General features: G+C 33.2%; 5 protein-coding genes and 1 long non-coding RNA gene across 8 annotated transcripts; 5 read left to right on the top strand and 1 right to left on the bottom strand.

Moving 5' to 3' along the window:
- Positions 1-11,562: 11,562 nt before the first annotated feature.
- On the top strand, positions 11,563-13,528 carry BNAC03G27990D. The gene is made up of 7 exons (XM_013828532.3): positions 11,563-11,862; positions 11,973-12,014; positions 12,152-12,283; positions 12,373-12,617; positions 12,970-13,006; positions 13,080-13,137; positions 13,220-13,528. The coding sequence occupies exons 1-7, from the start codon at positions 11,737-11,739 to the stop codon at positions 13,291-13,293; spliced, it is 714 nt and encodes a 237-aa protein (XP_013683986.1). The 5' UTR covers positions 11,563-11,736; the 3' UTR covers positions 13,294-13,528.
- A 23,589-nt stretch (positions 13,529-37,117) lies between these two features.
- On the top strand, positions 37,118-40,314 carry LOC106388457 (probable xyloglucan glycosyltransferase 12). The gene is made up of 4 exons (XM_013828533.3): positions 37,118-38,519; positions 38,586-39,185; positions 39,274-39,387; positions 39,486-40,314. Exons 1-4 carry the CDS (start codon positions 37,779-37,781, stop codon positions 40,119-40,121), a joined length of 2,091 nt encoding a protein of 696 aa, XP_013683987.1. The 5' UTR covers positions 37,118-37,778; the 3' UTR covers positions 40,122-40,314.
- A 2,338-nt stretch (positions 40,315-42,652) lies between these two features.
- On the top strand, positions 42,653-46,405 carry LOC106388458 (WD repeat-containing protein PCN). The gene is made up of 11 exons (XM_013828534.3): positions 42,653-42,905; positions 42,988-43,131; positions 43,212-43,470; positions 43,562-43,625; positions 43,710-43,823; positions 43,917-44,079; positions 44,333-44,480; positions 44,566-45,152; positions 45,228-45,409; positions 45,526-45,786; positions 45,868-46,405. Exons 1-11 carry the CDS (start codon positions 42,747-42,749, stop codon positions 46,199-46,201), a joined length of 2,415 nt encoding a protein of 804 aa, XP_013683988.1. The 5' UTR covers positions 42,653-42,746; the 3' UTR covers positions 46,202-46,405.
- A 2,199-nt stretch (positions 46,406-48,604) lies between these two features.
- On the top strand, positions 48,605-49,989 carry LOC106388459. 2 transcript variants are annotated; one of them, XR_001277852.3, is made up of 2 exons: positions 48,605-49,125; positions 49,217-49,989. It is a non-coding gene; the product is annotated as an uncharacterized LOC106388459 (long non-coding RNA). The 2 variants fall into 2 exon arrangements; XR_002658881.2 differs by having other exon boundaries at positions 49,203-49,989.
- Positions 49,990-51,038: 1,049 nt separating this feature from the next.
- Positions 51,039-52,914, top strand: LOC106388461 (F-box protein At3g12350). Of its 2 annotated transcripts, none has more exons than XM_048750908.1 (2): positions 51,039-52,177; positions 52,304-52,914. In XM_048750908.1, exons 1-2 carry the CDS (start codon positions 51,410-51,412, stop codon positions 52,697-52,699), a joined length of 1,164 nt encoding a protein of 387 aa, XP_048606865.1. In that variant the 5' UTR covers positions 51,039-51,409; the 3' UTR covers positions 52,700-52,914. The 2 variants fall into 2 exon arrangements, with proteins under 2 accessions (XP_048606865.1, XP_013683990.1); XM_013828536.3 differs by having other exon boundaries at positions 51,039-52,228.
- A 10,010-nt stretch (positions 52,915-62,924) lies between these two features.
- LOC106388462 (mannose-P-dolichol utilization defect 1 protein homolog 2) lies at positions 62,925-64,612 on the bottom strand. Its single transcript, XM_013828537.3, has 8 exons — positions 64,409-64,612; positions 64,174-64,327; positions 64,023-64,095; positions 63,875-63,941; positions 63,734-63,793; positions 63,455-63,515; positions 63,332-63,373; positions 62,925-63,218 (listed from the first exon to the last, which is right to left on the bottom strand). The coding sequence occupies exons 1-8, from the start codon at positions 64,553-64,555 to the stop codon at positions 63,115-63,117; spliced, it is 708 nt and encodes a 235-aa protein (XP_013683991.1). The 5' UTR covers positions 64,556-64,612; the 3' UTR covers positions 62,925-63,114.
- Between the last annotated feature and the right edge of the window lie 819 nt (positions 64,613-65,431).

The following is a 65,431-nucleotide window of genomic DNA, read 5'->3' as shown; positions in this document are numbered from 1 at the left end:
ATTAAGCTTTTAGCTTAACATTGTCCCATAACATTGCAACGCGACGCGGTACTTGCTTCTCAATAACGACAATTATCATTTTAGCCAATAAAGAAAAAACAAGTGTTTAGCAAAAAACAAAACATTATAAAGGATAAAAGGATAGTGCCGGCATATATTTAGATATACTACATATTTAGATGATGCCGAGATAATTCATCTGGACCACCCACCAGATGGTATTACTGTGTTGTTTTATCAAAGTTTTGAGAAATAGTCTAATGCGACTTGACTTGTATGGTCAGTGATTTTACTTTCCATGGAACAATCAAGTCCGAACTTTTTTTTTTTTTTTTTTTTTTTTTTGATTAACCAGGTGTTGACCTTGCGGTCCACCACCTAGGCCCGGCGCCAGCCTTTGTCAAGTCCGAACTTAGTAAACACATATTTGTCTTATACCAAAGATTGATCGCTTCCAAGAGATACAATTTCGACAAATCAGTCTTTGTAATGTACATTACAAGGTTATTGTTTGAAAGAAGATCCTACCCAATTTTTTATCTGAAATTAGTTGGTTTTTGTCATGAAAGAGATATATTTTGATAGTTCAAGAGATATATCATGTGTTGCAAGAGCCAAGGAAGACGTTATAAGAAAATGGCAATAAAGACAAATATGAACAAACCATATATGATGGAAAGGAGTGGGACTTTAAAGGAATAATGGAGAAGATGGTAATTTCATAGAGTTGAAAACATTGGATTATGAGATATATTAAGTCCGTCAAGTGCCATGCTCTTTTAAATTGCCAACCTAGAGAAAATACTATTACCTAAGTGAGGTTATGGCAAGGAATCGTTTGTCTCATTTTATCTTTATCTTGCACAAAGAACCACTCGTCAGCCTTCTAAATCATGAATAAGTTAAGATGAAGATTATGGGGATGTGTATTGCATGGAGCAGTCCTCCATCTTATTACCTATGTTTTGCAGATGATAGACTTTTTTGAAAGTCGGAGCCCCGTGAATGTGGTGAAATTATGAAAATTATCCAAACTTATGGGAAAGCTTCAGGTCAATGCATAAATTTTGACAAATCGTCTTTGTTCTTTGGAAAACAAGTTCTTGGGACAAAAAAATCGATCAAGAATGTTTAGGCTATCCATAATAAGGGTGGTATGGGATCATATCTCGGTATACCAGAGGATATCAGTAGATGAAAATGCAAGATATTTGCTTTCATTTATATTGAATGGTTGGTCAACGAGATTGTTAAGGGTGGAAAAGAGGTCTTAATTACGTCAATTTCTTTGGCCTTATCCACTTATTTTATGGCCAACATCTTTCTTCCCTTGGACATTTGTGAGAAATTAGCTAGTGACATTGCACTTTTTGGTGGAGTTCGAATCCTTCCAGAATAAGATTTCATTGGGCAAAATGAAAGAAGATGTTTCCATTAAAAAAAAGGTTGCATTAGGATTTAGGGCGATTCATGAGTTTAATTAAGCTCTTCTGGCTAAGAAACTTTGGAGATTACTTCAGTTCACAAATGCGTTGCTGAAAAGGATCTTGAGGGAAAATACTTCAGATTGAGCTCGTCTTTACGACCTATATCGTGTCATAACCCTTCTTATGTTTGGAATACTATTGTTGCATCGAAGGCCTTACTTTCATTGGGTATTAAACATAAGGTGATGCGACCTAGGTTCAACCAGACTCGGCCAACAGACTGGCTAGACAAAAAGAGATGTACTCAACGAGCTTGCAACTGAAAATGGTCTAGTCAACCATGAGTAGGCGGGAAATGCGACACGTGAACATGGACTAGCTGGAAATGGACGTCGGCAAGCTGGGAATGGACGATTCGATCTTCGATCAACCTGAAATGAGGTCGACTATGCGTTATGGTCGTGAAATGAGAATAAGAATGAGAAAGATGACTCGGAGCTGGAAATGACTATGTAAGGACATTTTTGACTAATTGGAAGCGATGAACATCATGGACAAGTCAAAGAGAACCTAGAACCACCTTTAAAGAAAGATGGTCGAAATGGGCTTTTCACAGGCAAAAATGAGTCTATCATCCAAGTTAAAGATCTATTTCTTTTTACACTTGGGCCGATAAAAAGATCACGAGCTAAGGCCATGAGGATGGGCCTAGGGGCTTTTGTTTGACTTGTGCAAGCGGAGAAGGACAAAGAAGTCGGTCTAACAAAAGGGTTGGCACAATACTATAATTACTCAGTTTACATCCTTAAGTAGTAAAACAAGTTAGAGTAGGATTAAACAAAAGGGTATTGCTTTCATAGTGAAAATATGATGAGGGCTTTGGCTTATGTTGGCGTAGATTTCTTTATAAACACATGTAAACTTCAAAGATAAATACAAAATTGTTTAACTATTCAAATTTATTTTAAAATCCAAGTATTCTCGCCTTCGTTGTTAGCACAATAACATCGACCTTGATCACCAGAAGGGGAACCTTCCATTACGTGATAATAAGGACTACAAACAGGGTTACTCATGTAGGTCATTGACTCTATACAACACACAGAAACTCCATCATCAAAGTGTGAGTCCACCGATCTTGCAAACAAGTGCTAGTAGCCTTGAGATCAAACCATAATCCATCAATCTTTCAAGCGATCTAAGGGAAGCAGCCGGCCATGGCCGTTCAAGTGGTACTAGAGCTAAGGGTTTGTTCTCTTCTTTAAATTCATTGGTAAACACTCTCTTCCCTTTCTATCTTTTGTAAAAGTCAGGGCCACATGAAACAAAAGAAAAGAAAGAAAAGAAGATCTAAAAGGAATCAAAAGAATCAAAAGAAAGAAATTAGAATTAAATCTAGGAGAAATAGGATCTAGGTTGTTTAATACGGTATGAGGCCAAAAATCCTGCAATTTTTTTATCTTAAGTCACGTTTTGGGTAGGGTTTCTAAGTCTTAGGTGACTAAAACTTTGTTCTCAACTGAACTTGTGGGAAGAGCAGGATACTTGGAAGATTCACCATAAAATTTAGTGAGAGGGAGTTTGTTTTCTTTAACTTGTTTGCTAAGTGTTAACAGGAGCCATGTTAAGGAACGAAGAAGATCCAACTGATGGAGAAGCACGTTCTGCGGTAGAACCCGCCGCTGCTAGGCTCGACCCAATGCAGATGCAAGCCATCATAAGCGAAATAAAGAGGCAGCTGCGTCTGGAGAATGAGGCTGTGGAGGTACGAGTTATTGAGTTTTCTCCTCGTCCTTTAGGTAGGCAAGAAGCAGGCAAAATAGCTCATGGCCAAGAGAAGGAAGATGGTGATAGTGACGCTGGAACACAAGATGGTCGAAAACAACCATGAAAAACTTGTGGGCAGCAGGTGAGGATAACTTGGGTGTCTTAAGGTCAGGATCCCACTCTCTGAAGGCAACAACGATCCAAATGATTATATAGACTAGGAAAAAAAAGATGGATCTAGTTTTCAGATGCAATGACTACTCAGAACCAAAAAAATCGTTTAGCAGCCACAGAGTTTAATGGATATGCACTCAATTGGTGGGAGTAAACATGCAGCACCAGGAGGCGCAACAATGAACCCCAAGTAAACTCTTCGTTTGAGATGAAAATTCTCATGGAAAGAAGGTTGTGCCAAGTCATTATGGCCGAGATCTCCAACAAAAGCTTAGATGCCTAACTCAAGGATCTAAGGGAGTGGATGATTACTTCAAGGAGATGGAGTAACTCTTCTTATAAGCCAATGTCAATGAAGATGTTGGGGCAACAATGGTACGTCTCCAAGGAGGTCTCAGCCGAAAAAATCAGACAGATTGGAGATGCAAGACTACGAGTGTCTGGAGAAGATGTATTGATATGCTCAAATAAACTTTTAAGCTACTCTCCCAAATAAAAAGTTCATTTTAGCATTTAAGGATCGGATCCACATAGACTCAATATTTCACTCAATATACTGTTAGTTGCAGATTAAGTTAGGCAGTAGTGATTGTAAAGCAGTAAATATAAGAGTTGTAAACGATGGGAGAAAGCGCTAGATCTAGATAATTCAAACAAGTATTTCGGAATTGTAAACAAACGAATCGTTCATGGTTTTTACTAAAATCTTCTTGAACTCAAATCACAATGATGAAGTTAATCATCTCTCGCTGCAGAAACTATCGATGTATAATTCCTAGAATTCCAACTCTCATTGTGGATTCAATGATTCAGGCAACCATTAGATCACACTCTCTCCTTAATCGGTCTTGGTTCAATGGCAGAAACTGGTAGTGCGTCCAACCATGATTGTCCATCGACACTGTATGAGTGTCGATCAATGCTAATATTTGGTGACGTATTCAGGTCTTGTCGAGTAGGGCATCGATCAACGCTATTGGATTGTCGATCGACACCAAGCTTCAGTTTTGAGTCTCTACCCGAATTTTCATGTTGTTATTCATCCTCACCCAATATATATTGAAAAATTGCCTAGGAGTTTTCTCTAACCTCTTCACAACCTCATTTATCTGTTGAACCTGAATATTCAACTCCTTGCCATAAGTGTTCAGAAATTCAAATTTCCCATTCAGCTCAATGTAGACAGAATCCAACTTCTTTTTGAAGTCTACAACCATATTTTGCTGACTTTCTAGGATCTTTCTCATCATAGACTCTACCTTAATTTTATAAATTGAAGAATATTTCAACTCAACATCATTCCTCTGGAAAGAAGGAGGATGAATCACATGCATATTAGCTTAGAAATGATTAGGCATGATGTAGTATTCAATTGTCCTCTTTTGAACAACTCTGTCATTCTCAGCAACACCAATTGCATTAGGGACTGCAGCCCTCTGTGCATCAATCAATTGGCCTTCTTTTTTGTGAACACGACCTTTTTTGTCTCGTAAGACTCCTTATGCATCAGCCTTAAATATGATCACATTGACCACCAATGCATTCCCACAAATGGTGCCGACCAAAACCATGTGGGTGTCGTTCATCGCTCCTTCTTGACGGTGTTGGTTGGTGTTTGGAGGGTGTTGTTTGACACCAAACTTAGAAATATACATACCCAGTTGAGGTCTGATATGATTGCATGAGACTGTGAAGGAGACTTGTAGATCGTACATTCTAACTCAGTAAGCTCCTGTTTTGAAACATCCAAAAGCTCATTTTCCTTGTTGCAACTGGTATTGCGGTGCATGTACCTGAAAAATAAGAAAAGATAACTAAGTTAAAAAAAAAGAAAAACCTAGACAAAATCTACACTTAGTCTAATGGTGACCATAGTGGCAACTGCACATAATTGATATACTAAAATTAACTTTTACTGTACTCTCTCAAGTAAGAGGTTCACTGTTTCACTTAAGGATCGAACCCAAAAATATTCAATATTTCAAACAATAGATTATCAGTTTCAAATTAAGCTAGGCAGTAATGATTGTAAAGAAGTAAATAGAAGAGTTGTAAAGAATGGGAGAAAGCCCTAGATCTAGGGAATTCAAACAGGTAATTCACAATTGTAGACAAAAGCATCGTTCATGGGTTTTATTAAAATCAGTTCTTGAACTCAAATCACATTGATGAAATTAATCAGCTCTCACTGCAGAAACTATCTATGTCAAATTCCTAGAATTCTAACTCTTGTTGAGGATTCAATGATTCAGACAAGCATTAGATCAGATTCTATTATGTTCAACTAAATTACTAAACAAACTCTCGTTGCGAATAAGTATCTAGCTCAACAAGATTCAGTTCAGGTAATTGATTAGACTCTCGTGACTCACAACTATCCTATGATATAGATTACCAGGGTTTTCAATCGAATCTAGTTGGTAAATTCAATCCTGATGAAGAATTTATAAGATTACCCTAACAATTCAATCAATCTAACAATTCATCATAAACCCTAGAAAACCCTAGATATAACAGATGGATCTACTCAAACATAAAAGCAATAACACAAATCATGGTCTAAAAAGATATCATTAATAATCAACAGAAGATTCAGTCAATCTTTGAATGAGTTTTGATCTTCTCTCCAAAACTAAAACAAAGCATAGCCTCCAACAATGACTTAGAAAACATAATCTAGGTTAAAACACATTCTGAACTATTTTGTAAATAAAAGAAACTTCCGGGTCAAACTGTAATTAAAAATAGTTAATAAAAACTCGTCGATACTTGAGTAGGAGGGGTATTGTTTGACACCCATGGTGGTGTCGTTCGACACCTGACCACAACTTCGACAGCTTCCTCTCACGCATCAGACGGACCACTCTTCAGTAGAAAGAGTATAACTTTTGATCTAACCAATGTATCAACCTAAAACTGATGGCTTTGGAAAGCTAACTCAATTATATATCTTGTGTCAAAATATAAGCTTCAAACGTTGGTAGAGAATTATTCCATCTATTCCTAAAATTCTGACGTATATGCACAGTTCTGCATCTTAAATTGTTTTTTTTTTGCGTCTAAAACGACCTAAACCTTGTACAACACAAAATAACACAAAAAGACTAGTAAAAATTCATGATAGACTCTAAAACTGGACTTATAACATGGTTAAGACCAATAAAATCATGCCATATCATTTTCCATAAAGCCATACTCATAGAGCAGCAAAACAAACGAAGAGGGGTACTATTATGGATCGGCCTCAAGACCTTCGTATGTGAAAGATGATAAGGTTTTTGTAAAACCCAAGGAAAAAAACTAAACCATCCCTAACCAACGATGATGACATAAACAACGGACCATCAACTAACACACGAACTAGGGGATGCCACGGCTTATCCAACTCAAGGTGAGATCTTGGTCACTAAAAGAGCTTTAAACACTCAACCAAAGGCACAAGAGCCCGCACGGATGGAAAAAGTTTTTAACACACGTTGTGTAGTCCAAAAAAAGTGTGTAGCCTAATAATATATGGAGGACGCTGCACCAACGCAAGAAGTGAAGTGTTGGTCAAGAAACTTGGACTAGGCAACAAGTCAAGGATTTGAATAGCCAAGTTATAGTGCTAATTATAATGAAGACCATGAACAGAATATGTTTGGAAATTATGGGGGTGATGGATAAAAACAGGAAAATAGGTATCATGATATGGTTACAGATGCATTTCGTGAAGCTGATACTAGTAGGGGAGAATCTAACATTGGTGTGAAACGGTTTTATGATATGTTAGACACTACAAAATACCCCATCTGTAAAGGATGAAAATAAGGGCTTTCTAGACTATCATTGACATCTAGGATGATGGCGATTTAAAGTGATCATAATCTAAATGAGAAATTTATGGATTTTTGGGCTGGACAAATTAATGAGTAGTTACCACCTGGTAATCTTGCTGCTGAAAATTATTATGAAATTAAGAGGTTGGTTGCGGGTCTTCGTCTACCATTTCAAAAATGATTGATGTGTGCGTTGAAAATTTCATGTTTGTAGAAAGAAGATGATAACATGTAGGAATGTTGAACTTGTGGAAAGCTGAGGTATCAAGAAACCACATGAAGGAATTGTGTCTCGTATCAACGTATGTGGTACTTTCCAATCACATATAGATTGTAGCGTTCATATCACTTGGAAAGACATTTCCGTCAATGAGATTGCATGCCCAACACTTGATAGAAGATGGCAAGGTTACGCATCCGTCATATGCTAGGGAATATAAACACTTTAAACAATACATTCTGACGTTTCGAGTGCACTGATGTATTTAGTCCATTTGGTATGTTTGGGAGATAATATTTTTTATGGAATGCATATTGACGCCAAACAATCTCCCTCCAGAGATGTTCATGCAAAGAGAATTTGTGTTCCTGAATATTCTAGTGCCAAGTCCAAAACATCAAAAATGAACACTTGATGTAATTTTGCAACCTCTGACCAATGATCTGAAGCAGCTGTGGTATTGCAGTGTGTTAGGGGTGTTCAATCCGGATATCGGTTCGGTTTTTTCGGTATTTCGGTATTTCGGTTAGTAAAATATAACTACCATTCTAAATCCATATTTACTTCGGTTCGGTTTGGTTTATATGCCGTCGGTTTTCGGTTTATTCGGTTTTATACCAAAAAACATAATTCTTTATTTTGGGATCATATTATATGAATTTTAGAGTCTTGTTGTCAACACACTCATTTATTAAAAAATATTATAAGTTTAAATAAAAGAACAAAAATAAAAAATGTTTCTATCATCTAATAAAATAATCAAATCTATAATTAAAATCAAAGCTCAAAATTTTGATAATAAAAATAAAAAACAAAAAGTAAAACAGAAGCACGAAGCACAAAAAATAAGTTATTATATTCTTTCATATTTAGCGTTCATCAAAGTCATGTTTCTTCTATTAAACACAAAACTCTATTCGTTTATAGATAAAAAAAGAATTGTGAAGAATTTCCACTAATTGTTATCATCAAATTTATAATCTTTATTTCAATTTAGTCAATGCTAAATTAAAGCAAAAAAAATCAAAAGAAGACTAAGAAAATAAGAAGCATGTTTGCGATGAATTGTTATTATTTAATTATAGTTCAAGTGTTTTACAAATCAGGACTATTTTATTATTGTAAAAAATATGGTAATAGTTATTAGCAAAAAATTAACTTATGATTTTCATACGTTGTTATAAAATATATACATATTTACATGTTTCTATTTTTTGATCGGTTTTATTTGGTTTATTCGGTTTTATCGGTTATATACCGAACTATATCCAAATCCTACGGTTTTTTAAAAATCATATCCATTCGGTTTGTATGGTATATACCAAATCCAAACCATATTATATATTTCGGTTTGATTCGGTTCGGTACGGTTCATTTTTACCATATTGAACAGCCCTACAGTGTGTAGATATTTGATTACTTTCAGCGGTTAAACTTCAATACGCCTGCAGTGCTTGTGTGGACCATTAACCCTAGAGTTGAGTAAGCCTAAAAATAAGAACAAAATCGATCCTATCGTTGAGTAAATATATTGTAATGTATTAAAAACCTTCGATTGAAATGATGAAGATGGTGATATAGTTTCGGAACGACATTGTTTCCTCTTAACCCAATACGATGTATTTCAAAGGAGAAAATATTTTTATTATCTTTTGTTTTTTTATGAAAAGAATTTTTTTTTCATTAAAAAAAGTCGATAATGAAAATCTTCCAATATTTATTTTACTGAAAATAAAAATTTGCAGTACCTTTAGTTATACTATATTAACATTTATCAAATTTTAGATAATTTTATAATAACTATATAATAATCAAATTAAAACGAAATTTTTATTTAACTCGTTTATTTTTGTAATTAAATATATTTTAAACGAAATCTATATAAGATAGTGTGTAAGTTTGAGCACATTTACCCAAAACCACGGACCAAACCGTACCAAACTGAAAAACCAAAATTGAACTGAACTGCATAAATAATAGAGCAAATCATATATCTATGACTGAAAAATTGAAACCGGAAACCAAATGAGTACCTGAATTTTTAAATTGAAACCGAGAACCAAACCGAGAACCGAATGAGTACTTGGTTTTTTAAATAAAAAATTATATATCTAAAAATATTAATTACATTCAATTTTTAAATAACCAAATATCTTAAAAATACTATTTATAAACCGGATAACCCGAAAACTTGAATCACCCGAATATTTTTATTTGGTTGATAAATAATTTAGTTAACCAAAAGTATAATTTATGTATATAATTATTTATTTCAAATCTATATATATATATATATATATAACTATGTTTAATATAACACATAGTATCAAAACTATTTTCAAAATAATATTATGTTTTAAAATAAGTAGATTTTGTTCTAAAACACAATTCTACTGCTAACCTATTTTAAAGTATCGATATATTGTTAATAAATAACAAAGTGTTTTCAAAGTTTATAGAAGTTATCACTAACCGATTTATAATTGGTTAGACTAAATATCTAACAGAACCGAAGATAAATAGTCTGAAAATATAGCAGATAGAAAGATTGAAGATGTTTTATGTAGACCATAATAATATCTATGAATTCGTATTGAATTGGTTTGGTATTAAATAATACAACCAACTTGGAACATTAAGTTGTGACAAACATCGTTTAGTTTGTGAATGATAATGTTGAAGTGTTCATATATATAACATGGTTAATGAAATCAGTTTAGTTAATAAGGTTGGTATAAATTAACGGTTGATCTCCGTAAAATATGCAATTTTTTTACAATGGATATTGTATTATGTTTATAGTCTCCGAAGGTATTAACTATTAAATAAATCACAAGTAACCATATATATATATAAATATATGGTGGACATTATTTAATAGAGCAAATTAGGGAAATATACTAAAAGAAGTGGAATACCATAGAAAAGGAGGGAAATGATGATATTGGGGGGGAAAAAATTAGGGGAAATAGGGTATGGGGTACAAATATAGAAAACATGGTGGGTAGGGAGTACAAATACTCTATTTAATAATAGCACAAAATAATTATGATGGAATAATGCGTATATAGTAAACGTATATGTAGAGAATTAGGTTAGTACCATTTTTTATGACTAATGCCTTTAATAAAGAATAATGAAGTTAGTAGTACGAGAAATAATAGGAATTCTAGTTGAATGAAATGTTCCAAATATGACTTGTTTTAAGTAGATTTTTTAGGACTTCTTCCTTTTTTAATACATTAAAAGATCTATAATGTATTACCAATACAGACATGTCAAAAGATGTATTACTCTGTTTTACCTTTTAAATTTTTAAAATAAAACTAAAATCAATGCAAAACGAGTTAAATAAACTTAATATTCTAATTTGATTATTATATAGTTATATTTATATAACGTTTAACCTTATTAATGTCCACATTAAAATATCCACTAAACCTTTTCTGAAAAAACATATCGGCTAAACCTAAAAGCAATCCTAAAACAAGATATATATATCTCAAACGACTTTCAGCAAAGTTATATGGGTTCCCTTTTTTTTTTTGGGTTCCCTTTTTCAAAAAAGAAAAGCTGGTTTTGTAACAAAAAATCACTAACCTTATTTTTTTTAAAAAATACCCAAATAGGTTTACATCTATTATTTAAGTTATATATATTATATGTATTCTTTAAAAAATACAAAAACGTTTTAGAAAACTTAATTAATAAAAAAAAATATTTGTTATTTATAACTTATTAAAAGGTAAAATACAAAAAATTAGCAATTTTAAATATGAAGAAATTAGAAATTATAAAGCATAAAAAGCACATTACATCATTTATCAATTTGTAATAAGATACGCCGAAATATCTAAACTCTCAATTATTGACAACAAATTTCAAATTTTACCCTGCATACTTTTCATAAAAGTGAATGTTATAAAAAAAAAAAAATCAACTGAAAAAGTATAATCCGGATCAAATATCTAGTGTTTATTAATTACAAAAATTATACCCCTTTATGTAAATTAGGTGTTACTAAAAAAAGTTCGTTAAATTAAAATGTTAAAATCTTGTAGGCCCATAGATTAGAAATTGAGTTATAAAAAGGAAACAATGTTCATTTTGGGGGGAAGTAAAAGCCTAATAAGAGCCCAATTAAGTCTCGCGTATCAAAATCTGGAAATGGTTCATCGAGTCTGGTCGTGTACGTCCTTTTGAGTTGATTGTAAACAGCGAAGAATCAAAACCTGAAATTGATTCCCAAAGAATCGACGGGAAGAGGAGCAAACGAGTTTTCCCTGAGGATGCTGCTAGGAGCCCCAAAAAGGATTCTGTAAATTGAAAAATGGGGGGAGAAGATTCTGAACGGGATAAAGATGGTAAATGGAGACCTCCGCCGCAGAAGGCGGACTTGAAGCTTTGGGGAATCCTCGCCTTTACTGTAATAGGCGCAACCGCCACCACTTTCGCCGTGAGTAATCATCAATTATCTTGTCTATTTTGTTTATGGTTAGGTGATTAGTTTTAGTTACCTTCGAAATTGTGATCTCGAAGATGTCTGATGGTTGTATTGTTTGGTAGGTTCATCAGCTGCGAAGAACTTTTGATTGGGTCTATACCCAGGTGATTAACTAAAAGTCATCACCTTTTTGGTTTTGCATTGGCAATATTTTTCCACTATTCATTTTTTTTCCCGTTAAAATTCATGCTCCTGACTGTCCAAGCTCCCAACTTTTTTGGTTAAATTGTGGGCATTAAAGGTAGGGAGAGCACAGTCAGCAGCGCGAAAAGGGACCAGAGGCGGTTCTTTCAGAACAGCTTATCAGGAGGAAGCATGGAGAAGGTACAACAAACGGATGCAGGAGGAGTATGAGGAAGAGCTTGAGAGAGTGGTTAGTCTAATTCGCCCTTTTCCTACTGCAACTCATCAATGTTTGGATTATTTATATCACTACTTTAAGAGCTCTCTTCTCTCTTGCAGGAACGTATTAGGCGCATGCAAAGCGTTTTCAACAGGGAGAGGAACAAATTTAGAGGGGGCTTTGAGAATTGGAAGGAAAATGATCCTAATGCTCACCAATACCATCAGCAGTATCAGAGAAATGATTGGTACTGGAAAGCTGAGTCTACCTTTAGAAACCAAAGGACCAATCACCAGGAGCCTCCAAAACAGAGTACAAGAGTCTATCCACTATCGCATCACTACTCTGTTTTAGGGCTCAGCAGGTAGTTTTTTCTTTCTTTCTTTTTCTATTATAGAAACAAATTGCTCATACATTATGATATTTCTACATGGTTCTAGCTTCACACTTTATCGATGAAACTGATAGTCACTGGCAATAGTGTAAATAAGTGTGAGGGAGAACAGATTAGGATCATTAGTTTGTTTAGGAGCCTTAGGGCTTTGAGAAAGCTGAAAGTCCTCTTCGAGTCACTTTTGGTTTTGTTCTTGATTCGGTTCTGTTTCTGTTTCTGTTTCTTCTTAGTTTTGGTCATCAAATCTTTAGTTCTTGGTGTGCTAACTACTCAATTCTGAACATGTCGATTGAACTTAGTGCGGGTTTCTTGTGTTCTATAGGTCCAGGGCAACTCCATACACAGAAGCTGAGATTAAGGTAAGCATTGAAACAACTCTGATGATGCAGTAACCTTCACTTATGCGTTGATTCGTATTCGTTGTACATTCAGAAAGCGTTCAGGGAGAAGGCGATGGAATTTCATCCAGACCAAAATCAAGTTAACAAAGGTAGCATTATAGTTTAATATCTTTAACCCTACTTTGATCTTACTGTGTGGGATTGAGTGTTTGGTCTCATCGATTCTTGCAGATGTAGCTGAAGCAAAATTCAAAGAGGTGTTACTTTCTTATGAAGCTATAAAAGAGGAAAGAAAAGACAAGTAGGTGTGAGATTTTTTTTTGTTAAAGAGATCAATCTTTTTCCCCATACAGGCTACGAATGTCGATATACGAAACAGGTTTCCTCTGGTGTGTTCGCATTATAGGTTCATTTATATACTGTAATAATCTTGTCGTTTGTGTTCGAAGCAGTTGTGCTTCTTTGTTGTAATATAACCAAACCAAGCCAGATTAATTAAGGTGGAAATAAGGAAAACATAAAGAAAAGAGAATTTCTACAGATAGTCCGTAAAACTTTGACTTTATGTTTGTTGCTCTAAGATTTAGATTTTAGGTGTGGTGGTGAATTTGCTATAGTATTTTTTCCAAAACTCTAAATAGAAATTATAGAAAAACTGATTTCTAGAGCTAAATTTTTTCCTTTTATGATGTTTTGGCTGTGATTCAAATTTAAAAATTAAAGAATGATATTAATATAATCTATTAATTTATAGTCCTATTTTTATCTACTATTAACAAATTATTGTAGGATCACTTAAAGATTTTATTAATATGACATATTTGATTATTTACATTAATAATAACCAACTATTAATTTGATTTTTTTTAATTATAACAAAATATGTTAAAAAAGAATCTAACAAAATCTTACTTAAAAATTAATTTTGTTATATAATAACACATTGATTAATTTGGTAATTAGTAATATAATATTATTATAAATCAATGTTAACTAAAATTTTATTATAAAACAAGAAAAGAAAAATTCTATACTATTTTTTTATAAATTCTATAATTATATTATGTTTTATATAAAATAGAAGTGCTATATGAATTAAATATGACGAAGTTATATTAAATAGGTAAATTATAAAAAAAATATCACTCATCATTAAAATGGTTTAAAATTCGTAAACAATTTTTTATACAACACTAAATTTATTTACATAGATTAAATTTTTATATCTATAACTATATATTATCTTTTTATTTATTCTGAAACTTTCAACAATATATTGTTTAAAACATTTATATACAAAAATATAATAGTATATAATGACCTTTTGTTCATATACTATTTTAAAAACATGTTATTAAAAAACTTTGAAATTTTAGTAATTCATTTAAAATATTAATGAAAAATCAAATTTTATTATAATTTTTTTTAATTATAACAAAATATGTTGAGCAAATTTTAGAAAATATTTTTTTTAAAAATAACCCCATATGTTAATGTAGTAACAAAATTGTTTCAAAATTCATGTAATCTTCCCGACTCAAATATAGTTATGTAAATTTCTAAACTTTTCTTGACAAAATATAAAATTTTGAAAATAAATATTCAAATTCAAAATGATAATGTTTCAAATTTTTAAAAAGATACAATCATAGATAATAAAAAATAACTTTTTGAAATGCACACGAAAAACAAACTATAATGCTGTAAGAATTAAAGCAATCTAATATTTTGAAATCTTAACCAAAAAAAAAAAGAATACTTAATATCATAACTTCCGAAAATATCCTATATCAATAAAATATACTAAAATGATATGATAGATGTTACTATGTATAAAATTTACTAAAATAATAGAGCTATATTATTTAAATAAAATACTGTTCTTACTTATAAATTCGTAAAATACTAAAATGATAGATGTTAAAAGTATATTTTTTAAAAAACAACATGTAAATATATTATCTTAAACATATTTTTATATAATATAAATAAATTTAAAAATGTATTATATGCAAAATGTACAAATTAAAGAAAAATCATATTTGAAAGAGATTCTCTATTTGATTATTTCGGATTGTTATTTTATTGTAAGTAACCTGAAAATATATTAGCAAGTAAACAAAATTAGTAACAATATATAACACTAAAATGTAAATTATATATAACACTAAAATGTAAATTATATATTTAAAATATTTTAATATTATCAAATACGTTTATAAGATGAAAAATATATCCATAGACGTGCAGATTAAAATCTAGTTATTATGTAAAACTGTGTTTACATCTCGATGTATCTCGTGTTCCGTGTACTTTCTGTTGTGTTAGTAAATCAAGATTTCCACAAGAAAATTGGAAAATTACAAATATATCATTTTAAATTTGATAAAAATCGAATTTATATTTTATAATATATTTACATCTGCGAAATCATAAAAATCCACCTGATTTTGGTTATACTATTTAAAAATAAATCAGAAATAATATATCTAAAGTGCTATTTTCAAATTTACTATAGTTGTATACATTTAACTATTCGATCTTAAATATGCTAATAGAAATTTGAAACTTTATTTTTGAATGTGAAATATATTCAGAATATGGACAATACAAAGCATAATTTTTAATATATACTGCAAATATCTAATTATATCTGGAAAAATTATAGTCTGTATTGTGATACAATATCATAAAGTTTTATACAAATATTATATTTTAATAAATTAAATATTTTGAGCTTAGTCCTTATTGCGTTAATTAAAAATATTTATGATTCTCGGAATAGCATATATTTAAAAATTATTAATTTATGGTTTAAAATTATATAATTAATTGTAACTTATATGAATATAAGTATTTTATAATACAAATAGAATAATCTGTTTTCAAAAATATATATAGAATTATCTGTTTATTTTTATTTTTTTGAATAATCTGTTTATTTAACCTGTCTTGCATTAGTGTTAGTTTTACTTCTAATAATTTAAAATTTAATTGAATAATATCTATTTTTAATTTGGTTGTCGGAATTTATTTAGTATTCTATAAGCAAATTTATATCTTCGCTCAATATGTCACATACTTTATAAACATTTTTCATATTTGATGGAATAAATTGCAGAAAATTAAAATTTTATAAACATCAAATGTAATCAAATAAAATATATAATCATATAATCTAAATATTATCCAACTTTTAATGTTTTATTATAGGGGTTTTTGCCAAAACTAACCCACGACTTGATTTTAACCCCAAACCTATACCCAAACTTGAATCAAATGCAAAACTAACCTAAAAGCCTAGTGAAATTACAGTTCAGCCCCTTGTGAACAAACAAAAAAACAGAAGTCATTTTTACGAATATAGCCCTAGTAAATCGTCTGAGTCGTCTGAGATGTTGGAAGTCGTCTGGACGACTGAAGTGTAAGTCGTCTGGTACCGGTTTATTTTAAAAATAATTTATAAATCTTGTAAAAAAATATTTTGATGTGTGAAAAATAAAAATCAAGTAATTATAAACAGTTTTAAGTGATATAAATTAAGATATGATAAAATTGATTTGTTTTGAAGATAGATGAGTGGAAGTAGTGAATCATGAAATACTTTGGTTTAGGAGTTTGGCAAACATATGTTGTAGTATTGTATGTATTGTTAGGGTTAGATTTTGGAAAACTAAAATGTTTTTTTCAAAAATTAGTTTTCACTTATATGTGTTTATTTATGTGTATAGTAAACACTTTTCAAGTTTGATTTGATTTTATGAAGTCTTTAATTAGATAATTAAGTTTAGGGGTTATGTTTAGGGTGTGGACGACTTATATTTCAGTCGTCTGTTGAATAATTTACTCGGACGACGTATATTTCAGTCGTCTGTTGAATAATTTACTCGGACGACTTACATTTCAGTCATCTGGTGAAGAAATTAAAACAGGCGACTTACATGTAAGTCGTCCAAATATTCCCGCCTAAATTTTTTTAAAAAAATTATTTTCCCGCTTAAATAATTTAAACCAGACGACTTACATGTAAGTCGTCCAAATATTCTATTTTAGTTTTCCGCTAAAAATATTTAATTTCCCGCTAAAAATATTAAACTCTTCTAGACGACTTACATGTAAGTCGTCTGTTTTAATTTCTTCACCAGACGACTGAAATGTAAGTCGTCCAGGAAGTCGTCTGAGTCAAAAATATTTAACCTAATTGGATTTTTTGTCTCCCTATATAAAGAAAAATTTATACATTCTCTCTCCTCCTCTCAAATGGCTGCAACAAAAATGTAATGTTCATCATTCTAAAACTCTCCAACTTCTCTCTAATCTCTTTGACTTGAAAACACCAAACTTTATATGAATTTTTCAGTTTTGTCTCATGTATTTCTTACTAATCTATCTCTTTTGCAGGTTTTTAATCAAATGGTACTCATCTTCCACTAATTTAAAGGTAAATCTATTAATTTTATATATGTATTTTTGTGTGTTCTATAAATGTACATTTATCTAATCTTCCACTCATTTTCTCTATTTTTAAGTCATTTGAACGTTTCTGGATATGCAAGTTTTTCAGATCTGGATTTGATATGCATGTTTTTCAGATCTGGAAGACTTCTTGGACGACTTACCTGTTAGTCGTCTGGAAGTCGTCTGGACTTCTTGGAAGTCTTCTGACAAAGTCGTCTGGACTTCCAGGAAGTCGTCTGGACTTCCAGGAAGTCGTCTGGACTTCCAGGAAGTCGTCTGGACTTCATGAAAGTCTTCTGACGAAGTCTCCCTTTCATAATAGATCTGAGCGTTTTGGTAAGTTCTTATGTCTGATTTTTCTGTATTTGGTAACTTCTTGTTGTATAAAGTTCTTACTTTTTTCTCAAACTAAAACTCTCCAAACCCACTTTAATCTCTTTGACTTGAAAACACCAAACTTTATATGAATTTTCCAGTTTTGTCTCATGTCTTTCTTACTAATCTATCTTTTTTGCAGGTTTTTAATTAGATGGTACTCATCTTCCACTAATTTAAAGGTAGATCTATTATTTTTAGATATGTATTTTTGTGTGTTCTGTAAAGGTAGATTTATCTAATCTTTCACTCATTTTTTCTGTTTTTAAGCCATTTGAACGTTTTTGGATATGCAAGTTTTTCAGATCAGGATTTAATATGCAGGTTTTTCAGATCTGGAAGACTTCTGGGACGACTTACCTGTTAGTCGTCTGGAAGTCGTCTGGACTTCTTGGAAGTCTTCTGACAAAGTCGTCTGGACTTCCTGTAAAGTCGTCTGGACTTCCTGTAAAGTCGTCTGGACTTCCTGTAAAGTCGTCTGGAAGTCGCCTGAACTTCCTAAAAGTCTTCTGACAAAGTCGTCTGAACTTCCTGGAAGTCGTCTGGACTTCTTAGAAATCGTCTGGACTTCTTAAAAGTCGTGTGGTCTTGTCTACTCAAGTGGAATCCAAGTTTGTCTTTGTAGAGAAATGATCTATAATAGTTTTGTTTGTGGTCTGTTTTGTGAATTGCATGTCTACTCTTTTAGTTGTGAATTTTTTGTAAAATCAGTAATAATGTTTTCCAAGATGTATTAAATGTGCTAACAATGTGTTTACACATTTACAAATCAATGAAATAATAGACTTCAGTAGCCTTTTTCTTATCTTTGGATCTCTCATATGCAATAATAAACTCCAATGGCTTTTTTCTCATCTTAATAAACAAGAATGTTGGTAGCTTTATATTGATACAACATTTTAAGAAGCATTTTAACCCTTCTTCCAACTCATAACAATAGTCATCATTATTGTCTATAACAATAATACTTAAGAGATGGAAACAAACAATAGTAACTAGTCAAAGCATATCATATTTTATTATAAGTTTGCGTTGAAAAACTTAGTCAAATTTAGTAAAACTAAGGGAGAGAACATATTTTGTAAATATGAGTTTAACATATCTTGAAGTTATATTAGGTAAATTCATATCATTTTTATATCAATATTATATATTTAAAAATATTTGTGGTTTTGTGTTTATAATTACTTAAGGTTAATTCTATAATTTATAAATAATTTATATATTTAATTATTCGATTATATTTATTATTTGGTGTAATAATTTAATTGTTTTGATAAAATATACGTGTAATATATTATATAATTTCCACTAATTGATAATTAAAAAAAGTTAGGATAATATTATAATGCTAACTACGAAATTGAATAATTATTTTAAAAGTAAATATTAAAAGATAGTTAGAAACTTTTGTTTAAAATAAAAAAGGATGTTTATAGTTGTAAAAAAAAATTGAAATATTTTATTGATACAAACTTAGAATAAATATATAAGAGTATTTTTAGTTATTTTGTCTAAAAAATACTATAATATTATGTTATTTGTTTCCAAAACTATTTGATGAAACTAACAGTAATATAATTTTGAAGAATGTTTCAAAATTGTAGTAGCATTGTCTAGAATATACTAAGTATGACCAAAGTTTTTCAAAGTGTGTTTATGATTTATAGTATAGACTGTAAAACTGAATAGTTGGAGATGGTTTCAAACATGCAAAATATATTTTTGCAGTTTTATGACGGTTATGCAAACCTATTCATGTTGTCCAGGGTAAATACTGTTGGAGTGTGCATGTTTAATACGCAATTAGATATTTATCCGCGCATCCGCGCAAGTATTGGTTGTTACATTTTTACACATTGATATTTATTTTTCATAACTAGTGTTATATATTTTAAATGAGACGTAATATAACTAATTGTATTCAAAAGACATGGACTGAATCGGGAAATACAGTTATTTTGGTACAAATATCTGAACCCGTTTCAGATACATTTTTTATTTAGATATTTTTTAGGTTTCTATACATCAGAACCGAACTCATCCATACCCAAAATGACTCAACTCAAATCCCACACATAAATTTATAATAAAGACGCAGACCTAATTTAATTATAAAATGATACCCGAACAGAACAACACGTACCTAAATGGATAGTCAATGTTCATGACTAACTGATTTTATAAATTAATAAAAATGATTATTTCTATGTGTTTGGTTAAATTAAGTGAAATAAAAAGAATTTTTTTATTTAGTAAAATAATTAAATGGAGTGAAAAGTTAAGTTATTATTTTATTCACAAAAACATGTCTTTGAATTATGTTTTTGGCTACATAATTTTTCACCGGTTGACACTAAAAAAAAAGTTTTAGTAAAACAAACTAATCAAACGTTTAATCATATGCAAAACTCTGTTATTTACATATTTGATTTTATAATTGGCACAAAGTTAATGTTGATTAACTAATAAATAAAAATCTGCAATATTATTATGGTTATATAATTAATGATGTGATGTATTGTTAAGGTAATATAATTAATAAAATTGTTAAATTGAATCAGATATGGAAAAAGAATAATGTAATTATACTAATGAAATTATTTAAATGACACTATACTTTTTTTTATTGTTATCCATGTTTGCAAACAATTCTCATTTATAATGTTATCTATGTTTCGAAACAATTCAAAAAGGTACCTGAGTTTTAATAATATAAATATATAAATGTAAGTCCTACACCGAAGTATAGCTATAGAGGTACACCTGGATTAATTAGTTATTAGAGTTTGATCTGCGCGCCCGCACGGATATTGGTTATTTTATTTTTATAAATTAACTAGGATCGGCCCGCCCTACGGGCGGGATATATTTTACTTATGATCTATGTTATTATCTTTTATATAATTTTGTAATTTGTGTTTTAGGTTCACATTTGCAAAAGGTGCGTATGAGATATACTATTTTATTAATTTAAGTTATTGGTTAGTTAATTTGTAAATAATTTTTGTTTGACATTTTGCTTCTAAGATATTACTATGATTGAGTTATTATATCATTTTAAGTTGATTTTTTTTTTATTAAAGTGTTTAAAAAATTCACATTTAGTTAATGTCAGTGATTTATTATATATTAACATTTAAATAATTTATTTGTTATATCTCAATTTTAGTGTTTGGCCCTTTTAAAGTAGGAAGTTTGAGTTCGTGAACTGATCCTTATATTTTATCTTTTAAATGTTGTTTGGGTTAATATGACAATTATTTTTGGCTTTCGTATGTGGCCCTGAAAAATTAATAGTGAGTTTTTAGTGGTGGTATGATAGGTAGACGATTTTGAACTTTTTTGGAATGTTTTTAGTACTGTAAGTATTAACTCGGAGGTTAAATTAACATGAACTTTTTAACTTTATTTGAAAAACCACTTGAGTTCAAAATTAACATGCAATTTAAGTCTCAGCCCTAAGTTTCATATTCTTCCAGTGATTTATAAGAAGTATTTAACAACCCTACTTGGAAGCTCACATAAAGATTGCCGGAGACAGTTTATTCTCTTATTCTTAAACGGCAACAACCTGTTTAGGACCATATAAACTCATAAGTTTGGTGCTAATAGTTTTTTTTTTGTTTGGAACACAAAAAAAATAGTTTACTTACTAAAGTTGTGCTTAAAAAAAAAAAAATGTTTGTGTTTTATTGGAAGAGGTAAGAAAAAAGTAAGAGACGAAAACTATCTCACTTGCACGTGAAAGTTTGGTGCTATTTGAATTGAAACCCAAGTGGCATGTTTTTGTTATTTTCTCTTATTTTTAGGGTTTTAAGAATTTACTAAAAGTTAAATGAATACTGATTTTTTTTAAGACAAATTAATGGATAAAAATTAAGTTTTTTTGTCACGAAGATTTTCTAAACATTTACGGACAGTATACAGTGTATAGATTAAATGAAAATGCATTATTTATTTTTTTGTTCGTAGTAAATACATAACTTAATAGGAAACTATTGTTCGCTTCAGTAAAAAAAAACTATTGTTCAAAAGAAATAATGTTTATTAATAAAATAAATTGCAAATTACAAAACTGACATTTGCTACTTTGTATTTGTATTTCTTTGAATCGGGCTTTGATTTAACATTACTAAATAACTCTATTCAATAAAGTTAACAAAAATATATGATCGGACAGTCGTAAAGAAGCTATTTACTCTATTTTTTAATACATATTTTCGTCACCATCATCTTAAAAGAAAAGCCTTGACAAAAATCAAATGCGTCTTTATCTCTTTAGTTTATTTATTTATTTGAGAGTTGATATTCAATTATAACAAAAAAGTGTAAAATATTACATCCCCAATGGGGCAGATTCGATTGAGACTTCAAATAAAAATCCTAGTATTATAATAGCCGAGAGTTTTATATCAACGAAACCAGTTGCCCATGTTACCATTGGATAGAATCACGAAGAGGCCCATCAAAACCCAATCAAGTAGAGGAAAAGTCAATTCTGGAAAATACATGCAGACTTTGGTTTTGTCGAAGATTGACGAAGATCCGAGAGATGGAGTGCACGAAAGAAATCATCTGCTAAATTGGCAAACCAGGAAGCATCAGGAGGTAAAGTACCAAACTCGCATCAACTAAGAGGAGAGATTAGGATTAGAATCCCGAAGACCTGAGATTTTATTCCTGATAGTAGAGTCTATCAATCGTAAGACATGAGAGAATTACGAACAAAGTCTCGAAATATTCCTCGATTAGATCGGAGACTGGTTATCTGGTGGGAATAAATCACTGGAAAACAGACTCTAGCTGATTATCAAGCAAATCTACAGCAACATTTGTTTCATAATCAAGCAGCTATCAACACAGAATAATCTGTTGCCGACAATCGAAAAAAGACTGTAGAAATCTACAGAATGATTTAGAAGGAAAAAGTGATGATCTTCACTGAATTAAACTCACTTATTTATAGGTGTAAATCCACAACAATTTGAGATATGAGATGTATGGAATGAGAGGTCTTGGATGAGTGGGTCGGTGATATTAATGAAAACATTAATTGTATTTAATAAATCTAACAGAGAACAGTAACGCTGCAGTTTTTTCTCAGCGGGAGGAAGAAAAAACATGTCATAACCTAAGTCAAATAATGTTTTTCGTACATACCAACTTTAAAAATAATAGTCTTGTTGTATGGCCCATCCTAAGTCAAACTTCTTGGTTTTTTAGCAAGCCCAAATTAAACTTATCCCATTAATTGAAACGCAACACTTTGGAGTTGACGGACACGTGTCGAGACCAGAACACTCGACTTAATGACGTGACGCTGAGATGTCTTCACAGGAGAGAGACCAACATTTTTTATATATATATAGATATTTATTTTTCATGATTAGTGTTGCATATTTTAGATGTGTTGCCATATAATTAATTGTATTCAAAGATCAAGATTGAATCGGGTAATATAGTTATTTTTTGTAGAAATATTCCGAACCAGTTTCAGATATATTGGTTATTTTGATATTTTTAGGTTTCTATACATCAGAACCGAAGCCCTCTAAACCCATGACTCAACTCGAAACCCACACATAAATTTATAATATCTAAACGGGCCTAATTTCAAACCCAAAAAATCTAATACCCGAAAGAAACAATCCATACCGAATGGGTACCCGAGTATCCATGCCTAACAGATTCTATAAAAAAATTCTTTCTATGTGTTTGACTAAATTATGTGAAATAGAAAAAAAAAACATTTAGTAAAATAGTTATATAGTGTGAAAAATTAAGTGACTATGTAATACGTTTTTATTATTTTGATTTAAGTTATTATTTTGTTCACATATACTATGTTTTGCCTACGTATTTTTTTTACAAATTGAAATTAAGATAAAAATAATAAAATAGACTAAACCAAACTTTTAACCATTTGCAAAACCCGATTATTTTACATTTCAATTTTATAATTGGTACAAAGTTAATGTTGATTAACTAATAAATAAAAATATGCAGTATTATTGTCATAGTAATATAATTAATGATGTGATGTATTGTTAAAGTAATATAGTTAATAAAGTAGTTAAGATGAATGAAAATAAAGAAATAAAAGATGTAATAAATCTGTTGAAAATAAGATTAGTTCTATTAAATAGTGGTGGAGCCAAAAACTTCTTATAATGTGGTCAAATTGTTTTTAGTGGGGTCAAATTTTCATTTTTATTGGGGTTAATAAAAAATTTCTTAAGTAAAAATAAATATTGAAAAAATTTCTTAAGTAAAAATAAATATTTTTAAGAAATAGTAGGATCAGCTGACCCCACTCCTTAAACACTGCTTCCGCCCCTGGTTTTAAAAGTGAAATTAATAAAAGTACATTATGTTTTTTTATACTGTTATCTATATTTTCAAACAATTCTTATTTATATTGTTATCTATGTTTCCAAACAATACCAAAATGTATTTCGGTTTTAATAATATAAATTTTTATTACTATCCATATTTCTAGCTAATACCAAAGATACTTCAATTTTAATAATATAGATAGACGTATACTTGCGAAGCTTGCCTTTTCCATATAGTTAAATCATGTTCCATTTGGGGGTATATGCTCCAAATTCCATTTACGTTTTTTTAGAAGAAGGTTTGGTTGAACAAAAGAAAATTAATGTCCCAGAAGAAAATAATTGATAAATCTAAAGTCAATGATAAATAAATAAACTAAGATATTGCTAACATGGGAAGCACAATAGAACTTGTAATGTTTGCACGTTTTTAGACATAATTTGTTTTCTGAATACATGGTGTGTTACACACCGACATTCTCGAACAGTTTGATACAAACTTTTTCTTTCAATTTGTTTTAACAATTACATATATCAAAAACAGTTCTCCCAAGTTTTGTATGAATATGTATAATATATTTAACTACCACATGTCAAAGAATCCCATAATTTTCAATAATAAAGGAGCATTCATCAATTTTAAAACAGCAAAAAAACCTTGGTAGAATGGAAGCTTCATCAGACATCCACTTCCTTTTCGAAATCGGAATCAGAATAGGAAGCTTTCAGAATTTCGATTTTAAAACACTTCCAAGCTAATTTTTAAAAAATATGTTTGAAGCTTATGTTTCTGTTTTGGAATCACACTTTTGTTTTTGAAACCTAGTGTCATAAATAAGTAAAAAATATAAAATTATGTTTTTATGTTTTTATTTTATATTGAACTAAAAACTAGTAGTATTAAAATAGAAAGAACACAATATGTAAATATTGGAAAATAATACTATAAATTATCTTTGTGCATAATATCTTTTTAAGAGATCTTATATATATATATGTATATGTATTGAAATATAGTGTGTCAATTATATGTGAGATGTAAAAATTAATTAATTTGATTAATTAGATAATATGTTATTATAAACTTAATTTATTAGTATTTTCACAATTATAATGTGAAGTCATCTGAAGGATCTAAAATTACTGAAAATTAATAAGTGATTTTTGTATTTTATTTGAATTATATAATTTTAGTAATATGTTTTATAAAATTATTTTTATATATATATATATTTGGATCTACGTTTATAACATGTACCTTCTTCCTAAGTTTTTTTAAAAAATCTCGGTTTGACGCTTTTATATGATTTTGTTTCTGTGTATCCACTTCGCATTCACCAATCATAAATCGTTTACATTTTTTTGAATAACCGTGAAGTGATACGGGCCTTAGACTCGACAAATCTCCCAGGACAAACATATCTTTTAGTAATATCGAGACATGGCGTAAACACATCCTCTCAACCGAAATTGAACAAAATACACAAGAAACTGAGTATAACCAATAAACCATTAGCCCAACCCACCGTTGGTAATAAACTTTAAATTTTTACAAATAAATTTAGAAATTATACAACTCCTCAAATTAATAAAATTCAATCATTTTGTTTATTTAATATGAGCCTTATATATATAAAGAAATTTTCTTATAACAACAGTAGAAAAGAAAAAAAAACGGTAAACAACAGAAGAAAAGAAATCCTGAGGTTTTGGAAAAAAAAATTGAGAAATTCCATTCAAATATTTTTAAGTCTGTGTTTAGAACCGACCCTGATTTAGTGGCAAGTCACATTCACATTTCGTGGGCAGTAGAAATCAACCAAGTTGTGATATGCACGTTAAATTGGTCTCCAACGTTGGAATCGTCCGGGAAAAAAAAAATCAATCGCCGTAATCTATAATTTACTAATATAACTTATTATAATAGAACCACATACATATTTTTTTTTGTCAACTTACATATTTATAGACTCTATATGTACATTTTGACGCTTAACAAAGTTTAGAAGAAATTTTTATCTAACTTTATAAAATATATGTAAAACTAAGTGTTTATCCCGCACATGCGAGTATAATCAGTTAATTATCATCTGTAAGTTATTGTTTATGCTCTCAAAAAGTTTAATATGTCTTTTCTTTCATTAACATTTTTTAAAAAATTTGCACAAGTTATAAATATTTTTAAAAATATTTATATACTATATTTGTTATTAATAAATAAATATTATAAATAAAATTTTCAAATCACTGAATAATTATTTTTCTATTATACAACAATCAATTTTTATTTGTTTAATATTTAATTTTGTATTTTTCTGTTTCTTAAATTTTTAAAATTTTAGGATTGAAACATATTTTGGATAATAACACAGATTATGATTTTTTTTTATTTAAAAATGTATTTTTAGCCGATTTATATATATATATATATATATATATATATATAATAAATTATCTTAATATAATAAATAATTCTATACTTTAAAAATATATATTAAAAAGGAGAGTGTTCAACTTGGCATACTTCCAAATTCCGAACTATACTATTAAAAAACTCACTTTCAGAAAAATACTGAATCTAACATCCAATTAACTGAAAAATACAATAGTGAAATCCCAAAACCAAGTTACTACTAACAAAAAAAATTGTGAAGAAGATATATAAACTAATTTGCTGCATGACTTCCTAAACCCATGAAAAAACTGCGGATGCACAATCTTTATGCTTTTGTATAACGATACACAGTAAAAAAATGTTGGACTCTTTAACTTCAAAAAAAGTTTGAGAGACTCACAAATTTAATATGGCGGGATTATTTCTAAACGCTCAATCATCAAAGTTGTTATGATTTGAAGGCATATAGTAAGAAACTTAGCCATTCACAATATAATGATAATTATCAAAACAATTTATAGCATTCATAACATAATATTAATCACTACAATCATAAACTAAATATAAGATAAATGTAACTATGATATTATCAGTAAAGATTTTTAATATCAATAGTTAATATTTATTTATTGATTAAATGTCATAAATATCATGATAAGTATATATATTAAAATAAAATTTAAATAATAATATAAATTAAGCTGATGACTTATCCTAAAATCGCAGAGAAAATTATTTTAAATAATAATATTAATTAAACTAATGACTTATCCTAAAATCATGGAGAAGATGACAATTAAGCAAATTCACTTCTCAAATAATAATATAGATAAATTAAATTATAAAATATAAGTTTAAGAAAATAAAAATAAAAATATAAAAATATAAATCTTTACTATATTATTTGATAAATCAGTTTCATACGTATTGTGTTCACATTAGTTTTACTTAAAATTGATTACTACGTAGAAACCTTAAATGAATAATAAATATTAAAATCCATTGTGATTTTTCCTTTTTAGTTTTATTTTTAATTCACATTATATAGATTATTTTTACAAATTCAGTCATATAATTATTACTAATAAATTAGTTTAGCAGTTAACATATTTGCTAATTATTAAATTTTGAAATAATTCTTAAATGTTTCTTACTCTCAAATAATTATATTTTTTCTTATTAAATATAATTTTCTTAGCAGGCTAGAGTTACAATATTAGATATAAAATTTCTTATTAAATTTTTCTTATTTTTCAAATAATTTGATTTTAATATATAATCTATTAAATATTTATATAATTAATGCCTCTAATTTTTCGTGGATAATTTATCAAAAGTAGTTCAAAATTTGAGTTTGAATGAAAATCAATATCTTAAACTCAATCAAATGTAAAATTATCCTAAATTGTAGTAAATTCAACTATATTTTTATGACCAAATAAAAATCTGTAAATCCAATAAGTTTTTGACCTCTTTTCCCTTATTTGTTGATGTTGAGGGTCGATTTGCAGCTTATGCATGATTAAATTCTGGTCTATGTTAGGTATATCAACATGGGACCAGGCAAAACAATCCAAGTTTTGAAAGAAGGAAATCTACCAATCTTTGCTTCAGGCCTGTCGGTGGCTTAGAACCAATCTTGAGATTTCTTCTTGAATCTCCTTCTATCTAAGGCACCTCATTGAGTTCTTTAACCTTTGGCTTCTCTGTGTTAAGGGGCCTGAAGCTTGTGTTGTAATTTCTACAAGACCACAATCTTTTCTTTTCGGGTTGTCTGGTAGCAGGAGCAGGAGGTTTCCTAGTCTCCTTTTATTTCCTTGATACCCCATGGGGTAAGAAACTTTACGATTTGATGAAGAGTGGAGGGAACGACCCCCCCCCCCCCCCATGTCATAGATTCAGGGGGGGTCCCATAGTCATTTTGTAGGAGGAGGCACAATCAGTTGCTAGGAACTTTGTAGACAAGTTTACTCTTTCTGCGTAGACGGCGAGTATGATTTCTCATATTATTTATTTTTCCTCGCCGATGAACCCTACAAATGCGTAACTTTCTGGGTCTACCATTCTTTCCTCCTAGATCATTTTAAAGTATTCAAAGACACAGGAATTATAAAATAGGTTCTTTTGTTTTATTTCTTTCTTAATTTTCTTTTCAATCGTTGTAGGGATCTCCTTACATTAGACCTCTATATATAGGACCTTCTTGACTTCTCCTATTACAAGTATATCTAGGAATTCTTATCTTTATCCTAAACATATTAAGCTATTCATCCTTATCTTCAATAGCTTGTCGAACAAGTAAACTTGAAGCTTATCCAACATTCTCCCTTCTAAGCTTCAGTCCACTCTCACTTAGGTCTTGTACTTTGATCAGTTCCACCATCTCTTTGAACTTGATCCTTGCTAATGCTTTAGTTAACACGTCTGCGCGTTCCTCTGTTCCTGCAATGTGATCCACGTCGACTAACTCCTTCTCCACGCATTCTCTGATGAAGTGAAAACGCTTGTGGATGTGTTTGCTGCGTCGATGAAATACCGGGTTCTTGGCAAGTGCAATGGCTGACTTGTTGTCGACGCGAATCAAGGTTCTCTTGACTTCTCCTCCTACGATCTCGCTTAGTAACTCTTGAAGCCATATCGCTTGCTTAGTAGCTTCAGTTGCGGCCATGTATTCGGCCTCACAAGAAGATAACGCGACCACATCTTGTTTCTGCGAGCACCATGATATTGGTGTATCGTTGAGACAAAACAGGTATCCAGTCGTGCTTCGTCCGTCGTCTGGATCGGTGTTGTGACTGCTGTCGCTGTATCCCACAAGATCTTGTGATCCTCCATGCTTGTACCTTAAACCGTAACCACAAGAACCCTTCAAATATCTCAGAACTTGCTTCAACGCCTTTCCATGTGACTCTCTCGGTGAATGCATAAACCTGCTTAATATCCCAACACTAAACGCCATGTCAGGTCTCGTATGCATCAGGTATCTCAAGCAACCTATCTTTCTTCTATAGTCGCTTGCGTCAATCTCAGGTTCATTCAATGCTTTTGAGAAATGCACACCAAACTCCATTGGTATGCTTACCGAGTTGCAGTCACTCATATTTGCTTCCTCTAATATGCGTCGAGGATATGCTTCTTGCTTGATCACAATGCCTTCCTTGCTCTGTTTCACCTCTATGCCGATATAATAGGTTAACAAACCTAAATCAGACATCTCAAACTTCTCAGACATCGATGCCTTGAACTTCTTAATTGCTTTCATTGAGTTTCCCGTGATGAATAGATCATCTACATAGATAGCCACGATGAGAAGATCTCCTCTTTCTTCTTTGCGATAGACTGAGCTCTCCTTAGTGCATTTCACGAACTTTAACTCTTTTAGTATCTGATTCAGCTTCGTGTTCCATGCTCTAGGAGCTTGTCGCAGACCGTACAAAGCTTTCTTCAGTTTATAGACTTTGTGTTCCTCGCCTTTCTTCACAAACCCTTCCGGCTGCGTTACATAAACTTCTTCAATCAACTCGCCATGCAAGAAAGCTGTCTTTACATCCATGTGATGTATTTCCCACTTTTCTGCTGCGGCAAGAGCTATCAGGAGTCTTATTGTTTCAAGACGAGCCACGGGAGCAAAGACTTCATCGAAGTCTATACCTTGTTCTTGCACGTATCCTTTTGCGACCAACCTTGACTTGAACTTATTAATGCTACCATCTGCATTACGCTTGATCTTGAAGACCCACTTGAGTCCTATCAGCTTCACTCCTTGTGGTTTCTCTACAAGCACCCAAGTCTCGTTCTTATCAATAGAATTAATCTCATCTTTACATGAAACTCTCCATCTCTTGTCTTTAAGTGCTTCTTGTATCGTCATTGGCTCGTCATTCAGTGCCAATAGTAGTACTTCGCACTCGACGTCAGCTAACAGAACATAATCTTTAAGATACTCAGGTTTGCTTACTTGTCTTGTTGAGCGTCTTAACTCTTGAACGGGGTTCTGATCTTCTGCATTTGCAGGTGAGTGTATCACCTCTGTTTCTGCTTCAGAGTCGACTACTTCTTCCGCATCATTCGTAGCAGCTTCTTCAGTTGCAACTCCAACTACAAACGGACCACTTCCATTGTCTTCTATAGCTCCCCATGCCATATAGAACATCTCAGGCTCGCTTTGGACTTGCTTAACATCTCCCTTCCAATTCCAACGAGCCTTCTCATCAAAAACTACATCCCGACTTACTATAATTTTCTTTGAAGTGGGATTGTAGAGTCTGTATGCTTTCGATCCTGGCTCAATGCCAAGATGAACTGCAGCTTCTGATCTATCATCGAGCTTCTTTAAATGTCCTCCATCCTTCTTAGCATACGCTGTGCAGCCAAATACCCGAATATGTGATACACTCGGCTTTCTTCCCTTTAAACACTCATAGGGAGTTTGATTAGACAAGGCTCTTGTAGGCACTCTGTTAATCAGGTACGTTGCGTGACGCACTGCCTCTCCCCATAAGTAATTAGGCACACCCATTGCCTTGAGTATGCTGCGAGTCATCTCCATAAGGGTCCGGTTTCTACGCTCCACCACACCATTCTGTTGCGGGGTGTAGGGTGCAGTTAGATGCCTCCTTATACTGTTGTCATTGCAGAACGTATTGAACTCGTGTGAGGTAAACTCACCTTCTCTGTCTGTGCGTAGCGTCATGATCTCCTTCTTTAAGTCTTTCTCGACAAGTTTCTTAAACGCTTTAAACCTGTCGAACACATCGCTCTTTTCTTTCAACAAGATCGTCCACATGAATCTTGTGTTGTCGTCAATTATGACAAAGATGTAGCGGTTTAGAGACAGTGTCGCTGGTGAGATAGGACCACAAAGGTCTGCGTGCAATAGCTCAAGTGGTTGAGATGATCTAAACGCCGTTGCTTTGGGAAAAGACTGTCTCGCTTGCTTGCCTACCAAGCATGAATCGCAGAGTTGTTTTTCTTCTCTTATCTCTGGCAATCCAATCACCATATTGTGAGTTGCCATGGCTTTTACAGTCTTGAAGCTTACATGACCAAGTCTGGCGTGCCATCTCCATGAATCTTCCTCGAGTCTTGCGTGCAAACAAGTCGCTTTTCCTACTTTCAATTTCAACTTGTACAGTCGATTTGCAGTCCTCAATACCTTTACTAGTAACCTCCCTTCAGGGTCTCTTAACGTTAAGAAGTTGTTTTTCATTCGAACATCACAACCTTGCTCAGTTGCTTGTCCCAGACTCAAGATGTTACTCTTTAGCTCCGGGATATAGTAGATGTCTTGTAACAGCTTCTGCTCCCCTGTCTTAGCTTCAAACAAGATCGACCCTTTACCGTTTATCTCGACGAATGATCCATCCCCAAACTTTACCTTTCCTTTGACGTTTTCGTTTAGTTCGGAGAAGTAAGACCTCTCTCCTGTCATATGATTTGAAGCGCCATTGTCAAGATACCACACACCTTCTTCTTTCTCGTGAAATTCCAGCTTCTTTGGTATAACTTTCTCTTCGTTGAGGAATACTAATTCATGCATATATAAGGCTGCTTCTGCTACCTCTGTTTCGGTTTTGTTTAGCTCCTCGTTATCTTTCTTCTCGGTACAGACCGAAGCAAAGTGACCCTTCTTCTTACAATTGTAGCATATGATCTGAGAGTAGTCTCTTTTCTCTTTACTCCTCTCGCCATCGTTACCTCTACCACGTCCTCTTCCTCTGGTACCGCGACCACGTCCTCTGTTCTGTCCTCTGCCTCTTCCTCCATTGTCATATGACTTCTCTGAATTTGAATACAAAAGAGCTCCTTGTTGTTCATACGATTCAAAACCTTTGATTCGCTCTTCATAAGCTTTAAGTCTTCCAATTATGTCTTCAAAGCTTGTAGTTTCCAAATCCAATAGCTGTTCCAACGAGGCCGTCATATGAATAAACTTAGGTGGCAAGCTATTAAGAAACTTCTTCACAATCTTTGGTCCCTCAATGCTCTGACCTAACGAACTTGCTTTAGAGGCGAGTTCAGATATCTTCCCTGAGAACGTGTCAATAGAGTCTGTGTCATCCATCTTCAATCGATCAAACTCATTCATTAGAGTTAATAGTCGAGCTGATTTAACTCGTTCTGCACCTAAGTTCCTTGATCGTATAGCTTCCCAAATAAGTTTAGGGGAACCTAGGTCACCAACTTGCAAAACTAATCCTTCAGATATCGATTGAAACAACAGCGACGTAGCTATGTCGTTCTTTTCTTCATCCTCAACTCCAGGTTCGATCGCTTCCCATGCCTTATGAACGCGCATTAACACTCTCATCTTCATCGCCCATACCGTATAGTTTGATGTGGTTAACATCGGACAAACCACGGTGGTAGGCACACCATCTTTTACTTTCACCAAAGCTTTTGAATCCTCCATAATTCTATGTATCTAAGTTCTTCGATTGATTTGAACCTCAGGCTCTGATACCAAATAAAGTATTCAAAGACACAGGAATTATAAAACAGGTTCTTTTGTTTTATTTCTTTCTTAACTTTCTTTTCAATCGTTGTAGGGATCTCCTTACATTAGACCTCTATATATAGGACCTTCTTGACTTCTCCTATTACAAGTATATCTAGGAATTCTTATCTTTATCCTAAACATATTAAGCTATTCATCCTTATCTTCAATAGCTTGTCGAACAAGTAAACTTGAAGCTTATCCAACACATTTTAGGCATCCATGAAGATTATATTAATGGAGCTTCCATTGTCCACTAGTAGCCTCTTCATTAAAAAAATTGTCACCATGTGAGATACGACCAGGGCGTCGTGATAAAGAAACATAGTTCTCTAGTGATATTATGCTATGAAGCTGATTGCATAAGTTTCAGGATCGTGCGCTTCAAATCCCTAGTTTCCTAGCTGTTCTTAGCACTTCAAGTGCTTTTTTGGCAACTGCATGTGTGATGCCGCTGACTGTGGAGCCACCAGTTATTATGGTAGTGAAACATGAGTAATTTTTGCCCAATGATTTTTCTCCTAATTGTTTTTGAGGAGGTTCCTTGCTTTGTTAGAGAGGAATTACCATAGATATTCTATTTAGTAGCTTATTAAATTCCATCTCCAGTGAGATGCAGTCTTCCATTTTATGACTGGTCGTTGTGGAATTTGAACCGTCGGTTTGTATTCTGAGATGCTTCAGGTGCTTTCATCTTGGCCGATCATGAACTTTTTGGTCTCTTTTTATCTCCTTGATACCCCATATGATAGGAAACTTGACAATTTTATGAAGAGTGGATCGGAGGGCGCGGACCCATGTCGTGGATTCAGAGGCATCCTATGATCATGTTGTTAAGGGAGGTGCAGTCGATAACTATCAACTTTGTACATGTTTACTCCTTCTGCGTAGACGGAGAGTATGACTTCTCCTATTATTTGTTTAACCTCGCCGCTAAGTAGCGTGACTTTCCGGATCTAGCATTATTTTCTAGTCATAAATCATTGTAGGAATTCATGAAAACTTTATTAGTGGAGCTTCCGTAGTCCACTAGTGGCCTCTTCACCAAACAGTTCACCATCGTGCGAGATCCAAACAGGGCGTCCATTCCTAGAATTGTACGCTTCCTATTCCCGGTTTCTGGTGCTTTTCTTTGCAGATGCACGCATGATGCCGCTGAATTCGGAGCCACCAAATATTATGTTGACCTCCCAACCATATTGTGGTGGTGCCCGATCATATTGTGGTGGTGAAGCATGAGTAATTCTTGACAATTGATTTTTTTCCTCTTTGTTGTGGAGGAGGTTCTTTCCTTTGTCGGAGAAGAATTTCCAAAGGTATCCTTTTTTAATAGCTCGTTGACTTCATCTTCAGTGAGATGCAGTATTATGTTTTATGAATATGGTCGTTATGGAATTCACACCATCAATTTTTATTCTTGAATGCTTCTATTGCTTTCATATTCTGAGGCCACTTGACCTAGGGGCCCATCTGCCTCAGAACGTTGACCAATTCTGGTTTTAAGATGGAGAGATTGGAGATGTCTGGCCATGTCGACATTGCCATTGCTTCGGTTTTGTCTATGGGTGGATTGTGGTATGGTTTTTGAGGCGTTACATCCACGGATGGATACATTTTTCTGGTTGAAGAGTGTTATATAGCTATGCAGAGGTTCAGCTCAGTGTTGAAGGATTTTGTACATATCGTCGGACATCTTTTCTAGGTTCTACGAACTGGTCGGTTAGAGCTGCAAATGAATATATTGATCCGTTGGAAAAGTCGATGTATGATTTCAGAACTTGTCTGGTCAGAGTTGAGCCAAAACCCTTGCACATAGTAGCACCACAAAGTCCATTGTTTGTAATGGACCACGTGATTGTCTGGATCACTAGTTTCGTCGTACATTCTCATATACGGAAAAGAGAACTTTTTGGCATAATGATCAAGGCAATCTCGTCTGTGAAATGAGTGTTTGCGTAGGAATCTGGAGCATTTCTCATGATTGGAGGAAAGAGGCCAGGAAGTCTTTCTATAAATGATTGGACTATGTCAAATTTATTTGAGAAGACTTCTTCTTGGTAAGACATTTCTGTCAATATCCTAGCCGCAGCTGGTTCCTACATCTCAATATATGTATCCAATCTGTGTTGGGTTCGTCTTCTCCGGTCAGGTTAATACGATCAATATAATGGTTCTTTCAGTCGGTTCTCCATTCGCTAGTAGAGCCCGTTGAGTCGTGTTGTCTCCTCCATATGGAGTGTCCATGGGCTACATAAGTCAAACATGGGTTCAAAACATGCGTCGTTTCTTTCTCATAGTATTGAGGACTGAATTTTCTTCTCGGAGAACTAAGTTCTCGGCTTCAAGATGTGATAGCTTTTGTATGCTCTGCTCCATATACTTGGAGTATTCTTCCATCTTTTCTTCCAAGGTATGGACCTCTGAAATGATTTTGAGATTAACCGTGGGGGTGTTATTACTTTCTCGGGTGGAATTCATCTCAGTGATTTGCCTCAGCAAGGCTTCGAGCTTGCTTCATAAGTCGACGTTAATGTTGACCATGGTGGCCAAGGGTTGCTCATGATCACTTCTGATCATTGTAACGAGTCTTGTTTATCACCCTTTTCTTAGTGCCAAACTGCTAGGACAAAATAAAGTAGGACTCTTTGTGATACTACGGAAACAGAAGTAGTGAAATAAACTAAGAAGAATAGATCAAAAGTAATGTTTTATTGATCAGTAGAGCAGAAGTACATCGTATTTGGTCAGGAACACTAGTTCCAGCTGCATGGTGCTATGGTCGAGGTATATATATTCGTTGATCCCTCATTTTAGGGTTTAGGAGCCCCTTTTATAGGTCCTCGTAGTTGAAATCTAGGTTAAATCCTTCAATATCCTGAATTATATAAATGTGTCCATTTGGTAGAAGTTTTCCATTTTATCTGGAGTCAGAAGGAAAACGCGAACCGAAGGCCAAAAGTTGTTTAAATATGAGGAGAAGGTGGGCATCATGCTATAAGTAGAAGGAATTACTTCATGGATTAATTATTTCCAACTATAATTATATATAATATTTTTAGTTCATTAAGTGAATTTATGTTATTAATTGTCGTAAAATATAACATGAACACAATACATAAGAAAGTAACTCTCAAATAGTATTATAGAGATCTATTTTTCTAAATTTTTGACTTTATTAAAATATATTTTCAAAAGAATTTCTCTTTGATAAATCATGTTATATATAATATGTTTTCGTTTTAAAAATATTATTATTATATATATTATTTGGAAAGAATATTAAGCAAATAAATGTAACTGTTATAAAAAATTAATAATGGTAAAAAATTAAGGCAACAAGTACTAAATCACTTAATCGAAACACAAACAAAAATAAAAAAAATTTGAATATATTTGAAGATGAAATCACCTGTGATTTCTTCTTCCTCATAGTTGATAGAGAAGAAGCTGAATAGAGTAAGTTTTTTTTTGTGGTGTCCAGTTTGATTAATTTAAGTGACATATTTGGATTGACTTTGAAATCGTAAATTTCAGAAACTTAACTGATTACACGAGTTCGGTTACAATGAATGGAAGATGAGAAATGTAGATTTAGGTTAACGTACATATATATATATATATATAATATATTTGGGTAACTTTGGGTAAAATTTTGGATTTTGGATAAAACCGAGTGGATTCAGATATCCAAACTTGTTCTCGGTTATTTAGCAATAATTGTATCTAAACTGAGCTGTTTACTTCCGGTAGAGTTTGGGTGTGGTTATCGGTTATTATATCCATGCCTAATAAGGACTAGATTGAGAAGGTAGTAACAAGGAATTAAGGAGAAGGAGAAGAAACCCTTGCGAAACTACTACGTTAATTATAAATTTGACCAAAAGAATGAATGGGTGGAAAGGTTTAAAAAAAAACAAAAAAGCACTATATTCGGAGGCAAACAACTAAATGAACGGTGTAACAAGAGACTTTGTCTTTTCTTTCTCTCTCCGCCACTCATTAAAGATTTAATCACAGTAAAAAAACAGAAAATCCAAATCTCAAATCCATTTACTTTCTATTTTTACATTCTTCATCCCCACGGTGTCTTTGCGGATATTGTTCGGTACTATTACGATATTTTCATTTTTAGTTCTTACCAATCCTTCTTCCTTTCGCGTGTGATCATTAACTCGAGGTGAATCCTCCTATATCTGGTTAGTATCACACGCGGAATAATCAAAGATCCTATGGCATAATGTTTGGAGATTTAAGAGTGGTGTTTTTGGAAGAAGAAGGCCAAGAAATTTGGTAAAAGACAGCTGCTTTCCGTATCTCTCTTGTTTGTGTCCAAACAGGCTTTTTAATCACTACCGATCGTATTATCCGTTTCCTTTTTTTCCCAAGAGCTAATTGATCTGGGGGAATATTAAACAATTCGACCATTGTGTGTGGTTTCTCTCAATATATTCTTTTAAAATATTGCAAAAGAACGTGTTGAGCTGTTACCACTTTCTTGTCTTGTCTCTCGCTCTCTCTCTCTCTCTCCTCGTCTTTTAAACTTCCTCATTTTTCTTTGAAACCTGTGAATCGAGTCTTTCAGGAAAGAAATAAGTGTTTTTTTTTTTTTCTTCTCTTCACAGTAATACACGTGTCACTGCTTTGATCTTATTGCTGTCACTGAGATCCGATTTGTAGCTCTTTTGACATCCCTTCTTTCCCATATCTCTTTCTATCTCTCTATCTAAAATGGCACCAAAGTTCGAATGGTGGGCGAAAGGAAACAACCGCAAAGGTACTCCGGTGGTGGTCAAAATGGAGAACCCTAACAACTGGTCAATGTTGGAACTCGAATCACCGTCTGAGCAAGATTTTCTCGTGGAAGGCCGCCGTGAGAAATCTCGCAACAAGAACGCGAGACAGCTCACTTGGGTTCTCCTCCTCAAAGCCCACCGTGCCGCAGGCTGTCTCACCTCCCTCGGCTCAGCATTAATCGCTCTCGGAACCGCCGTGCGCCGTCGTATCGCTGCTGGCCGTACTGACACTGAGATCTCGTCCTCTTCTTCTCCGGCCATTGCCGAATCGAAACCGAGGTTCTTGTATTCGTGCTTGAAAGTGTTTCTATTGCTTTCGCTAATGCTTCTAGCTTTCGAAACGGCTGCGTATTTCAAAGGATGGCATTTCGAAACACCGAAGCTTTCGCTTCAGCTTCAGTTGCCTTATGGTTTCTTCGATTGGGTTTACACTCACTGGGTCCTGCTCCGTGTTGGCTACCTTGCTCCTCCGCTTCAGTTTCTAGCTAACGCTTGCATCGTCCTCTTCCTTATTCAAAGCCTGGACCGGCTCATCCTCTGCCTAGGCTGTTTCTGGATCCGGTTCAATAAAATCAAACCGGTTCCCAAAACCGCAATCTCCGATCTAGAAACCGGCGAGAGTGGATGCTTCCTTCCCATGGTTCTTGTTCAGATTCCCATGTGTAACGAAAAAGAGGTAACCACGAAAACAATTTTGTACGACAAAAATCTTAAATTGATTTTTTTATTTTTATTTGGACAGGTTTATCAGCAGTCAATTGCGGCTGTGTGCAACTTAGACTGGCCGAAAACGAAGATTCTGATTCAAGTTCTCGATGATTCCGATGATCCCATCACGCAGAGTTTGATCAAAGAAGAGGTTCACAAATGGCAGAAGGGAGGTGCACGAATCGTGTATCGTCACCGCGTGAACAGAGAAGGCTACAAAGCTGGGAATCTCAAGTCTGCAATGAACTGCAGCTACGTCAAAGACTACGAATTCGTTGCTATCTTCGACGCTGATTTTCAGCCTTTACCTGACTTCCTCAAGAAGACGATTCCTCACTTTAAGGACAATGAGGAGCTAGGTCTGGTGCAGGCGAGATGGTCGTTCGTGAACAAGGAAGAGAACTTGTTGACGAGGTTGCAGAACATTAACTTGGCGTTTCACTTTGAGGTTGAGCAGCAAGTCAACAGCGTCTTCTTGAATTTCTTTGGGTTCAATGGGACAGCTGGCGTCTGGAGGATCAAGGCTTTGGAAGATTCTGGTGGTTGGCTCGAGAGAACTACCGTCGAGGATATGGACATTGCTGTTCGTGCTCACCTCCATGGCTGGAAGTTCATTTTCCTTAACGACGTTGAGGTAATTCTATCAAACATTATTATTATTATTATTATTTGGTTACTCCATCGCTAATGTCACATTCTCTCTCTCTCTCTCTCTCTCTCAGTGCATTTGCGAATTACCTGAATCGTATGAAGCTTACAGAAAGCAACAACACCGATGGCATTCAGGACCTATGCAACTATTTCGCCTTTGTTTGCCTGCTGTCATTAAATCAAAGGTGCATAAACAAACAAACCTTAAAACGGTGTCGTTTATGACAAGTACATGTATCTCTAGTGTCTGATATATTTGTGTTTTTTTGTTTTGTTTTTGCAGATAAGCATAGGCAAGAAATTTAATTTGATATTCCTCTTCTTCCTCCTAAGGAAGCTCATCTTGCCCTTTTACTCCTTCACACTCTTTTGTATCATCCTGCCAATGACTATGTTTGTCCCTGAGGCTGAGCTTCCTGCTTGGGTTGTCTGCTACATACCTGCCACAATGTCTTTCCTCAACATCCTTCCCGCCCCGAAATCCTTTCCCTTTATTGTCCCCTACCTTCTCTTTGAGAACACAATGTCTGTCACCAAGTTCAACGCCATGGTCTCGGGCCTGTTTCAGCTGGGAAGTGCATACGAATGGGTTGTTACAAAGAAATCAGGGAGGTCATCAGAGGGAGATCTGGCTGCTTTAGTCGAAAACGAAGGAGGAAAGAAAATGAAACATCAGAGAGGCGCCTCTGCACCAGCACCAGAAACAGAGGCTGAGAAGAAAGCTCGAAAGAAGAACAATAAGAAGAAGAAGAAGCACAATAGGATCTATATGAAGGAGCTGTCACTAGCGTTTCTGTTATTAACTGCAGCAACTCGAAGTCTCTTGTCGGCTCAAGGAATCCATTTTTACTTCCTCTTGTTTCAGGGAATATCCTTCTTACTGGTTGGTCTAGATCTAATTGGAGAGCAAGTCGAATGACAGTGAAGAGATTGACTGGGTCTTAATAGTGCTTGTAGAGAAAACTTTGTAGAAGACAAGAACACAATTTCATCTGTATCACATCATTGAACATAGATCAGCTTCACAGAGGAAGGGACATGGTTATATTAACTGTTGGTAATATGTAAGCTTTATCTCCTTTAATTTTAATGTCTCTTTTGGTTTGGCTACACTTCTTTTATTCTTTCTCGTTTGTGGACAATTCTTTTGTAAGAAAGTTTTGTTCAAGAAAGCAAAATCATTTTAGATAAAACTCTGATCTGATACAACATATGGGTTTCATAATAGGCTATTATAAACAGTTTAATCATATATATCCGGACTAACACACTATCCATGGGACATTAGTCTCGCGTACCTAAAGTAAATGCTCTGTTATTTCTATCATTTACCTAAATGTCAAAGAAGTGTAAGTAACTTTAATATTACCTAGTGATGCAGTCATCCTATTTCACTTAGGTTTAGATGCACAACCAATAACATGTTGATTCAGTCGAGCAGTTTAACTATCCAAGTCAATATGCAATTCGAATCCAAGGTTCATCGCTTCCAGTTATGTCGAGTCTTGGGGCTTTACCATGATGTCTAAATGTGACTTCCTCTGAGTCATGAATCGTTGGCTCATCCTAGTTATGCATATATATATGAATTATTAGTTTTCAAGCGGATAATGAACATGCAAGAATATGTATGAATTATCATCAAATAAATCAAAAACAATCGGTAACACAGATACTCAAGGCGATCCAAACTTAATCGGAAAACCAGTGCTCAATGGAACTAAGCATTTAAGTCCACAGTCACACAATTATCATAGCCATGCATTTCGATAGAGGTGCAGATTAATGTGACACTTTATACAACATCTAAGTTCCCTTTCGTTCGATCCTCTTGAGCAACCAAATCTCCTGTCGATCAACGGGATATTAACGTGCCCCTACCATATCCTGGTGCATTCTTAGCTGTTACCGCATCTCCCTTCTCAACTCTCTATATTTCTTCTCTCTCAAACGTTTTCTTTGGATTTTTAGAAATTTCCTTTATAGGAAAATCAGCAAAGAAAATGACTAAGAAGCCCTATTTATAGGATTTCGGTCAAAAACTGCCTATAACTGCTTTTACAACCAAATGATGCCATCGGTCCATTAACCGGCCAACCACTTCACTTTACACATGCGTCCATAGGCTATCCAAGCCAAGAATCATATATCCTTCGGACATTTAGGTTATTAGTTCACATAAATAGCTTAGTTCCTCCTGGCTAAATTGAACCTGACAAATGATTTCCAAGCTCAGACATCCCAACTTGTTCTAGCAAAGTCTGAACATCCTGAGCTGATTCTACGCTTTTTCTTGACTATCTCTTGTTCCCCTCCTTTTATCTGACTAGCTCATTTATCCATCAAAGACATAACTGAATGCGACTTAACCATGGAATAAGTCTAACTTAGTTTCTTGATTAGTCCCTCTTCTTTGAGTTATGTTGCATATGTAGCTCTTCCACCAAATTTGATCTCACCTTCTCAAGTTTGTGCCCTTGTCTAGGTTTCACCCCTTTTCTAAGATAGTTAGACTCTAATGCCAAATCATAAACCCTGGCTTTGTATATGTGGCATGCGAATTGCGACACATTACTCTTTTAATCCCATGAGTTATAGATATCACACTCAAATCTTAAACGCACCTGCACACACTGAAAATGAGAAAAGGGCACAATTATGAATAGTTCAGTAAAGGCGATCCTACACATGATCACCAACACAAAGTACATACTACTAGACGATGAACATACCAAGCATATGTCATGTAAAATGTGCAATCAAATTAGATCAGCAGATGTATAGCTCCACTGAACCAATCAATCACGAACTACAAGTAAACATCTGCTCTCATTGTATATTAGTCAATCAAACAACAAAGTTAAACGTTTTTGTTGCGCCATCATATATATATCATATCATATCATAACATCATTTATTTATCAGAAGTATATATTTTCGTTCATTATTATCATGCAATATCTTATATCATGAAAACATGTTATCATGCACCACCTTATACCATCTTACATCATTCCTCATATCATTATTCAACATACTAAAAATTTTATTCTTACAATTTTTGAGAATTTTGTTGTAAATTATCAACATTTTGAAATATATATTTAAGAAATTGGTAAAAGAAACTGTTTAAATTTACAATAAATCCCCACAAACAAAATTCACTGAAAAATTCCATTCAATTTCCAAAGAGACATAAAAAGCTCATAAGAAAATATTTTTAAAAATCATTGAAATAATTCACGGAGAATATGTTGGTCGGAAAATTTGCCTAAAATAGACATGTTTTCTTGTTTCATGCACATGGCAATATCATTGGTAGCGGGCCGGTAAATGGCTTACTAAGCTAATTCACCCATAAATGAGTTAAATGGGTTCATCAAACTATTTGCTTAAATTGAAATTTGGGTCGGGTCGGGTAAACCCGTTTTAAAAATCGGCCCCCATAAGGCCCTAGGTGAAACCCTCAAACCTAAATGCTTCTTCTTCTTCTTCTTCGCCTCCCCCTCCTGAGTGTAGTACTTGCCCTACTTGGTCGGTCGCCATGCTCGAGTACCGTTGCAGCTCCGTTGATTGGAAGCCATCTCCGGTGGTAGCCCTAGCAAACAGCGCCGACGACACTCAAGTCGCGGCGGCTCGCGAGGACGGTTCTCTTGAAATCTGGCTCGTCTCCCCAGGCGCCGTCGGATGGCACTGTCAACTCGTACGTCCTCTTGTTCCGATTAGCTCTTTAGCTAAAATCGAATTGGATTCGTGAGTTGATTTGTGTGTTTTCTTATTTTTAGACCATCCACGGCGATCCAAATTCGAGAATCTCGTCCCTTGCCTGGTGCCGTGCTGGCTCCCAAGGGCTACCTTCCGGTCGTCTCTTTTCTTCTAGCATCGATGGCTCCATCTCCGAGTGGGACCTCTTCGACTTGAAGCAGAAAGTGAACCTCTCTTAACTTAACTTCCAGGTTTATCAGTTCTCCTACATTTGTGTTATATGTTTATTTTCTTTACTGTTCAGGCTGTGCTAGACTCCATTGGAATCTCAATCTGGCAAATGGCTGTTTCCCCAACTTACATTGATAATCGGATTGAGAATGGATACTCGAGTGAGAAGGAGGAAAGTGAGAGAGAAGATGATTCTGACTCAGAAGAAGAGTTTCATCATGACCACTCAGATAGGCTTCTTGCAGCTGCTTGTGATGATGGCTGTGTCAGACTGTACCGTATCTCTGACTTCAACAAGTTAACATATTATAGGTCATTGCCTAGAGTCAGTGGTATGAACTTCTCCACCCTTATTATAATTATCCCAATCCTCTTTCTTTTTTTTTTTTAGTTTACTTAGCCTATGGAAAAATATATTCGTAGGGCGTGCTTTAAGTGTTACATGGAGTCCTGATGCACAGAAGATCTTTTCCGGTAGTAGCGATGGGTGAGTATATTATATTTCATTTAATCTCCATGTTTACTGGTGTAATAAGTTCTAATAATGGTAACTGTTTCTTCTGTCCCATAGACTGATTAGATGCTGGGACGCTCATTCCTGTCAAGAGGTATACAGAATTACAGTTGGTCTTGGAGGACAGGGAAGTAGCTCTGAGATATGTGTTTGGTCACTTCTTTCTTTGAGGTACAAATGATAATGTTCGGCTTTTTAACATTGTTTCTGTTTTTTTTTTCTTCTTATAGCTGATGTTGGGTTCTCTCATGCTTACTTTATTAGGTGTGAAGTTCTTGTTAGTGGAGATAGTACAGGATCTGTCCAGTTTTGGGATAGTCAACATGGAACTCTTTTGGAGTCACACTGTAATCACAAAGGTGATGTTAATTCTCTTGCAGCAGCCCCCAGCCACAATCGAGTATTTTCTGCTGGTGCGGATGGGCAGGTATAATGCAGTACCTGTTACACTGTTTAAATTTTAGAATATGGTTGACTTTGGTATAAGATTATCAAGGTGGTTGTGAAAACCTGTCTCTAATGTAAATTTTTTTTGTTGATTCACCTTTTGACAAATACTTTGACCAATTGTAAAGAGTCCAACAGTACATGAACAGAAAAGTACTTTTTTTTCTGAAATAGTTTTTTTTTTTTTTTGTAATGGTGTCAACGTTCTAATTGTCCTGTCATCGTATCTGTAGGTTATACTCTACAAGCTCTCTGGTAGTACAAACAGTTCTCAAGATTTGAAGCCTTCTTCCTCTCAGAAATGGGATTATATTGGTTATGTTAAGGCTCATACACATGACATCAGAGCTCTTACAGTTGCTGTGCCAATTAGTCGAGAAGGTCAGAGTCTCTTCCGGATGCGTACCATAAGCTTGTTGGTCTTTTTTTGTTATTATATTATTTACTTACTCCCATTTTTCTGCAGATCCCATTCCGGATGATATGTTGCCAGATAAGAGTGGTGCACGTAAGCATCGCAAGAAAGGGAAGCCAGTTGACTTCACATACCATAAATGGGCTCATTTGGGTGTCCCGATGCTTATTTCCGCTGGGGATGACGCAAAGCTTTTTGCATATTCGATTCAGGAATTCACTAAGTTCTCACCACATGATATATGTCCTGCGCCTCAGAGAGTACCCATTCAAATGGTACACAAGTCGGTGTTCAATCAGACTTCTCTCCTCCTGGTTCAGGGTATTAGTGATTTAGATATTCTTAGACTTAACCTAAGCACTGATTCTAGTGGACGTGCCTCAACAAAGCCATTGGTTCGTGTTAAAAGTAGAGATTCCAGGAAGATCATATGCAGTGCAATCTCCAACACCGGATCACTTTTTGCTTATTCTGACCAAATTGGCCTCAGTCTGTTTGAGTTAAAGAAGAATGAAATTGCAAAGAGCCCGTGGAGTGTCAGTAGAAGACGACTTCCCACACTTCCGTTTGCGCATTCCATGATTTTCAGTTCAGACTGCTCTCGACTGATATTAGCAGGACATGATAGAAGGATATATGTACGTGTCGGAGTTTATGATTTAGTTGTATTGTTTGAATATACTCTTAACTTCTGAATCACATTTTGTTGGCAGGCTATTGACGTTAGTAATATGGAACTAGCATATACTTTTACACCATGTCGGGAGGAGCATGAAGGTGAATCTCCTCCTTTGGAGCCTCCTATAACTAAACTGTATACTAGCTCAGATGATCAGTGGCTAGCCGCTATCAATTGCTTTGGGGACATATATGTATTCAACCTCGAAACACAAAGGTTGAGGCTTTGTGAAGCTTTGCTGCTTAATTTTATTTTTGCCAACTGTGGTAAGATAGAATCGCTTTGACTTTGGTATTGAAGTTGTACTGTTTATGTTGGCTTTAACTTGACAGGCAACACTGGTTCATATCAAGGCTTGATGGTGCATCTGTTACAGCTGCTGGTTTTCATCCTTGGAATAACAATGCGCTTGTGATCTCAACCTCCTCGAATCAGGTCTTTGCTTTTGATGTAGAGGCTAGACAGTTGGGCAAGTGGTCGCTGCTACACACAAACGTTCTGCCAAAGAGGTATCAAGAGTTTCCTGGGGAGGTCATTGGACTCTCATTCTCCCCTTCTCCAAATTCATCGTCTGTAATAGTTTACAGTTCCAGGTGCTTGTTACATTCTGTCTTTAGCCTTGTCAATCGGCATGTATGTGATAGTAACACATTGCTATCTTGTTTGCATATCAGGGCGAAGTGTTTAATCGACTTTGGGAAGCCCGTAGAAGAAGATGAAGAAAATGATTTACCAAACGGCAATCTATCTAAAAGTCTAGAAGGTAAACTTGTCAACATGGGCTTAAAATTGGGGAAAGGTACAAACCGAAAACGTCGGTTAGAAGAATATCAGTTAGAGGCTAAGGGTAAAGAGAGAAAGAACTTTGAAATCTTACCCTCGAAGCACCCAGTTTTGTTTGTGGGTCACCTCTCTAAAAACTCAATCATGGTGATAGAAAAACCGTGGATTGAAGTTGTTAAGAGTTTGGATACTCAACCAGTGGACAGACATATTTTTGGGACTTGAAAGAGAAAAGGGGTTGTTTTGTCTGAAGAAGATGGTCACTTTTTTTGTCTGGTGAAGTAGAAAGGGCTAATAGAGATGTTGAGAGTGGAGAAGTAAACTGTTTACATCTTTTTTTTTTCATTGTCTTTTAATTATTGATGAATCCATATGTTTTGTAATGTTGCCACAGAACATGAATTTTTGTTCAACATAAGTTTGACTTTCTTTTGAGGCTCGTTTGTTCAAAGAAATTAGATTGCAAAATCAGTTAGCATGGTGTGCTGAAGTTTTTATTCACCTATCAATTATCTTTATCGCCTCAAAATAACAAATGAGCGTTGCTGATATAATCCTCTTAACAATCTTTACGTTTCTCAGGTGTTGTCGAGATGTTTGACACGAGATCATCGACTCCATCTCAAAATCGCATAACTTGCTTTATTGTACTTGAATTCACATATCAGTATTAGATTTATGGCTTTATTATGCCTAGTAAAGAGTACACTTTTTTGGCACTAAAACTAAGATTTATGGCTTTATTATGCCTAGTAAAGAGTACACTTTTTTTTGCACTAAAACTAATTTGTAATTAGCGGATAACTTAGAAAACTGTTTAATCTGAATTCAGCATATTCGAGATAAAAACCCAAATTCGATGGTGACTTATTTGAAAATCGTTTATTAAACAATAAAATATTTGATTAGAGGAGAAGAAACAGAGAAATTGTAAAGAGCTATGAAGTCAGAAATAATAAGTAAAGCTACGAAGCCTCTAGTTCTTATGCCAACTTCTAAGTGATTGTGAATGAATCTTTTTGAGATAGATCTCATTTATTTATAGCCAACTTTTCCCATTTTCCTCTAAGTCAGCGTGAAACAAGTTAGACATTCCAAATATAAAAATCCTCGTAACCGAAAAGGAAGATAAACTGATAATGGTTAAATCGTGGAAACAAAATTTTTGAATGATTTCCCGGAAGAGACATTAAAGTTGAGTGAAAAAAAATCATGTATCTGAGACTGAAGAAATTTCAATAAGTTATGTCTTGTGTGAAAGAAAAAAGAATCATAAGCAAATTGACGTCAATGATATTTACCCTTGCAAAATAACGATTTATATGATAATAAAAAATCATATAAAGTCTATTGAAAAGTATATACAAATGAATGATTATAAAAATTAGAAAGAAACAATAATAAAAATATAAAATCTCGTTGAAAGAGAAAACTATTTGAACCAGAAATTTATATACCAGAAGATGTAAAATAAATTGGATATAACTGAACTGTTGTTGGATGCCAAAAAAAAAAAAAAACTGAACTGTTATATTAAAGGAAGATGATAAAATTGATTGTGGAGAAGACATAGTCTCTTGTGGCAGATGTTACTATACATACAAACTTTTTATCCGTCTGGAATAAGGAAGAATTTAATTTATACGATCCAATGAAAAATGATAATCTCTAAAATATACAACCCCTAAAGGATTGATGATATCAAAATTATACTAAAAAATTAGATATTCTATCAAGTTGAAGAGTATACTATTATGGAATATCTGAATATTATAAATTTAACCAATATATCAATGTATATTTATCAAGGGATTATGGATCATTATAATCAGTAATATTGATTTGAATATAATCAAAACTCTTGACTATTTATAACAGTCGTAGTTTGGAAGAAAATATTTGAAAGGACCTATATTTTCTTTATGTATTCCAAATTAAACATCTAGAAACATAAATTTTATGTTGAAATGCTCATATTTTTTTGGTTATGAAGTACCATACTTAAAGTGTTATTTACGCAAATGTATATACAATGGTTGTGGATGGATACATCGAGATAAATCTGGACGGACACAGCTGATGGGATTAAGGAATCAAAGTCGAAGAGAATCCACATTACACACGAAGTTGGAAGCACTAACATGGGCAATGAAAAACATGTTGAATCATTTGATATGTCAGCTATTTGGAACAAACTGCAAAGACGTGATAGTGGTAGGAGACCCTCATGGCCAAAGTTCTCAACATAGTTAGAGGAAATACAAGAGTTGAAGAGATGATTCAAAGATTTCTGGATTTTCTGCACTCCCCGAACATATAATGGAACTGCAGATTTCTTAGCTAGAACCGCTAGATCTTTCTAAGGAATATATGTTTTTTTGGTTGTTCTATTCCGGTCTGGATAACCAGACCTGTTCAAACTTGACTAACTTGACTAATAGCTTATGGGATGTCAAAAAAAAAAGAGATAGTGTAAAGTTGTAATTATAAAGATAGTCTATCATCCTTCTGAAGACTTTTTCATACATATGATGACATCAAGTATAAAAAATGATGATCAATAGAAATTAACAGCAAACATTGCAAACGAATAATAACGCTAGTGTTATACAAATTTATTTAAGCGAAGATTTGCAGATATATTTATCAAGGTGTTTTTGACTACTATTTAAAAGAGTTAGTTCATCATATTGGACTACACCATTTTAAAGAACTCAAGTGGTGTTCACATGAGTGAATATTAATGCTCTGCATTCCTTTTCTCTTAAACATAATTTTTTCATTGGATTTTTCTAGTAGGATTTTTAATGAGTTAGCATCTTTACGCTTTATAGAGTGTTTTATATAATGGGCATCTAAAAAGAAATGTAATGAATTTTTAGATATGGATGTCTATCATGAATTATATCAAAATTCTAGATATACTTTTATTTCAAGATGTACTTATTCTCCAAATATTATATTTTTATATATATGATTTACTATGGAATAATACACTAGGGAGTTACTCTCTTTCTCACACCCACCCACAACAGTCCTTCAAAAAAATCTCTCTAGAAATGTCTCTCTGCCTGCTCTCTACTTCATCTATTAAGATACTTTTCAACGACCGGGGCTTGGCTTCCCTTGCCACCGTCGGTCCGATCAGTGTATCTCCCTTGTGATATTATTGTTCATTTCTGGTTACATGTCTTTGGACTAGATCATTTTTAGAAAGAAATTCCAGATCTATAATTTCAGATTTGGAGGATCAATTGAGGTATTTTGGTGGTGGCTTATTTGTGTGGTGCGGTTCTCCGCTCCATCTCTGCTTCAAATTCTAGGTTGCTAGTGGTGGATCTATAGAGTATCGATTCCTTCCTGCTGTTGGGCCTTGGTCTCTATTCCGCAGGTGCTTTCCTCGGTCGTTTCTGGTGGTCCCATTGAATTTTGTTGGTTGCTCTTCCTTGATCTAGTTAGCAATGAAATATATCTGTTGGTGGTTGGTTTATCTTGTGGTTTGAGTTGGTTTCTCTGGCTTGATTTCAAGGAAGAAGGGTTTCAGCTCTTTTTAGCATTGTGTCGTGGGTGGTTGAAGTTTAATGGTGTGTCTTTTCTTTTCCCTGGTGTTGGTTCTCTGATGTCTACCTCGTGGCTCCTGGTGTGTCTCTAGAGCAGTGTAGTGAGGTGCAGTCTCTGTTCTTCCCCAAATAAAGTTTGGCTTTCGATGTCTCTCTCTCCATTCCTCCTTCTCCGACGGTTTCATTTGCTAGGGTTTTATGGCTTTGATTTTGACATGGGTCTATAACTTGTTCTAGTCATTTGTTTTATGTTATGTTTTTTGGTATCAGAGAATATGTTGATTTTGTTGACTTTTGTTTCTAGAAGAAGTTGTTTGTTTTTGTCAGTTTTAGGCCCTGAGACTTGAGAGTATATATTATCCGTTAGATTAGTATCTCAAAAATATATTTTTTCTGATGTATTTTTCTAAGTTCAATGAAAATTCTAGTGTGAAAAAGGAGTTATTCTCTTTCTTTTTGTTATCTTTATTATAGCTATCAAGCCCAAACAGTAAAAAAACTATTACAAAAGGGAAGGCCCAACAGGCACATCCAAACATAAACTAATTACAAATGAGGCCCAAAGAAGCCCAACAGAAGAAAGTCCAAAGAGAGGATGTGGTAGAAGATCCAGCTCGATACCACATGTGCGCACGAAGACGAAGAGGCAGCACACGTCGAGAGAGAAACCCACCGCTTCCCAAGATCGACTTGAGAGTCATCGCCGGCAAGTTTAGACGGGAACCGCTAAAAACACACATGAGCAGGAAGACTGAGGAAGACAAAACCAACAACGATACAAGCAGAAAATTAGGGTGACAAATCGCCATCACTCAAAGACAGTGGCGAAGCCAGGGCAATAACAATGGGGGCACGTGCACCCATAGTATTATGACAATTAAAAATTTTGTATGCAAAAAAGCAAAGATTCAGCGAGAAAAAGTGGTTAATGTGCTCTTGTGCACCCACTTGATGACTCAAGTTCGATCCTTCTATATCATATATTTTATTTTACATTAATTATGCACCCACTAAAAACACTTTCTACATTCGCCCCTGCTCAAAGACGACGGAGATTCAATTTCATGCAATGAAGCAGTCATATACTCCTAATCGACCACATATCATCTTAAAAGATAGAGTTAGACCGAAGATGATCAAACCCTAACTGGGATAAGGAAAATTAAAATGATTGAATATTGAGATACGGTTGAATCTAGTAGATGAGAGCATATTGTCAAAGACTGGAAAAGAAACAAAAAAGAAAAAAAATTATTATAAAAACAAAAGTCGGGAAAACCCGAAAAAGAGCCAGCAGTCACCAGATGCCGAAGCCAAGAGTCATCAGATGCCGAAGCCAAGAGCCGACATAGACAATACTGTGGGAGATACTGCATGTTGGAGATGGGATTGATACTTAATAAAGACTTTCTATTAAATTTTCTATTGTTTGTTCAAAGTTTTAAGAATTAATCTTCAGAAGTATACCATGAATTTTGTTTATCCAAGATCCTCTTATTTTTTTTTTTGGGAAAGAATTCGTCGGAACATGACTGGAGGAAAGAAACCAGCTCTCTCTCTCTCTCAAAGATCAAAGTGAGAGAAGAGAGAAAGTTTCGGCCCTTCTATTTAATTTTAATTTTTGTTTTTGCTTTAAATTTTTAATCTAAATTTATGGATCAGAAAATTTACATCCTTACCTACACGTGAATGGTTCAATTCGGAAACATCAAACTCGGGGGCCAGACCAAACCAAACCAGTATCACACCTTCTGTCTCCCTTGCATATTCGGTTTTGAAAGAATCTAAACTTTTGAAAGAAATTTCACAATTCCGATTTTACCTTATTATCCCGAAAGTCTCTGCTATCCATCTTCACATTGTATCGGAAGAAATGGCACTTGCCTTGAGCGATATCCCCGAGGATCTCCAGCTCCGCATCTTATCCTTCCTCTCACCGACAGAGATCTGTAGCTTCGCCTGCACATCGAAACGCTTCGCCTCGCTATGTCGCGAAGACCGCAAAATCTGGCACGTCATGTGCGATCGAAGATGGGGGAAGAAGACGCAGATCCAGAAATGGGGAAACGGTCGAATCGCATATAAGCTCCTCTACAGGACTCTGAAGCGGTTGGAGAATCTGATCGGATTCTGGCGGCTCTGCGGGCGGGCAAACCCCGCCGATTCATCGCCGCCGCTGGTTTTCTTCGAGTGGGGCTCCTCCTTCGTCCTGGGATCTAGGGTTTTGGCCACCAACGACGACACGTATCGGGTGCGGAAAACGCCGTTTCTCGTGTTGGGTATCTCACCGGAGGGGCGAACAGAGAACTTTCTTGATCTCGATGGTAATCATAGATCTGGTGTCCCTGTGGATCTAAGCGAATTAGAGAGGAGCAGTCTCGTCCCTGTGGATGTGAATTTCATGGGGAACGGTCATATTATGGTTGAGGAGAATCCGTGTTTTTTTCGAGAGGAGCAGAAGAGTCCGGTCTGTAAAGGATCTAGCTCAGGGGACGACGACGAGGGGAGCGAGGATGTTGTTTCGGAGATGTACACTCAGTTGGCGAATAGGACGAGTCCAGGAGGTGATGGAAGGAGAAAGAGGAAGAAGGAGAGGGAGAGACAAGCGAGGATCAAATGGGAGCCTGAACATTTCATCAAGGTTTCTGACTTCTCGCCTACGCTTGCTAAACCATTACAAGGCTTATGGAAGGTCTGCTTCTTAAAGCTTGGTTTCATTCATTATGTTTCTGTTAATTTATGGTAAGTGATTAATTGAAATCGGCAGGGTTTCTGTGAGGGAAGGAACCTGGAGTTATATTTGGTCAAATACGATGACGTTGGACGCGTTATTTGCAAAAAAGTAGAGGACTTGTCTCTCTCACGGCAAACTTCTCCTGTGTTCTGGACACCCAACCATGCCTTCATCAGATCTCCGTTTTCCGTTGAAGAAGAGCTGATATTGGATAGTCGGATCCATATCACCCCTCTCCGCGGAGAAGTTCATGAACAAGTTATATCTGGAATGCTGTACATGAACTCTAGTTACGATCCGGGAGAAGGACGGGTCTGGTTGTATGAAAATGGGACTTTTGGTTTCGGCTTTCTTCGAGATCAGTTTATCACTGATCTGAAACGTGTTGCCCTAGAAGATGGTTGTCTGGCTGATGTGTTAGATGCTTAAAATGTGATTTGCTTTTTTGGTTCTGGCCTGTGAATTATGTTGGTGGTGGATGGATATGATCAACTTCTCTGTACATACAAGACTTAGGTGACTATTGCTTTCAGATTTAGTTTCAGACCGATTGGTTTAAACTTGGATGGTGGAATCGCTTTGTATTTATTTGTTTTCTGTAGATTGTAAGTTTGCCAGAATAAAATAATTTATTTGTGGTTTTACTTCGGAGACCGGAATTTTTTTTCATGAATTCTTGCGATTGTGCTCACACTTGCCAATAGATAAATTGTGGTGATCCGCTTTGTGATAATATAATCACAATCCGGTCGATTTATATTGAAAGTTCGAGTGTTTAAACTAATACCAAGAATCTATAATCCTATATTGACTAAACCTGATCAACTCAAGTTTGTGATTTGTTATTTTTCTCCTCCTTTTGCAAGTTGAATCAGATATGACTGCAATTTGTTATGTTTCCTCCTTTTGCAAGTTGAATCAGATATGACTGTGTAATGGAGCCGAGTTGTCTAGTTCTTTCAAGGGGTATCAAAATGTATACCATGGTTTATTCAGGTTTAGTAGATTGTATTCTGGTTTTGACTTACTTGGTTAGAGTAATTGTATACAACACCAATGTAACCGAGTTTTAAAGGAGAAATCAATTTCTCATTGTTCATAAATTCTAGTATGTATCATAGCAAGCGTTATAATGTTTGAAATCACTTTTGATTTCTTTAATTTCTTTGAAATTTCAACAATTAATCGTTTATATTATTTCGGAATACTATTCTGCAGTATTCATTTACGGAAAAAAAAAGTGATATGAAATCGATAAGTAATCAATACACCAGAACGATTTGAATTGATGTTCATAAAACACTAATTCAACTACTCACTAGTTTTTTTTTTTTTTTGAGCAAATTACTCACTAGTTAAGTTGACCAAAGCGATCATTGAGCTAAAGGGTGAGGAACAATTTAGAAACTCAAAATTGTTTAAAAGACAGAATATATATTACAACTTCAAAGAGGAACTAATTTACAATGGTCTTTACAGTGGTGTAGTTAGGGGTGGGCGTTCGGCTATCCATTCGGGTTCGGTTCGGATTTATTCGGGTTTCGGGTTTTCGGGGTTAAAGATTTTAGCCCCATTCGAGTATTTCTAAATTTCGGTTCGGGTTCGGTTCAGATCTTTGCGGGTTCGGTTCGGGTTCGGATAACCCATTTAAATGATTTTAAAAATTTTAAAATTCAATATATAGTTTCAATTTCTCAAAATCTGTAAATAAAATACTATATCACATATAAATTTGAATAACATATGTCAGAGTACCTAAACTTAACATATAAATTGGTTTGGTTTAAATATTTTGATAGAGAATCAGTAGACATTTCAACTATTTTTGGTGTTTTGAGTATATTTTAACTATTTTAGAAATTTACGTTTGAATATTTGTATATATTTTCAAGTATTTTAGACAACTTAAAAGTATCTTATATATTTTGAATGTTTTTAATATACATTGAATCTAAAAATAATTAATATATTTAGATATATAAATCTATTTCGGATACATTCGGGTACCCGAAATACTTCGGTTCGGGTCGGATTCGGTTTCGGTTCTCTGGATACCAAAAGTTTGAACCCGTTCGGATATTTAATCAATTTCGGTTCGGGTTCAGTACTACTTTTTCGGATCGGATTCGATTCTTCGGATTTGGGTTTTTTGCCCAGCACTAGGTGTAGTGATCTTTTGATGGTAAGTGATTAATTGAAATCGGCAGGGTTTCTGTTGGGGAAGGATATATTTTAACAGAGCAATAGATCCATTTCTATTAACAGTTTGTTGCTCTTATAGCCGTAAACTGGGTTAGCCCACGTCCATTAGCCCATATCCATTTGTCCATTTATTGTTTGCGGTCAGAAAGTGACCATGTCCATTAAGAACCATGTCCGACCAGACCCACTAACACCCATGTTTACATGAGATGTCATGGAGTCCATAATAGACCATATAAGAAAAGTTTAAATTTTGCGGTTTTGGCGGAAAAAGTCAATTTTGCGGTTGTGGCGGGGAAAATCGATTTTTCGGTTTTAGCAAAAAAACCAGATTTTCCGATTTTGGCGAGAAACCCCAATTTTGAGGCTTTAACGGGAAAACTCGATTTTTGCGGTTTTAGCGGAAAAACTCGATTTTTGCGGTTTTAGCGGAAAAACTCGATTTTGCGGTTAAGGCGGGAAAACTCGATTTTTGGTTTTAGCGGGAAAACTCGATTTTGCGGTTTTGGCGGAAAAACTCGATTTCCGGTTTTGGCGTAAAAAATCAATTTTTGTTTTTGGCGGAAAAAATCAATTTTTAGTTTTGGCGGGAAAACTCGATTTTACGATTTTGGCAAGAAACCTCGATTTTGCGGGTTTGGCGAAAATTTTGATTTGCGGTTTTAGCTGGAATATTTGATTTTATGGTTTTGACAAAAAAAACTTAATATTAAGATTTTAGCGGAAAAAATCAATTTTGCGATTTTGGCGAAAAAATTCGGATTTTAGAAACTTTGGCTTTTTGTCATTGGACCGTCCATGTCCACATAGTTCAAATCCATTAACGCCCATTACCTATTGGTCATGTGATTCTTGTCCATTTATAATCCGCATGGACAAATGGGTGTCACCAAATTAAACCCATTTATATTTGGACATGGACAACCAATGGTTAGCCCGCTCATTTGACAGCTATAGTTGCTCTGATACCAACAAACTATTAAATATATCCTTTGAGCAACATCTACGCAAACAAAATGTTAAAAATATATCCTTTGAGTAACATCTACACAACAGCTTTAATTTTTTTGTCAAAGAAAGTGTCTTCACATTATGTCATCAAAGTTAAAGTTAAGCACATGCATATATACTCTTTGTTCTCTTAATACTTCTGCATAGTTCTTCAGTGTATATCAAACCAATATCCATTTTATTTTTGTTTTCTATCCTTCTAAATTCTTTTTGCTTTTGTGTACCTCATTCTGACTATGAAAAATTCTAAGCAAATCATTCCAATTACTTTTAAAGGAGATAACTATTTACTTTGGTCAAGAACAACTAAAAATGCTCTTTGCAGTTGTGGTCTATGGAACCATATCTGTGGCATATAAAGAGCCTCAACATAAAACCTTGACAAAGACAAAGGGAAGAAAATGAGGTTCTCTCTATAGAACATAAATGATCTGAAACCACAAGTCTTGAAGAGTCGAAACAGTTTCAAAAAGATCAGATGGTGTTTTCTATTCTCGAGAACTCTTGAGCATTCAATCCTTTCCGCTAACTCATATTCCAAAACAACTAAGGAGTTATGGACATTCTAAAATAGGTCTATGGAATCATATCAACTCTCTGTTGCATCTTTGAACCCTTAGTTAAACCACATGACTAAATTATAAACTTATTTATTGTTTGTGTTTGAAAATTCTGCTTCGTATTATGCAACTGTTTATTGTCGTCAGGTTGGTTAGGAGATTGTTTAGAATGGTTATATCTGTCAGTTGTAGAGCAAGTAATAACAGCAGCGTTAAGTTCTTTGTCGAAAAAATGTCTTCATATTTGGTCATCAAAGTTAAAGTTAGCACATGCATACACTCTTTATTCTCTTATTAGTACTTCTGCATATTTCTTCATGGTATCAGAGCAATAGATCCTTTTTTCTTCAATTCTTCTAAATTCTTTTTTATTTTTTGTCCCTCTTTCTGATTATAAAAAAGTTCGAAGCAAAACATTCCAACTAATATTAAACTAGGATAAGACCCGCGCCTTGCGCGGAATTAAGTTATTATTTTTATTATATTTTGGAGAATGAAACAATAGTTTGGCTTCATTTGGATTAGGGGTGTTCAATCCAGATATCGGGTTGGTTTCGATTCGGTTCATTTTTTTTCGGTATTTTGGTTAGTAAAATATAACTACTATTCTAAATCCATATTTACTTTGACTTTAGTCTTTCACATACTTTTGAAAGATTTCAACTGGACAACTAAATTGATCAGCCAATCTTGTTGCTTTAAATCATTAGTATATATATATATATATATATATATATAAATATATATATATATTATTTAGTTTGAATATTTATTAAATAAAAATTCATATGCGTTATATTTTATGATCATTTGTAACTTATTATAACAAAAAAAATAATCTATTGATCACAAAATTTTCAGAGTGAGAATCTTCAAATTTCTAATAATATATAGACGTTTTGAAAAATTCAAAATATAACATATAAGAAAAAATATAAATGTTTTTATTATATATTTAATGTGATTTTTTAATATCTTTTAATAATATAAAATTAAAAAAAGAAATAAGATATCAAAATTGTTATCAAATATTTATTATTCATAATAATTAATTTTCATATATACGTTAATCATATTAGGTAATTTCGTAGCTTCTAATTAAGGAAAGTGCAAAAACAATATTTGGTAGATTATTTATCAATTCGAATATTCGATAGTTAGTTTAATAACAAATATAATGTAAGTTAAGATGGACCAACCTATTTTTTTAAGAATAATATATTTTATATAGTCATTTATTAAATGAGAATTTATAATCATACACTTCTATGATCATTCATATCGTTTTATAACTGAATATTTAAATCATCGATAACAAAATTTTCAATGTGAAATCTTTAATAAGTTTATAATTTATAAATGTTTTTGAAAATTCATTGAAAGTTTTAATATTAAAATATTTATGTAATCTTATGGTATATAGTTTAATCTATATATATATATATATGTTTTATTATTAAATGATATTTTTTACTCATATGGTTTTAAAATCATGTGTATCTTCTTATAATATTAAATAAAAGTTCATATTAATACAATTTTATGATCATTTGTAACTTATTATGACAAAAAAATAATCTATTGATCACAAAATTTTAAGAGTGGTGATCTTCAAATTTCTAATAATTTATAGACGTTTTGAAAAATTCAAAATATAACATATAAAAAAATTTAAATGTTTTTTATTATATATTTAATGTGATTTTTAATATATTTTAATAATATAAATTTTTTAAAAAGAACTAAGATACACAAATTGTTATCAAATATTTATTATTCATAATAATTAATTTTCACATATATGTTAATCATATTAGGTAATTTCGTAGCTTTTATTTAAGGAAAGTGCAAAACATTTTTTGGTACGTTATTTATCAATTCGATAGTTAGTTTAATAAAAAGTGTAATATAAGTTAAGATGGACCAACCTATTTTTCTAAGAATAGTATATTTTATATAGTTATTTATTAAATAAGAATTTATAATCATACGGTTCTATGATCATTCATATCATTTTATAACAAAATATTTAAATCATCGATAACAAAATTTTCAATCTGAAATCTTTAATAAGTTTATAATTTATAAATGTTCTTGAAAATTCATTGAAACTTTTAATATTAAAATATTTATGTAATCCTATGGTATATAGTGTTTAATCTATATATATATATTTATTTTATTATTAAATGATATTTTTTACTCATATGGTTTTAAAATCATGTGTATCTTCTTATAATAAAAATGTTAAACCATTGATCATTAATTTTTAACATAATAATTTTAATAGTTTTAGTCATTTATTGTCGTTTTTAAAAATTCAAAATATAACATATACGAAAAAATCTAAATTTTACTTTTATAGCTAATTTGATTGTTTAATTTATTTTAATAACATAAAATTAAACAAAAAATGATGGAGGAGATATAAATTGTTATCAAATCTTTATTATTAAAATCATTAATTGTCATATATATATTAGTCATTTATGGTAATTCCGTAGGTTTGATTTAAGGAAAGAAAATAACATATCATATCATTATATCATATAGTTTGACCAACTTATGTATCTATCAACATATAAAAATCGAATGTGGACCTACTTATTTTTCAATTGAATGTAATTGACTACCTAATTGAGTGCCACCTATGCATTGGGGCCTATTTTAATTAATACAAAATTAAGGTTACATCTTTTCAAATGTTTCTCAATTAATATATAGGGGATGAGATAACTATCTACTTTGGTTAAGAAAGACTGATCTTTGCAACTTTGGTCTATGGAACAATAACGGATCAAATGCTGATATAGACCAATTGGTCTAGAAAAAATCTAAAAAGGACCCCTTATATTTTAATTTTTACTTTGAATTAATTTTAAACAGAAAAATAGTCAAAAAGACTTCAAAACCCAGAAACTTCTTTTTATTTACCAACCCAACCACTACTTATCCAAACCCAATAATCCGACCCAACCCAATCCGGATCCCTAGACCCCCAAATCTCTACTTCTTCTCCAACATCATTTTGTACGTTCTTCATCTCCATTTTTTTATCACCATTTCTTAAAAATCAAACTCAAACTCAAACTTAAGTGTCATTCATCTAATCCCTTCAATATTATCTGTTTTCATTTACTTCATCTGGATTCACAACCTTAAAAAGTCCTGATTTTAAATCTCCATTTTAACAAATTTCTCCATTCCATAATCAAAATCAAAATAAAAAAAAAAACTCTTCAACCCTTACGAATTTTCGTTCTTATCTCAAATCGATCAATTCTTCATCATTCCCAATCTATTTTCTCTCATATAAAATTGAATCTCACTTTTAAATACAAAATTTTTGACAGTGAAGAACGCAAAGCGCTACTAGTACACATAGTACAACTGAAACTAGTATAACTAGTACAACTACAACGAGTATAACTAGTATAATTAGAACAACTATAACTAGTACAATTTTATAACTAATATGGCTATATTAGGGTTTTTGTTTTCAGCGAATAATGTTATAGAAGAGGATAATGTAGAACCAAAATGTTGGTCTAATTTTGCCATGCATGAATTTGTCTGTTAAAATTTTGTTTTATATAATATGTATTTGAATAATTAGTTGTTTTACCAGTTGTACTAGTTGTACTATTTACAGAAAAAAATCATTTTTATCCTTTTGCTCTCGAAACCAAAGAAGACAATTGTCAAACCGAAAAATGTTGCAATAGTAAAGGATTAGAAGAATATATTCCAGAAGATGACACAAAAAACATCAAGAGTTCAAAATGATGTATAAGCATTCATGTTTGGTGTTTGGATTACGATAATAATAGCCTGACTGATACAACTGGTTTAACTACAATAATAGTATTACTAGTTTAATTGTGGCAACATTTGAGTTGCGTTGTTTTAAACACTTACCAATTTGGCCAGCTGATTATTTTTTCATATGTAGTACCAAATTGAATATTTAAATTTCAGAACTTGAATAGTTGTCCTAGTTATACCAGTATTAATAATGTGTTCAACCCCAATGTTTAAAATATGATACACATTTAAAACGTGGTGAACATTTAAAACAATATTAAATAAAATAACAAATAGTTGTACCAGTTTTCTAGTTGTACCTTCTGTTAGGGGTGGGCACTTTACCCGATACCCGAAGCCGCATCCGAACCCGACCCGAAAAACCCGAACCAAAGTAGCAAAATACCCGAACGGGTATTAAGTTATGAGAGATTGGATATTCGAACCCGAACGGGTAATATCCGAACCCGAATGGATATCCGAAGATAACCGAACATATATATACTTACCCTTATATTTCTAGTTTACATCTCTCATTTTTTAAAAAATATTTATATTGATGTTACACATACTTTGAGATCACAAGTATATATATAATTATGGATAAAATGATTTGATATTCATTTAAAATAAATGCCAAACTTTTTGTTTCATGTATTAGCAAAAGTTACATTCAAAGTTTAAAAACAATACGCAAATTAATATCTATTTGTTTTTGAAATATTATCTCCAAACTTATTAATCATTCAATACATAAAAAATAAAAAAATCAGTTAAGTGAAATCTATATTTTTAAATACAAGAAACTTAAAAAATGAAAAATTTAATTTTTTTCTTTTAAAATCTAAATATCCGTACCCGATTCAAAATAACCGAACCCGAACTAAAAATACCCGAACCCGACCCGAAATACAGAAATACCCGAACGGGTTCTCTATCCATATACCGAAATACCCAAAAATCCGAAATACCCGATCCGAACCCGAACGGGTATCCGAACGCCCACCCCTACCTTCTGTACATAGTTGTACTAGTTTTTGAGTTGTACCAATTTGTGTATAGTTGTACTTTGACGGTGAAATAAAAAAATATTAGTTGTACCTCATAATAAATATATTTACCTCAGTTGTACCACTTATTTATGTGTACATAGCTTTGCCCAGTTACAATGAAATCATCAATTTCGTAAAAATATATTTCATGTATGTTTTCCATAAATTATGTAGACAAACAAGTTAATAAACCTTAAAAGTATAAGGTAGATCATGTAAACTTATGTGATGGTGTAAGAATTGCTAAAAACAAAAAAAAAACAAAAAATCATTAAAAATAAGGAATCTATCTAAACAGTTACCAGTTTGGTTATTTGATTGTTTTTACATATAGAATACCGAATTGATTTTGTCAATATTTCCTGCTTGCATCTGTCAAAATACATGTATAACTAGAACAACTAAAAAATGTATAATTACTACAACTTTACAATTAATATGATTATATTTGATTAAATAATAACTAGTAAATAATATTAAGTCAAATATATTGCAAGAAATATTAATGCAAATAATACATAAAATTATTTTTACTTTTAAAAAAGATATCAAATATATTCATAGCATAATTTTAATCTATAATTACATATTTAAATGGGATGATATATTTAAGTTACAACGTAATGCATATTTAAAATAATACTAAATTAAATAACAAGCAGTTGTACAAGTTTTCTAGTTGTACCGACTGTACATAGTTGTACTAGTTTTTGAGTTGTACCAGTTTGTGCATAGTTTTACTTTGGCAGTGAAATCATAAAATATTAGTTGTACCACATAATAAATACATTTACCTCAGTTGTACCACTTATTTATGTTTACATGTCTTTGCCCGGTTATAATGAAATCATCAATTTTGTAAAAATACATTTCATGTATGTTTTCCAAAAATTATGTGGACAAACACGTTAACAAACATTAAAAGTATAAGGTAGATCATGTAAACTTATGGAATTGTGTAATAATTTTTATATTTTTTCTAAAACTTCAAATTAAATTAAGAGAAATTTTATGAGTACATACCAACTGAGATATATGATTGTTTTTCTCATATGAAATACCAAATTAGTTTTGTTAATTTCTGAAACGTCGAAGTTGTACTAGTTGTACCAGTAATACTCGTATAATATATATATAAGTTATATATATATATATATATTGTTTATATGTCTAGTCATAAGGGTTGTACCAATATTTTTACATCATAGCTTTGTAAAATATGTTCGATGTTTGATTATCATAAAAATATGGTTAATATAGTTAATAACCTTAAAAGTATAAAGTATATAATATAAAATTAAGTGTGTAATGCAATAATTTAATAAAAAAATGAAAAATCTTAAATTAAATAGATGACATTTTTGTCATCATATACCAATTAGAATATTTATTTGTTTATTTCATGTGTAAATTATAACATTTTTATACCAATTATATAATTTTTTAAAATATTTAGTTGTACGAGTTATACTAGTTTTACCAACTCGAATGAGAGAATGAAATAAGAAAGATTGTGTGGATGTGAATGGCCGAGATTAAAGAAAGAGAATGAGAGAGAATGAGACATATGTGAAATTGCATGGCCAAGATTAAAACATAGATGTGATGATCCAATGGTTCATATCACTCTTTCATTAATGGCAAAATCGTTATTTTCCTTTAATTTTTTTTTTGGATTATTTTTGGATGTTGTAGATTTTTTTGGATGTTGTAGATTATTTTTGGATGTTGTAGATTTTTTTTTTGACCATTTGGTCTATAAAAGATTTTTGTCCAACAATAACTCTGGCATCCAAATGAGATAACTATCTACTTTTGTCCCTCTTACACATTGTCATCAAAGGTAAAGTTAAGCACATGCATATATATACTCCGATCTATAGACCAGACCCTAACTTCCATCAGATTGTGTAGTTCTTCTCAACAATAACAATCGTGGGTGGGTTATTGATATTGATTACTGGACGAAGACATCATACCATTTCGTGTAGTTTCAGGTTTAGCTATCATAACAACACAGGAAAAAATCAACCAGACTTCAAACAGCTGCCCTACTATCAGAATCAAGTCGAACCCATAGAGTGAACAAAGTCTGATCATCCTTGAAAAGGGATATTAAAAAGAAAAGCAATAACTGCAACATTGATTGATTAATCTCCTTTTTTGTTTGGAGCCTACAACACCAATATTTGATTTAGGATTATCTTTCTACCTTTCAATTGGATTTCTTCTCCTTTACTGCAGCAGCCTTCTGATACATGAGAATCTGACTCAGGATAGTTCCGTTGGTGAAGACTCCAAGAGCAAATCCCGTAAGAACTATGGAGAGGTTAAGGAAAAGGAAAGATTTCTATAGAGCATATAAAACCATATATGATTAAAATGTGCAGGTAAGATTATAATAGCAAGCAAATCTTAGCTGCAAAGGATACTGCTAACTGGGGCATTTTCCTGGATACTGGTGAAAACTCTCACTGCGATGTAAACAAACAATAATTGATTATTACAATAAAACTGGAAAATAGAGGAGACACACATCAAGGGAGCCCTCTTACCAATGGACCCAGCGAAGTTCATGAAGAAAGTTAAGAAACTGAGTTCTCCAGTGCTTTTGTTCTGTAAAGAGAGGCAGAAAGTGATGTGAGGTATAAGCGGGAGGTTTGAAACGATTTCTTTTGTGCATAATCTATAAAAATATATCTTGTTTCAAACGAGCATAGATATACCAGAAACTTTAAACTGTTAGCCATAAAGTGACATGACTGAAAGATTATGATCAGCTCTGGTTACGTGACTGAAGCTTATTCACAAATATCTAGAAAGACTATACTCACTTTGAAGTTCTTCCATATCTGAGGGAGTCTTGCAAACAGAAATATCGCATGTTGTGAAGCCTACAATAAAGATAAACCATCAAAACGTATCCTACACAGAGTTATAAAGTGAATTAAAAAAAAAAAGCCATTGTTCCTCACATAAAGAGCGTCAAAAAGCGTTGGATTAATCTGCCCAGCAAGCACAGTTGGTGCTACAGCACAATATCTATAAAGGGCATGATATTAAGAAAATGCAATACAGAAGAGTCTGAAACTCAAAGCTAAGAACATTCTTTAAAAAGGATACAAGAGTGCTCTGAACCAAGTTGTCATAGGGACAGGTTGAGAGTAATAATAGATGCAAGCAACCAAGATTAAAGCTGCAATGATAGGGCTGCTATTAGTTAGAAACCATAAAGAGGATCATTTGAGAGAGAGTAAAATTTGTGGGAAGGCACCTTGAATCAAAAGAAAAGCCATTTCACCGAAGGCCGAAAAGGGAAGACCTTTGTGAAGGCAATACGCGAGAGAAATTGTATAGCCAACCACTTCGAGCTCAAATGCCACAACACTCAGGCCTCGTACGCTTTTGTGGTGCACGATTTTCATTATCTACAGTATTTATTATACAAAAAAAAAATTGGTTATTAATCAAAAAATTTGAGAGATTTGTAGATCTAACTGATTTGATACCTGAGGGAGCTTGACGGTGATGGAAGCAGCGACAAGGATGTACCCGAGAAGCTTGGAAATTAGAGGAAGAAGACAATCTTTCTCCGGGAATTCACCGTTCCGGAGAGATCCCATCGCACAGCTCAAATCGATCCCTAGATACTCCATTTTTTTTTGTTTTTCCCTTCCTTACTGATTTTGACTTTAATCTTATGTCCCCAAAAAAGTTCTCTTATACCAGACATGGCATTCCGGATTCTAATCGGGTTTCGGTTTAGTTCAATTGAGTTTCGGTTTTTTGGATTTATCAAAATCAGCCACATTCGGGTTATATGAAAATTCGGTTCGGGACCGGTTCGAGTTCTATCGGGTTCGGATCGGGATTAATAAATCTTCAAAGAACCGGTACAACCCGATGTACTTTCAGGTTCGGGTTCCAATCGGTTCTTCGGTTTAAATGTACCTGATTTATATCTACTTTGTAACCAAAACATAAATAAAATCGGTTCAAAAAAAAGAAAGGAACATCATATGTGATCATTCAAAATCAAGTGAAAGGTAAACATATTTATTGATCAAAAGAAAACCAAATAAATGAAAGCATAAAACGAAAATCAAGTTCTCATAAAATGAAAAGCATTATTCAACGAAGAAAACACCAAAATCTAAAAACTTCAACCTTCAACCGCCACCTTCAACCATCAATCTTCATATAATAGATAATTATTTTAGATGTTCAATATATTTTGAATACATATTAGGAATTGAGATCATATTTGGTACAAGTTCTTTTTGGAAATTTTGAATGTTTCGGGTTCTATCGGGTATCCATTTAGGTTCGGGTTCGGTTTGGATAATACCCATAATCCGAAATACCATAAAACATGATTCATTCGGTATTTATGTCGGGTTCGGATCGATTCAGATTCATTTTTATCGGATCAGATTCGGTTCGGATTTTCGGGTTCGGTTTATTTGCCCAGCCCTATTTATACCCATGTTATAATAAATAATTTTTTATTTTTTATTTTTAAATATAAAATA

The sequence above is a fragment of the Brassica napus genome, chromosome C3, assembly GCF_020379485.1.
Source record: "Brassica napus cultivar Da-Ae chromosome C3, Da-Ae, whole genome shotgun sequence".
Taxonomy (NCBI): domain Eukaryota; kingdom Viridiplantae; phylum Streptophyta; class Magnoliopsida; order Brassicales; family Brassicaceae; genus Brassica; species Brassica napus.
This window is presented reverse-complemented; position numbering and strand designations above follow the sequence as displayed.

Coding starts and splice junctions, on each gene's coding strand:
- BNAC03G27990D (XM_013828532.3), top strand. CDS start 11,737: ATGGGGGGAGAAGATTCTGAACGGGATAAAGATGGTAAATGGAGACCT. Junction 12,284..12,372: donor AGGAAGAGCTTGAGAGAGTG/GTTAGTCTAATT, acceptor TCTCTCTTGCAG/GAACGTATTAGGCGCATGCA. Junction 13,138..13,219: donor CCAAAATCAAGTTAACAAAG/GTAGCATTATAG, acceptor CGATTCTTGCAG/ATGTAGCTGAAGCAAAATTC.
- LOC106388457 (XM_013828533.3), top strand. CDS start 37,779: ATGGCACCAAAGTTCGAATGGTGGGCGAAAGGAAACAACCGCAAAGGT. Junction 38,520..38,585: donor CCATGTGTAACGAAAAAGAG/GTAACCACGAAA, acceptor TTATTTGGACAG/GTTTATCAGCAGTCAATTGC. Junction 39,388..39,485: donor CTGCTGTCATTAAATCAAAG/GTGCATAAACAA, acceptor TTGTTTTTGCAG/ATAAGCATAGGCAAGAAATT.
- LOC106388458 (XM_013828534.3), top strand. CDS start 42,747: ATGCTCGAGTACCGTTGCAGCTCCGTTGATTGGAAGCCATCTCCGGTG. Junction 43,824..43,916: donor TGGTCACTTCTTTCTTTGAG/GTACAAATGATA, acceptor TTACTTTATTAG/GTGTGAAGTTCTTGTTAGTG. Junction 45,787..45,867: donor GTAATAGTTTACAGTTCCAG/GTGCTTGTTACA, acceptor TTTGCATATCAG/GGCGAAGTGTTTAATCGACT.
- LOC106388461 (XM_013828536.3), top strand. CDS start 51,410: ATGGCACTTGCCTTGAGCGATATCCCCGAGGATCTCCAGCTCCGCATC. Junction 52,229..52,303: donor CATTACAAGGCTTATGGAAG/GTCTGCTTCTTA, acceptor TGAAATCGGCAG/GGTTTCTGTGAGGGAAGGAA.
- LOC106388462 (XM_013828537.3), bottom strand. CDS start 64,555: ATGGAGTATCTAGGGATCGATTTGAGCTGTGCGATGGGATCTCTCCGG. Junction 63,794..63,874: donor CGCTTTTTGACGCTCTTTAT/GTGAGGAACAAT, acceptor TCTTTATTGTAG/GCTTCACAACATGCGATATT. Junction 63,516..63,733: donor AGATATGGAAGAACTTCAAA/GTGAGTATAGTC, acceptor CTCTCTTTACAG/AACAAAAGCACTGGAGAACT.